At 41.7% G+C, this 61247-nt stretch overlaps 1 protein-coding gene across 7 annotated transcripts; it reads left to right on the forward strand.

The window, feature by feature from the left end:
• Positions 1-4592: 4592 nt before the first annotated feature.
• On the forward strand, positions 4593-59846 carry SLC6A6 (solute carrier family 6 member 6). 7 transcript variants are annotated; one of them, XM_053378041.1, is made up of 17 exons: positions 4602-4837; positions 14031-14066; positions 19156-19221; positions 32100-32339; positions 33210-33344; positions 36584-36818; positions 39036-39168; positions 42030-42164; positions 43840-43943; positions 44056-44180; positions 47487-47599; positions 49037-49174; positions 50535-50637; positions 52265-52365; positions 54316-54486; positions 57557-57693; positions 59029-59846. In XM_053378041.1, exons 3-17 carry the CDS (start codon positions 19167-19169, stop codon positions 59111-59113), a joined length of 2010 nt encoding a protein of 669 aa, XP_053234016.1. In that variant the 5' UTR covers positions 4602-4837; positions 14031-14066; positions 19156-19166; the 3' UTR covers positions 59114-59846. The 7 variants fall into 7 exon arrangements, with proteins under 7 accessions (XP_053234023.1, XP_053234016.1, XP_053234018.1 ...); XM_053378043.1 differs by lacking the exon at positions 19156-19221; XM_053378046.1 differs by lacking the exons at positions 4602-4837; positions 19156-19221 and adding an exon at positions 10468-10613.
• The last annotated feature ends 1401 nt before the right edge of the window (positions 59847-61247 follow it).

Below are 61247 nucleotides of genomic sequence, written 5' to 3' on the forward strand. Positions count from 1 at the left end.
GTGGCAACTTTGCACTTTCATTTTTCTGAAGAAGGCTGCTTCCCTATTTTTGTGTTCCACATTTGCATCTGTGGCGGACTGCATCTCTCTGTCCTTCCCATTTTGTCGCACTCACATACTACTGGCAAAGTCTTCTAAGTAAAGGTACATGGCACTGATGCTCTCCCCCCCTTTATTGGCCTGATCTCAACAAAATTACCAGATGTCCCTTACATCACTGAGTGAGGCTGAAAGGGCTGATATAGGGGGGTGATCTCAAACAATGATTCATTTGAACTGATGTCAGGTCCATGCCTGCCCACCCTCTTCCCCAGAAGCTGTCATCCCAGATGTGTGTGGACTGTAGTTACGTGATGCACCTAGCAAAGCTTCTGCCTGTTGGTGGGGATGCGGCCTCTGAAGGATATTTCCCCATCTTTAGTGGGAATGCTCTTGGGTTTCATTACTCTGGTCTCAAGTCTGTCATGAAACATCTGAAATAATTATATCACCTGTTCAGGCTTCTTCACAACTGTCATTATTGAAGTCTTGATAACAGGAAAGTGTATTGCTCTGAAGAACTTTTGACATGGATGCTAGCTGCTGCTAGGATTCCAATAAGCCAGCAATGGAAAACTTTGAAAAATTGACACTTATCTTTGTGGCATAAAAACTTATGAACTTTGGTTATTGGAGGGGGAAAGAATTCATAAATTTCAGGTCTCCAGAGGGATAGAGGACCCAGAATGCTTCAATGTTATCTGGTAGGATTTTATTTCTTATGCTTCAGATTTCAATGCCCAACAATCATCCATGCCAGCTCAAGAAATATATATCGGTTAATAAAAAATATATGAATATTTGGTTGGGCACATGAACGGCAATTTTTTTTTAAAATAATCTTTTTATTGATATCTTGGAAACAACATCAAACAATACAAAGAAGAAAAAAGACTAAAAAGAAGAGAAACAAACAAACAAAAAAACAACAACACCTATAAACATAAAACAAACAAACCAACATAACATCACTCAATTGACTTCCTTCCATCTCAGTTTAGGCAAAATAAAGTCATAGCTTATCTGCAGTTGTATTATATCAGCTCTTTACATCGCAGGTTTTAAATTTTGCCCACTGTGATTTTGGTAATACCTAGATTGATTTCAATGTAACTTACAAATTTACTCCAGTCGTTCGTAAACTTAACGTTTTTTTGATGCCTGATTTTTTGTGACATTCTAGCTAATTCTATATACTCAAATAGTTTCATTTGCCATTCTCTAATGGTGGGGATATGAACGGCAATTAAAAAATAAACAAATCACATGCTGCAGGACTGAGTCGTGGTATTGAAAATAGGAAGCTAGGTTGGGATTGATATAAGAAAAAAACTGCTCCTTTTCCTTTATGGGGTACCCAAGAGCCCATATAGAGTCCTTTTGTAGGTTCTCTATCGGTAGGAGAAAATAACAGAGACCAACCAGAGAATAGGTAAAGGTAAAGGTACCCCTGCCTGTACGGGCCAGTCGTGTCCGACTCTGGGGTTGCGCGCCCATCTCGCTTAAGAGGCCGGGGGCCAGCGCTGTCCGAAGACACTTCTGGGTCACGTGGCCAGCGTGACAAGCTGCATCTGGCGAGCCAGCGCAGCACACGGAAACGCCGTTTACCTTCCCGCTAGTAAGTGGTCCCTATTTATCTACTTACACCCGAGGGTGCTTTCGAACTGCTAGGTTGGCAGGCGCTGGGACTGAGCAACGGGAGCGCACCCCGCCACAGGGATTTGAACCGCTGACCTGACGATCGGCAAGTCCTAGGCACTGAGGTTTTACCCACAGCGCCACCCGCGTCCCAACCAGAGAATAATTGAGGTCAATTTCTTCAGGACCTAATCTGTGGGGTTTCAGACATATGGTTTATATATGCAGTTATGAACATTTACCGTATTTTTTGCTCTATAACACGCACCCGACCATAACACGCACGTAGTTTTTAAAGGAGGAAAACAAGAAAAAAAATATTCTAAACGAAACAGTGGATGTATGATTTTTGTGGTTCATGCTGTGGCCACAGACATGTGATCTGACAGTGAGTTTGGAGTAGCCCAATGCAAAAATCCTGAGGATCCATGTGGATCCGTGCTTTGTAACCACGTTTTAAGTGGGGAAGGAAGGAAAAGCACTCAAGGGACAAGGAGCACACATGGGGTTTGTGGAGAAGGATGCTGCTAATAATGAAGAAGAGGGGTATAAGAGAAGGCTCCTCTCCTTTCCCACTTTGCTCCTTTAAATCAAGCAGGCTCTGCTTTTCTCCCTCCTCCCCGCTCATCCCCGACTTAGCGAGCTGAAAAACTTTGCTGCTATGTAGTGAGCTGAGTGGGGAGGAGAGAGGGACAGAGAGCCTGCTTGCTTTAAAGGAGCCAACAGGACAGGAGCCGCTTACACTCGTGTAAGCGGCTCCCCTCCTCTCCCGCTTTGCTCCTTTAAAGAAGCAGGCTCTCTGTCCCTCTCTCCTCCCCACTCAGCGGCTCTTCTCCCGCTTTGCTGTTTCAAAGCGAGCCACGGAGGAGGGAAGGAAGGGGAACCATGGATCCTCTGCTCACGACTGCAGCAGACCCCCCCCTGCCACCCGTAGGCATTCCCTCCATAACACGCACAGACATTTCCCCTTACTTTCTAGGAGGAAAAAAGTGAGTGTTATGGTGCAAAAAATACGGTAATTTACTTATATATTGTGGTACCAAGTGACTTAATTTGTAAGACCTTAAATAGATTTATTATTTGTGATTTATCTGTCCTCTAATGCTCAAGTTTCAATCCCACAACAATCCTGTGAGGTAAGATAAGTGAAGAGAGTGTGACTTGCCCACCAAGGTCTTAGAACAGCTAAAAAGGAACTAGCATGCAAGAAACATAATTAGAGAACTGTTGGATCAGATCAAAGGCCCCTTTAGTGGTTTTCTGTTCTCATAGCGGCCAACCCTATGCCCATAGGATGCCAGCTAGGGCATGAGCACAACTGCACTCTCCCCACTTGCACAACTGGTCTTTAGAGGTCTCCAACACGGGTGAAACATAGCCATCATGGCGAGTTGTTGATAGCCTTATCCTCCAGTTATTTGTCTAAACCACCCAAGTTGGTGGCCATCCAGTTTCCTTCAACTACACCACACCTCAACTCACTACTATTGGGCATACACTTTAGATCACTGGTTCTTAACATGGGGGGTGGGGGTGGGGTAGGAATCACATGCTTCTTTGAGAATCAGATGAAAGCTATAGATCTTCTTCCCGGAAACAAATGCACTTAAAGCACATACACATTTTGCACACAATTCATTTTATTGCATTGGAATTATCTGTGGAATGCTCTCCCTAGAGAAGCTTGCCCGGGGCCATCATTATATGTATTTAGGTGCCAGGCAAAAACATTCTTTATCCAGGCCTTTGGCCATTAAACCATCTATGGCAGTGGTTCCCAACTGGTGGTCCGTAGACCCCAGGAGGTCCACGTAACCCACCCAGAGGATCCATGGCCCCATTCAAATAACAAAACTACCTTAGAGATAATATTTTCACAAGTATGGGGCCCATGGCTTGGCTTTTAAAAATCAGGGTCTGCAGTACTTAGCTAATTGGGAATCGCTGGTCTATGGCATTTTAAATATGTGTGTGTGTGGGGGGGATGTTATTAAGATTCCCCCCCCCCTTATTGTTTTATTGTCTTTTACTATTATGCAATGCAAAATCTGTTTTTAATGTTGCACACCGCCCTCGGATCTTCGGATAAAGGGCGGTATATAATTTTAATAATAATAATTGGAGCGGGTTCACTGAAGCCCACTCAGACCCACAGCCCACACATTTCGGTGCTTCAAGCCTACACCCCCCACCGAAGCAAGGAAGGCGGCGAACACGCGTTTGAGCGGGCGCGCGCCCGGCTCAGCCAATGGAGGAGCTGCGTTGGGGCGGCCGCTCCGCACTGAGGCGACCGACGCCCGGCGGCAAACCCGGATTTTGCCACCGTTTGCGAAATGGCGCCCTCTTCTTCTTCTGTTTACCCCGCTCCCCCTTCTCTCTATCCTGGGATTGGGAAGTTGGGGGGAGGGAGGCAGAAACCCTCGCGTTGTAGAGCATGGGAAGTCGAAATTATAGCGTTGGTGCGCCTCCTCACAGCCTGAGGAGGGGAAAAGAGGGAGGGAGGAAGCCCCCTTCTGCAGCGCCCTCACAACGGCAGTCTCGACGGTTAATCTGCCCCCCCCCCAATTTTCCTGCCGAGCGCGCGCGCGCCGTTTCTCCTTTTCTCTCACCTGCCGGGGGGTGCGGGTGGAGAGGGGGGGAATAGGAGAAGGGGGGGGGAATAAAGGCGCGACTTTCCCGCCTCCTTGGCACACGCCCGGAGCTGCTGGCTCTCTTTCCCGGCCAGGCAGCTGCTCCCACCTCCTCCTCCTCCCCGCGCCTGTGGCGGCCCTTCCCCGCCTCGCGCAGCCCTCCGGGCCGCCTGCCAGCCGAGCCTCCCCTCCTCCCTCTCCCCGCCCGCCCCCCCCCCCACCGTGTGTCGAAAGGGACTGACGGAAAGATGGCCCCTCCTTCCCGCTCCCCCCTCCTCCCTCTCCCCTCCTCCCCCGCCAAAGACGAGGCCGAGCTGGTGTTTTTCCACTCAGCAGGATGGGTGATGCTCGGCGCTCGCTCATTAGACAACAGACACGAGAGGTCAGGAAGAAAGCGCTTATAAATTACCGTTTCCTCCCTCGCAGCCCTGTTAGTCCGCCTTGGCACTCTCCCCGGGACACACGGGACAGACCCACGGGCAGCTAAGGCGCTGGACAGATACCTGGTCAGAGGGGTGCCGCTGCTACAGGTACCCGAGGATCTTTTCCGAGGGATTTTTGATACAGATATATATTATTACATATATATTGGGAGAGCAAAGGTACACAGGGAAGGACCTAAGCCCAGCCTTCGCGGCTCTGCTTTCCCTCTGTCGGTGGCTCCCTTTTCTTCCTTTCTTCCTCGCTCTCCTTCCCTCTCTTTTCCGCTCTCCCTCGTAGCGTTTAGGAACAAAGGGAGTCGGAGGCATATGGATCGCCTCTTGTCATTTACTGGAAAACGGGGAGCTACTCTGAAGAAAAGAAACGCTTCTTCCTCCTTCTAAGGGGCATCCCTCAGCCAAGGTGGGAAGCAAGAAATCCTGGCATCAGGGGGTCGAGGATTTTTTTTGGCCAGGTTTCACCGTAGGCTAAGAAGCCCACCCACCCACCCACCTTCCCTTATCCGACCCCCACCCTTTTCCCCCTTCCTTAGAGATTTGTATTTGTCCTTTGCTATTTACTTTTAGGATGCATTGCTTCTGTGCTTTTTTTTTTTTGAGAGCGAGGGAGTGAGCGAGCGCATGGCGGTTTTCCTTTTGTCTGGTGTCCCCCCTCCCCTTTAAAACGTGCATGCATGTGCACCTTTCTGGTTTGGCTGTATGGGGTCTCTCAGCAGATACCTCTCTTCCCCGCCACCGCCCTCCGACACCTTGTGTTAACTTTTAAATAACAGATAGCAGTTAAGTGGAATTGTCTGCTGGTGCGGCTAACGCTATCCTCCTGGTTTTAGTGCGTTTTCTGCCTTTGTATGTCTGATGAGCATGTGCTTGGCCCTCCTCACTCCCTTTCTCTTCCGTTCAGTGTGCGATTAAATTATATTTAAGCAGCGCTGTTCTCTGCTACTAAAAATCTACCAGAAAAGGCAAGCGCTAGCATTGCTACACTGTTGGTGTTAGTACATCTTTAACTGGACTGTCGTTGCCCTCTTGTGCACTCGTTCATTCATTTTCTTTGGGTTTGGAGTGGTGAAAGGAAAGGGATTGTGATACTCTTTGAAAGTTTGCTGGCAAGAACCGAATCTCCAGCACACTTCAGTGTCAATAAAGTGATTCTGGATTTCCACCGCTGTTCCTGGGATCAGAAGGCAGCACTAAGGTGATGAATATTCATCTCTGTGTGATCGTTTAACAAAAGGGAAGGATACAGACTTTTGAGGCAGCACCATCTAAATTTCCATATAAGAGCATGAGGAGGAAGGCACTTTGCATACGTGTAAAGATCAGCAGATGGCCAATTGAGGATATGCTTCTCTTTTTATACTGTTTTGTTTAGAGGAGAACAGAGTGTTCATTACCTATACAACCTGCGTTTTACCAAGGTGAATGTCTGAACTAGACATTCTTATTACTGCTGCTGCCTAATGCTGAATGCTTTTGTGAGAAAAGACCATTATCTTTAATACAGACCTTATTTCTAAGTATTCATTCCTTAAGCTTACTGTCTTTAGTGTTCTAAAAATAAGTAATATATACTGTGAAATGAAGAGCCAGGTGTGATGGTGAAGAAACAGAGCTGTCTGTTTTGAAATCTTGAACGTCCTTGTAGCTCTTCCCAATGTGGATATAGAGCTTTGCTTATTCTTTTAAAAAAAAACATTCATAGTGACTAATTTTTAACCGTATCAGGAAAGGCATTAAGAAAGTGTGCCAAGAAAAGTCAGTTGTGCTTAATGGGCTCTTTTGGTATCCACTGTACTTTCTTGTTCCTCTGTGTTAAAGACTGTCTTAAGGGTTGGGCTGAAAGAACCAAATAGGTTTGTCATGTTAACAGGCTATGTAATTTGGAGTTGCTGCTGGCTAAGATTTTGAAATCTCTTATTTTTTAAAAGGATATTTTGTTTTTAGTGAATGAGCTTATTAAAAATGCGGGGTTATTCATACACAGTGTTTGAGGGGAGGGAAATATAGCCCAGTCTAGGCCAGACCTCTGTGTCCTTGGCAAATGATTTTGTATGTCTAGATTTATATTTGAATAAACAAGTAATCTTTCTAGCACCATTTGACTTTGGAATGTGGTGGGAGTATTTTCCTGGAAGACATTGCTTGGAAACTGATCTTTTACAGTAGGGATGGATTTTACTTTGTACCGGAGATGAGCTAGTCATCTACTGTAATAACAATGTCATTTACTTAAGGCAAATGCTGAAGGTGAACGTACTGTTCAGAGGGGGAAATTATATGTTTGCTGTGGTGGTCTGCTTCTCTCTGTTTTCAATTTTACCTTTCTCCTTTAATCTTCCCAATATTGATCTCTCTTCTTTTTTTAATCTGTCACTCCCTTTTGCTTTTCACGCCTCCCTCTGCCCTCCAGTCACCTTCTACCCTCTCCCCCAAGGTCTTTCATTTTCCTTTCCCACTTTCCTCTGCACTAATCTCCTTATAGCACTGGCACCCAAGAATGACATAACCTTTGGCAGCTTGCAAAAGCAAGTGTGGCAAATAACATCCCATCCTGTAGGGGGCAGTATGTGAGATTGGACCAGCAAAGACATTGTTACAGAATGGTAATGGGTGGGGGGAATAGGTTGTTGCTTTCCCCCCTGGGCTATATAATGGATGGGCTCCAGTATGCAAACTTAGACAGAATTATCTTCAGAAATCTCTTAATTGCATTGGATAGAACTGTGTAATTCCAGGATGAGGCCTATAGAATATTAGAGCATTAGTAAGTGAACAAATGGCCGGAAGTCTTGGTCTTTGAGCTGATCATAAAATGAGCAGCTTTGGTTAAAGAGATATAAGCAGGAGATTTTGGTGTAAAGCTGAAGCAACTCTCCGAAGGCTAATTTACAGTGGAGTAACTGAGTGCAATGTGATGATATCATTTAGGTATTGCTTTTTTGCCATGATGGAATAAAATATCATTAGAATTTCTTCTGTTCCTCTTTTCTTATGGGAAGGGGAGAATGGACTGAGACATAAGAGTCTGATAACTGATTAATGGGGGAAATGAAGAAATGCCTGATGAGAATACTAAAAATAGGTGAATGAGGTATAGACCTGTCAGAATCTTGTTGCTTCATTAGGGCTTGGGTGAACTATAAGCCTCTCTTTCAGGGTTATTTCAGTAAAGGTTTTCCAGTCCCACAGTGACTTCTCAAATATGGCCCACAGGGTACTGAGGGCAAAACTACGCATGACTTTGGAGCTGTGTGATTGGAACTTTTGATGTTTTATTTTCTAATGTAATGTAACTGAAGTGAGGCTGCCAATTGGATTGGTCAAGCAGCACTTGGGAAGTCTATTCACCCCTTTTCCTACTGCACCATGCTTCAGTCAAAAGCACACATCCTATGCTGTTGTTTGCTCTGTGGAGTGAAATAAGGGCATTATAAAATGTAGTATTGTGAGTGATGTGGTTTTGTGCTTTGTTTTTTGGTGCAGTTTTTAGTTTGATCATTTGTTTTAATTATTGGATTATGGTTATTTTTATGTTTTGCATTTCTGTTTGTGAAAGCCGGTTTGAGCACCTCCTTTTGTGGAGGGGGAAAGTGGGATATATATAGCCTTCATTCTGCCTCCCAAGATTTTTTGAGGCATTTAAAACTGCTGTATCTAGAAAGTGTAACTAGAAGCCTTTTGTTGAGTAGAGCCTACATGTTAGAATGTCAGGATAGGCATTCATGCTCATAAGTGGGTGGCCAAATTGTGGCATGGTTGCACCGAGTGTCAGAGTTTGTGGCATTTCTGGACAATAGCCAGAGAGCTATTGTTGTTGTTTAGTCATGTTTGACTCTTCGTGACCCCATGGATCAGAGCACGCTAGGCACTCCTGTCTTCCACTGCCTCCCGCAGTTTGGTCAAACTCACGTTAGTAGCTTCGAGAACACTGTCCAATAGAGAACTATTAGGTTTGACTGTTGAAAGGAGCCAAAATCACCCTGAACCCTGGAAGTAGCCTATGTCTTGAAAGGTATGCTAGTGTTGCACTGTCTCACACTTTGTGCTTAAAGGTTGCCTGTCAGTATTCTAATTGATCATTACACTTGGGAATGGGAAGGATTTCCCCCACTTCCAGGCTGGTGAACGTGGTGGGAGGGAAGTGATTTCCTTCCCTTGGAATACATGGATTGGATTACTTGTCTGAGCAGCATCATGTTGTGAAAATGTTCTGTACTTGCTTGAAGGCATCATCACTGTTATGTTTGCTGCTTCTCTGTGCATGTGGCACATCTTTTACAAAGTGAGGCCCAATTAAGACACAGCAGTAGGGGTGCTGTTGAAATGCATCTGTGGAATTGGGGCTCCACACAACTCTTTTAATGTCTACAATCAGCTCCCCACATGTATCAGTGGGATTGTGTGGCCATCCCTCAAGTCAGCAACAAACCTTTCTAATATCTGTATCAAAATTCTATTTGTCATATCCAACAGAATAAAAAATACATTTTTGTTTTCAGTGTGGTAGTGTAAATGACTCTGTGAAGTAATTGATCTTCAAGAAAATAATGATGTGGCATAGACAGGCATCATATTGCTATTGTGCCCTGGGGAGGAAAGAGGTTATGAAATATCCTGTGATACAGATCTGAGTTTAATCTTGTATATAATTTACTAAACCATAAATTCAGGACATCTCAGTAGGACAAGACACTTTTCCATTACACAGTGCTGAAAGTGGCTAGCGTTGTTTTGGTAAATGTTTGTAAATTAATGTGAAAAGAAACTGTTCTATGGAAATGGTTGAAGATGCTGCTAGTCTTTGATATCGTCTGATGATCACATGACTTAAGTGCTGAAGTAGTGAGATAAGATACTGTGCTTGACACAAATGGTGAAATGGTGGTGGAATGGTAGAGGGGATGTGGAGCATCTGGATGTTCAGATCCAAATATTTCAGAATCCTGTTGCATATGGTAAGAATGGTTGGAGAGAAAGGAAGGAACCTTGTTGTTCTTGGTCTTGAAAGAATGTTATATGTTGTTTATTATATAGCATGTGATAACCCAAAACAAGCCTACACTAGTACTTATCTTCCCCATATAGAATGCCCCTCTTGCTACCCTGCTACCATAGAAAAGGCGCGCACGCACACGCACGCACGCACACACACACACACACACACAAATATATAAAGAGAGCCAGGACAGAAGAAGGAGAGGAGGGAATATGAAGGCAAGTTAAGTTGTGGGAGGAGACGATAGGAGTCAAAAGGACCACTAAAGTATTTTTTAATCAATAAACTCAAAGTAGTTACAGGATTGTGAAAACAAGGTCATGTAAAGCCATCTGCATCCTGCAAATGTCATGTGTAGTATGATGATAAGCATATAAGCACTAACGTTTCTGTAAACATATGCTTGGTTCTCCCCACTCCCCTTCCTTCCTTTGAACCGTTTCAGTGGAGGAGGCAAGAGATTTGGGGAACGGGACTAGTGTCCTGAGAAGGATTCCCTCCTTCTGCTCAAACCTCCTCCTGAACAACTTCTCTTCAGAAAACTGAGCTGGGGAAGGCTAAAGACTGTGCTTGGGGAACTTGTGATCTTGAGCTGGGAGACAGCGCCACCTAAATGCCCTATTCCTCTAGTAACTAGGCAGGAGAGCAGGAAGTGTCCCTGCTTAAGGGGGAGGAACAGTTCTTTTGTGGCATCAGCAGCCTGCCCTCAACTCAGATTTCTTTGCACACCTAAGGAACACAGGAGAGAAGCCTGAGACAATGGCTGCTGATGTCACAAGGGCATTCTTTCCCCGCTACCCTCCCACCTGTAGCTAACATTGGAACAGGGACAGGCTGCCCAGAGGAAGGTGAAGTAGGCAGAGACATGAGGTAAGGATAAAGGCGAGGCAGTGGGCAGAGGTAAAAGCTCCAGCTCCCTAGTGACTGAGGAGGAAAGGCCGAAGAAAGGAGCTAGAAATCCGACACGGCTTGATCCACTCATTTAGCTTCATTGTTTCATATTTTTGCCTAACATTTATCTACTTAGCCTGCCTCTGTTTCTTTCTATATGGTCTTTTTGTTCCCATTGTTGTAAGTCTCATCAACCAATGAACAAGCCTCCTCAGCATTTATAACAGTTTTTAGATGGGGGGAAAATGAAAGCTGACTATAGGGTGGGGGCTGTGAAAGTTCTAGCAAGGCAAAGCTACACAAAAGTGCCATGGCAGCAGGATGCTCCAGCTCTGCTAACCAGCTTCCTTTCCACCAGATATGTAAGTATTCCTTAGTTAAGCAGGGCTTAAAGGCCAGAAGCAAATATCTACTACTGCACTGCTCTTATTAATAATATTTATTGGTTGCTTTGCTCATAGAAGTAACTCAAAGGACAATTAGGTCTGTCTGCAGTACAAAGTACTTTATATGTAGCAGTAGTAATAATCACGATTATATACTTCTGGGCACCCCCTCCTGGTGCATTTCAGTTTTGTCCCATTATTTTCTACTTTTGTCTTCAAGCTCAAACATGATTCTAGCAGGGATTGATTATTTTTTTCCTTGTGGCAAGTTAAAGCCTGTTCATATATAGTTTAGGGCAGCCTTCTCTATATACTTCTTCCCCGTCTCTGCATCCTTACAAAATTAACTTTACTTTGCTAGTGCAGCTGTGAATGTGAGCTTGCTTTGTAGATGCAGCTTGCCTCAAGACTTTTGCTTCATAGAAGCACTGCATGTGTGCCCTGTCCCTAACAATACTCTTAACGTTTCAAGCAGAGGCTGTTGTCTAATGCCAGATAAAAGCACTTTCTACTGTTAAGGGCTGCTTTACAAATAATCACTTTTCAAAAACATATACACCAGTGCCAAGGTCTCCAACTCATATGTGTATGGTGTGAAACTTTCATTTGCCATTGTGTAAGATGTGCAACTGTCCCAGTACTCATAAGAGACAATGCACAGGTATGCCAGTCTCTTCAATGGGCAGGGAGCCTTATTGAACTTACTGGAGCTTGTTTAAATCATGTTAAATCTATTTGTTTTAAATTACAGTGGTACTTATAAAGGTCAAATATTTAAAAATGATTTCTTGAGGGGAAGGAAATGTCTGAAAAACAGTGCCATCTATTCTCATTCAAGATGTGTCCTGTACTGTATCTCTGAATAAATTGGGGTTTGAATATTAATTATATTTTATCATTGACTTGTGACTTTCCTTTTAAGAGCAAGTTGGCTTGTTCAACCAGAGGAAGTAATACTGTTTTTTTCCCAATGCTGAATTGATTCTTTTAAATTATTATTTATATCATTATTATTTTTAATTTTACTGTTATTACTAGTGCAACTACTTTTAGTTTTAACAATATCATCACCACCCCACCACCATTATCATTTTATTTAATTATTGTTAATTCAGAAAGTTATTCCAGATGTTGCAGAGGTTCAAGTTCTAAGAGCTTGCAGTAGCTTAGACTTAAAAATATTTTCCACCTAAAGCAAGTTATAGAAAGATAAAAATAACACCAAGAGCTACAATGTTTCAAGGTCCACAGAATGAGAAGCCCAGCTCTGTGGCTTTGTGATATACCATTGTATTCAAATTGTTCTGAATTTTTTTCAGTTTTATACACACTGCCAAGTTTAATAGACCTGTTAAACTGTTGAAACTGAATGTAGAGTAACTGCACATTCCCACATATATCCCCTTGCCTAGCAGAAACAAAGTGTATTTTTAATGGACAAGTAGCTTCTAGCCCCCTGTATGAATTACTTTAGCTTTAGCCTGGCATGCACAACAAATTTTATAGTAGTTAACTCTAGTTGCAGCTGGAGGAATTTGTTTTCTATATTAGGACTGCCTTTAGACTTAATGAAACCCAGCTTTATATCCAAACCTCAGCCTATATCCAAGCCATGCTTAAGTACACAATAGTTTGACTATAGCATTGAAACTACACTTCAGCCTGATGTTGTGTATACTCCAAACATTTAAAGCAAATTCTCCTCTACCCCCAAATAATCCTGGTAATCCTGGAGGTATTTGTTAAGGATGTCAAGAATTGTGCTCTGTGTAGGGTAAACTACAATTCCCAGGATTCTTTGGACAGATGTGCTTTAAATGTTTGGTGTGCATTTGCAGAAGTGACTCAATACACCACATCCTGCCTTGGTAAGTACAGAAGAGATGTTTAGCTATTTTAATAGAATACACGTAGGCAGCTTATTTTCACTTAGAGACTGTCAGGACACGAAATACACTTTGTTACTATCTCTACTTCTTCCCCATCTCTTGCCGAACTGCACAAATTCCTTAGCACAGATTATTTTAAATCTTGCTTATAGATAAGACTTCAGGCTGCTACCAGAATGTGGGCATTAGAAGAACAATGTAGTAGAGGCCTGTCAAAACTGCAGACTTTAGGACAAAACTGCAGACTTGGGGAGAAATTTGATGCCTTGGTACTCTTCAGTTTCTGATCCCATTCTCTCTGCCTTCCAGTCCACCCTCTCATACTTGAGCCAGCTCCCTGCCCTATGCCAGCAGAATCCGCTATAGGACCCAAAGAGGGTATTTGCTTTGCAGGATCTAACTAGGTAGTTGAGAACCGTTACAGAGTTCTACTGATCCCTGTACCTATTTGCAGACTAGATCTCTGGCAAGAAGAGATCCAGAAACACTTCTTGTGCCTCAAAGCCAGAAATAGAGTTCATTGGTAGAGCACATGCTTTGGAAGCAGAAGGTATGAGGCTCAGACCCGGCATCTCTAGATTAAAAAGGACTAGGTAGAAGGTTCTGAAAAATACTTCTTCCTGAGACTTTGAAGAGCCACTGCAAGTCAAGAGTGTATAATACTGGGCTAACTGGACAAACTTACCTGGTGTAAGGCAGCTTCTTATGTTCCTAAGCTGTTTTCCAGCTTTTCATTGTAGGCCACAGAGGACCTTTCGGTGTTAGAAAATGGCTGTAAACAATGGAGATCCTAGACAATGATGCACAAATCCCAGGGAAAGTGATAAGCCTTCCTGTCTTGCTGCAGGAACTTAATTTTTCTGGATCTTAAGTTTGACTTTTGAGACAGTTTGCCAGAATTTCATTTTTTAAAAGCTGGCACGTAGGAAAGATTAAAGCAGAAAATTAGGGAGGAACAGTTGCCTGGTAGTGCAGACTCTGTTGTTATCTGGAGTTCTTAAACACACATGTGGCATTCATATCTGGCAGGATTATGTCCATATTTTCCCGTCCATTAGCATCTTATTTTTTGTTTTGTTTTGTTTTTGTTTATTTTATTTTTTTTTCTTTTTCTGAAACAGGAAGAGAAAATCCATTCTGGAGAGACTCTTCTTCATGTAAGTGTTATTAATGCTCGTTAATGAAAATAGCAAAATATTAGCAGTGCAGCTCAAATGTTCCAGAATTCCAAATGTTCACCATCTGCTCAAAGGACAGTAAAACTGCTTGCAGAAAATAAGCTACTGTCATGTAGTGATAAATACTCAGCATTATTATATTATTATTATTATTATTATTATTATTATTATTATTATTATTAGAGGGTGGGCCTCTTCTAGCAGAGCCTCTTCTTACTCCTGTGTATAGTTAAGGTGATCTGTGATCAGAACATGTGCACAGATCATCCCATTCTGGATCAGTGTTTTGTTTTGCATATATTCTTACCAACTTTGTGAAGTGGGGTTCCTATTGTTTCAAATTTACAAAATAGTGGTTGAGAGAGCAAGCGATTTGGGCCAAACTAGAAATGCTGCTGTTAGTAGTAGTTATTGTCGTCGTCGTAGTATTACCGTATTTTTTGCCCTATAGGACGCACCGGCCCATAGGACGCACCTAGATTTTTGGGGGTGAAATAAAGGAAAAAAATTTATTTCCCCCCCCCAGGCGCGGGGCTGGGGCGGGGGAAGCTCGGGCTTCCCCCAGCCCCCAGAACAGGACCCAGAGCCATGCTGAAGCTGCATGCAGCTTTGGCATCGCTCTGGGAGCTTGCGGGGCTGGAGGAGGGGCTTCCCTCTCCCCCAGCCCCCAGAACGGGACCCAGAGCGATGCCGAAGCTGCGTGCAGGTTTGGCATCGCTCTGGGAGCTTGCGGGGCTGGAGGAGGGGAAAACCCTCCGCCAGCCTTCTAACCAAGTCAGGGGACAGCGGGAAAGGCGCGCTGCGCCTCCCGCTGTCCCCCAAGTTTGCGGGGCTGGCGATGGGGAGGAGCAGGCTTCTCCCCCCCGCCAGCCTTCTAACCAAGTCGGGGGACAGCAGGAAAGGCGCGCTGCGCCTCCCGCTGTCCCCCAAGTTTGCGGGGCTGGCGATGGGGAGGAGCAGGATTCTCCCCCCCACCAGCCTTCTAACCAAGTTGGGGGACAGCAGGAAAGGCGCGCTGTGCCTCCCGCTGTCCCCCGAGCTTGTGGGGCTGGCGGTGGGGCTCTCCTGAAGCCTGGAGAGCGAGAGGGGTCGGTGCGCACTGACCCCTCTCGCTCTCCAGGCTTCAGCGAAAGCCTGAATTCGCCCCATAGGATGGACACACATTTCCCCTTCATTTTTGGAGGGGAAAAAGTGCGTCGTATAGGGCGAAAAATACGGTAATAGCCAACAACCTCTGACTTGAATTTGCAGTTTGACAAAAGTGCTGGGTTTCATGTGAACAAGTAGGTAACTGCTATTGCCCTCATTTTAGAAATAGAAGTTGGTTGAAGAGTAATTGGCACTGCAATCACAGGTACACTTACTAGAGAGTAAGTCCTTTCTCTCTCGTTGAACTACATGGGACTTACTTCAGAGTAAATATGCTTAGGATTGCACTGTAAGAGATTTCTCCAAGGCCATAGAGCAAATCAGTGTACGAGCTCAGTATAAATTTTCCTGCTGCCATTCCTGTGCTGAAATACACTTTGTTTTTCTTGGATTATATAACATAATCCAAGTTAGTATTTGCAAAGTTGGCGTGTGCATATGTGCGTGTGGCCTCAGATAGTATGTAGATATTGCAAGCTTTTTCTATGATTTCTTGGCATTACTTGTTGACAGCCATGAATATAAGTATATATAGACACTTACCAGTCCCCTTCCCCTTCAAAGAACAGCAACAGGATGCAGTCAGTCTGCTGATCTATGTATCACAGGGCAGTTTGAGGTCTGGCAAACTATTTATTTACATGGAACAGTGACTCACCCTGGATGAATGAGCAAGAGTCTTAACCACTAGGTTGCGCTAGAGAGCCAGTCCCAGCAGCTATCAATGTTGGGGTTTTTAAAGTTGCATTATGCAACTCCTTTTACTTAATGTTCCCTTCCTCTGCATGAGCATCATTCTCAGACCAAATGGAGCAGCAGGTTGCGGTAAAACAGTTATATATTCTGCTCATGGACTTGGCTTACTTGCAAATTCTGGCTGGTTACTCGCAAAGACGTTGTCTAAGCCTATAAGTTTGGGTACACCCACTGAGACTTTACACTCATGCACACATACCCTTCTTAATAGTAATAACCATGCCATATCTCAAACTGCTTATGAGTTTCCCTTCAGTTTCATCATTCGTCAAGAGGGCTGCTGTTTGCGAAACACAGGACTAAAAAACCCCTTGGACACATTGAACTAGCTGCACAGTTCTTTTGAAAATTTGTCTCTGTGTTCAAAAACTTAATTAAACTTGTAAATTTAATAAAGGTAGGGATTCATTTAGGTTTAAGTTTTTTGTTTTTGTTTTGATGGAGCAGAATCTGCTTTGGAGAGGAAAATTATTGCATTCCTTTGTGGTATGGAGTCTGTTTTATATGACATTCTCTGTGCACACTGTCCCTAACTCAGTGGCAAACTCAGGAATGTTAGCCCTGGGTAAAGGTCTAATAAAACAATAGTGTTTTTTAAAAAAAGTAAGTGCTGCCTTGTTTGCATAACGATGGGTTCATGTATCTAAAAGCTATGGTAACAAATGTTCTTATGGGGCTGAAGTACTAGTTGAGCTAGAATAAAAAGCAGCTTGTGCAGCACACTCTCCATAGGTAATCATTTCTGTGCTGAGCACCTCCATTTGTAGAGGCAAATTTGATTGCAAACATCTTTTCCCTTCAAGCCATGGCCTTGTTTTGCCTGATAAACTAGCAGTGCATTCAGATTTAAGGGAACATTGCAAAATATTGCGATGAGGAAAATGGAAGAATTTCCTCCTTTCTGCCTTAATTCTCAACAGATGTGGGTATAGGTTTTGAAGATTTCCCTCCTTGCCTCTGCCTCTTGGGATGTATGAGATGCCTGCCAGCCACACCATGGGCTAGTCTTTGCCAACTTAGTACCCTCCAGGGGTGAGAGGAGTTGTAGTTGAACATCTGACCATTGATCATTCTTGCCGGAGCTGAGGGGATTTGGAGTGCCAACACCATCTGGAGGACACCAGGTTGGGGAAGGCTGCCAAAGGCTAACCATACATCCCAGGCCATGGTTAGCCAAATTAGAAAAATGGACGTTAGAACCCCATTTTGTGCGTTTTTCCTACTACAGTACAGCGGCACACAGTCCATTTGCACATTTCATCCTCTGCAATACAACATGCAAGGGTCCCAACAGATGCCATTTAATAAGATGTTTCTCCATGGGAGCAGTGTTTAAAGTGATTCACTCACTGTCATTATTGCCACCTCTTGATCCAGCATTTTCTGCGCCTGGTGAGCCTGATAGCAGTAATATTAATGGCAACCGAATGCAGGGACTTTGGTGAGTGGTTAGGGGTAAAATGGTGCTGTCCAGAGAAAATTAAAGTTTACTGGTAGGAATGGGAGAACTGGGATCTACTAGCTTCTTGGAGGAAACTCCCAGCCTAGACAGGCAAACCCATGAAATGAGGAGCAAGCATAACATAGAATCTCATTCCCCTTGGCCTCATTGGATGTCATAATTGGCCAGCTCAGTAAGGTGCATGGCCTCTCTGGATGGTTAGCATGATAGAGAGACAGAGTTTCTAAACTATTAAACCATCACCATTCCTATTTTCAAATGAGGGTTAGCTGCATGTGGATGTGCTTTGGATGTGCTGGACAGCAGAACTAGTGAAGGGAAAGGGTCAGACTGGATGCCTATTCCCTGAGGTATTCAGGGAAATTGTGGGTCTTGTGTTTTTAAATGGCCTACTACACACATGCCTTCCCAGTAACCCTTAAAAACAGGCTGAAGACAGTGGTTTCACATGCTCATTGCCCTCCAGCTACCTTGAAATGTTAGCAAAATAGAGCAGCACCCACACATGAGTTCTCGGCCCCTGGAGTTGGGAGGTAGGCTAAAGGCCAGTCTGGTGTGTATTTTCTGTGCCCATCGCTGGATTGGGAAAAGGAATTGGCTTTGCAGAATACTCTGTTCTGATTAGTACATTCCTTGGGCTCAATTTGCTCTCTGCAAAGGCCATTTAACCTGCAAAATGTAATGTTTCCTCACTGTGTAAAGCTGGGGGCAGAGGAGGCATTAGCTCCAAACTTTCCCCTCCTTCAAGTTCTTTAAAAAGCAAGGAGGAATGCCATGTTGTGCTTCAGAGGACAAGAGAAAGGAAAAACAGGTGTCCATTCTCCAAGCCCAGTTCCTCTACAGCCCTCTGCTTGAGCAGGGCATTTTCCTCCTTTTTTCCCTTGCCCTTTTCCTTCTCACTCTGTGAATATCTTTCACACATCTACATGTAGAAAAGGAATGGGATATAACAACAACAAAAAAAGGAGATAAATACACAGACTGCAAAAAGTGCCATGGGTCTTGATTTGTACACATATGTATCTCATATGTGTACAAACCTGGGTGTGCATATAATATATAACAGTGTGCCCCTTTATTACCTACTTAGACATGTATCAGTAAAGTGAAACTGGAAGTCTTGATGCTTCCTTTTCTGCATATCCAGATAACATCTTTGTATACGTTTATTTTTGCTCATAATCTCTATAGTGTTTGTGGCTTAGTGCTTTGGCTTTTTGGACTGCTGCAGCATGAATTTTTAAATGGGAGTTAAATGCTCTCATGAGAGTTAAAACAAGCACATTGTCAAATACTAGATTTGTTAAAATGTACAGTAATTTTGGAACAGTATCCTCTTCTTAGTTAAGATACTTTTTCCTTTTTTAAACTTGACATTTAACAGAATTAAATCCTCTGCAGCAGTGTTAATTTTGAGGGAGTAGTGTATAGCCCTTAAGTATAAATACTTCTTAAGGCAGTTGTGCTCAAGTATTTCAGAGATGGTGGAAGGATCTGAGACTTTTCAGACAGAAATGCATTCTTAGAGATGGTCTTTGTCAGGATTTAGGATTGTTTTTTGAAGCAGGTCATTTCTTAGTATGGAAAGTGGATTGCTCATAGCTATCGCCAGTCTCATTTGTAACTATAATGCTAAGAAGGAACCATCTTACTGTAATCATTTTGCGTCAAATACTACCATCATTCATTACTTTCTATCAGTGCCTCACCCTATGGAGGAACCAGCACTGCCCATCCGCATTGAGGAGGGGACAGAAGTTCCAACGGGTGAGTGCAGCTAAGGTGGGATGCTTGTGAAATGGCGGGGGGGAGGCATGTTTGTACATGGCGCTTGATGCCTCGTTTGTGTTTATCCATATGTCACTGAGAGTTCTAGGAATGTTATCTGCAAACATTTACAACATTTTTTGTCCCCCTCCCAAATGTGCTATGTTGGCAGTGCCAGCCCTCAGATGGTCTACAGAAAAGTTGCACCATTTCCAGTCACCCACTATGCTTCTGCCACATCCCATCATTACATCCGGACTTTGCAGCTCTCATGATTTTATTGCCAGTCTAAGGGGTGTGGACATTTCTAACTATTCAGCTTGCAAAGAATGAGGTACACTCCAGAGTATGTGGCCCCATTGATAGGAATGTCTAAGTTGCCCTGGATTGCTCACAATATTTTACAAATATTGCGGTAGATGACATAGTTTTCTTCCTTTAATTTTGAATAATTGCTCTTCTGTCTTTTCTGAGAAATTGTCTGTCATAATGAACATACGTAGGGGAACATAGGAAGATAATAAAACTGACAAATGCTTAAAGCAGAAAATGTTACTTACCTGTTACAGAAGGCACACATATAATTCCTCTACTTGAGGGGAGAGTAATTCACCCAGAATAATTTACTGTTACAGCATTTCAGATTAGATTTATTGGGCAACATACATAATGGAAATTTGCTCGTGCAACAGGACTAACACTTTCTTTTCTCTTTTCCACCCTGCAGCCCCCCCCCACCCCCAAAATCTGCTCCAGAAGATTCCCCCAACACACCAGAGCAGATACTGGGGCGATTTGTGGTGGGAGGCTGCAGGGGAGAGGAGAGAGGAAGGGAAAGCTTTGTTTTGCAAGCTGACACTCACTGCATTGAATCTCACCCTTTTGTTTAAAATCTGGGTTCACCTCATTGGAGTCAGATAAGGATACTATCAAAATGAGGAATGCTTTATTCTGAATTTCGATTGAAAGCACCTTTGACTTCCTTAAAAGGCAGCACAAAATCCATGTTTATTGAAAACTGCTGTCATCCCCCAATCGCTCATGCTTTATCTTATTTCCTTGTTCTGCAAGCAAACTGGAAAAATATGCATTTAATTTTATTTTTTAAAGTCTCATTTTCTGTTGTTTTGCTTTTGTAAAGATGTTGCCATAGCAAACTTCATTCACATCTCCATAGCATTATTATTATTAGTAGTAGTATGAAATTGCAAACATTTTCCACTTGGTCATAGTTTCATTTTTCTGCCACAAGGTAAAAGAATAAAAATTTAAGATGCAAATTACATATTAAAGGTTGAATGACCATAACCATGGATATCCATTAATTTTGTTCAGACTGGTTGCTTTGTACCCTCTTCAAATTAATATTGTGGTTCTGCATGCTTCTGAAGTGCAAAAAGTGTGTGAGAGATTAACACAAACTAAATATAAATAATGGTATCAAAAGCATTGTCTGAAATCAGTGGCAACTAATAGAAGAGATAAATAATTTCTTTTTGTCTTTCTTGCTTTCTTTCACAGTAATTTTCAGTATAGGTTTTTACCACTTCTTGGTAAGACTGTTCAGGGCAAGTAGGCTCCATGTACCATGACAGAGCCGGACAGTTCTTTTTCTTGATTCAGGAACTGATTCCACATTCACTCAAGTGAAACTCCTAACTGAAGTCAAAATTAAAATCAGTGGCTTTGTTGCTGTTGTTGTCTATAGGTGAAAGTGTAGGTTAAGTTCTCTGTTTGCAAATTCTGCCTTGCAAAGCATGATATATAGAAGTGGGCTGCATGTTTCGGTTTCTTAGAGAAATGAAATGCTTATTTTAATCCTGATCTGATTAGCCAACAGAAGGATTTGCAAAAAGCAACAGCGTAGCATTTTGTTGCATCTGATTGCCAAAGTTTTTGTTGGTAATAAATATTGTGCTGAAAATAATTTTCTGATTTAAAAATGGATCTTCTATCACACATTCTTCAGGAAAACTGTTAAGAATTACACAGAATGGCTAGTGACTTATATGACCCCAAGGTTATATGCAGAAGATTTGAAATTTGGAAATAACTGGTAGACCCATAAGTATAGTAAAATATATTCCTATTACAGAATCATTTTAACTATAAGAATAAATGTTTCCTAATCTTAAATGCTTATAGACATAAAGGGCACCCTGTGCATGTAGGCCCCATTGACTTCTAATTGGGACTTGCTCCTAGGTACATATGCATAGGATTTCAGATAAACAACACATACACAGGTCCTAGGCTCCTCTACAACCAGCTTCCTTACTAATCCAGTGTTTCCATTCAGCTATCCATCCTTCCTACTCCCTTTTCCCAGGCTTGTGGAGAGTTTATAGTATTGCTATCCCTTGGTCCCAAAGGATTTCCCTGGCTTCTTCCCATATAAAAAGGATTGAGAGATGCCAGTTGGCACACTTTCTGACTAGGGAGGGGAAGTTGTAGTGGAGTGTGTGCCTCAGGAAGTAGCGGCAGGTGCTCAGTTGGGGCAGTGGTCATATGTAACAGATGACTACTCCCTCACCACTTTGAGCATATCTGTGCCACAGTCATAAATTGTTGTTGGGCACCATGGCTTTAGCCAAGTGTTATCTTACTGATGCTGACCGTTGGTGATCCCAGAAGTGCTTTTTCTAGGATTTATTTGGATACGGTTTAAGGTCATGCCAGAACCATTTCTAGTGTGCAATGCAGACATTGGCCTGGTGCACATGAAATGCTAAGCCAAAACTTGGTTTAGTGAGACCATGCAACTGTGTGGGCTGCTGGAGAAGAGCTCACAGCCACTTTTCTCCTCCAAATTCTTCCTGCCATGCTGAGCAAAGCCAAGGTTTGAGTTAGTGTGCCATCCAAACTGGGACTTGTGGTTAGGTTCCACTTACCCACAAGTTGTAATCAAGGCTTGTATTTTGTTATAGCTCTTGGTTAGTGAGGATAGGAGCTTAACCACGAGTCCTGGTTTTGATGGCATGATAAATTAAGCCTGCTTGGCATGGTGCAAAAGAACTAGGAAGGAGCAAAGCAGCTGCAAACCCTTCTCCAGGAATGAGTACTCCTTTGGTCTGGGTAAGTCAAGGTTTGGTTTAACTTGTCATGTGCAACCAGCCAGTCTCTCAGCCACATTCTCACATACCCATTAAGTAGCTACTTAAGTAGTCTCTGGAGTAATTAAATTAGTCACGATGCTGTTGCCGCATAAGAAAGGAGGGGGGTTGATGAGACTGGAAATAAGAGGAGAAAGTGTCTTGAAGCAGTAGCAGGGGCTCACTTAGCATGTCAAAGGGCACCCTATGAATGCTACTTGTCTAAAATCAGGGCAGGAGTAGCCATTTTAATGTACCATCTTGCTAAAGGTGCAGTGGAGAATCCAGTGAGTGGGTGAGCTATGGAGAGTGAGAAATCAACGTTGACTCTAGGCAGTGAGTCAGTCTGTTCTGTACCCACATAAGTGCATAAACAGTAGACTTCTGTCTTCTTTGCTGCTGTTTCACTATCAGCGTGCATGTGTGTGGCTAGGAGAGTAAGGAAACAACAGATGATGAGAGTTTTTTTTGAGGGGTGTGTGTGTGCTTCTGCTGTTTTGCCACTCAGAAAAGAACAAGTAGTTCAGTGTGAGTTTCCTCACTAGCAGGTTTATGTAGCTTAGAGCATTTTCTCTGTAGAAACATCCTGATCCCTTTCTGTTTCACCTTTTGTTCCCAGCATTCTGGTGACTGACCATAGAACTTCATTTCCTCTTTCAAATATGATAAAATCTAGTTTCTGTTCAGTTGTTTCTTTTTTCTTTTCCCCTAAATGGAAGCCCAACTCTAAATGAAGCAGATTGTAGCAGACTTCATAAAGAAAGATGTTATCAGACACCTTCAAGATATATCCATTAGCTGTTATTGGTTCTTTTTATCATCCCAGTAGCTCTGATCTGTACTTCCATTTGTCTGTACACACAAACCATGACATTTGCCTTGGTGACTGAGTGGCAACTAAAGTAAAGTATCCTAGTTGTCATGAATGTGTGAAGCGGCTAGTCCTCAAAGCTTCGCTTCCTGACTGGTAGCAGCCATCCATAATCTCAGATGGCTTTTCGTCCTTAGTCATGCCACTTGAGATATTTAACACACACACCTAGAAATCCCAGGGGCAGAATCCATAATCATTTTTATGTGCTTTACCACTGGTATACCTTCATCAGCACAATTGGATGCCTTCATCTGCCCCAGCTGCAACAGAATATGCTTCTCCCCTATTGGCCTCTACAGCCACAGCAGGGGCTGTAACTTTCTAATGCTTTGACTTCATCCCTGAAGACTCACTCCTTCATTATTTCCCGATGGATGCCAACCAACCACTGAGCTGTGGCCCTATTTCCAGTTTTAGAGCAGATTACATTGTTAGTGATGCAATGAAATCTCTAATAATACACTAGATTTGCTGTGTAACTACTGTGTAACCTGGGATGGTTGCTCTTAAAAGGGGCCAACATGAAGATGTTAACAGTGCCTGCCCACATTGTTTCGGCACCTCTTCCCATTGTGCCACACAAAATACATTTCCGTCTGTGATTGTCAGGGCAATGGAATGATTCTGCCATTGCATGCTGTGACATCATTGTCAGGCAAAATGTGCTCTGGTTGTGGATGGGAAAGTGGCCTGAAGAACAAATCAAGATGCAGATAGTTGATGGCGGCACATAACGAGCTGAAATGAAATAGAAACAGAAGACATTCATATGTACTCCAGACAATATTAAATGTGTGTGGATAGCATTTGTGAAAGCCTGCCTTCTGTGTATCCCAGAATTTTAAATAAGAGGCACTTGTCATTTGAATTGCACCTAATACTGTAAGTTTTTCAGGTGCAGTTAGTCGCCTCTGAAATTTTGTCCAGCACCAAACAGTAACATTTTGCACTCTTGCATCTGGAGTGATGATGTAATGATCAAAGCAGCAGTTTATCAAGAGAAAGCAGCAGGAAGCTTGTGCTCCTTTCTGGATTATTGTCAATCATTAGCCTTTTAGCTAGCTCACCCCCAGGGGTGTTAATTGAGATCAGAAGTTGGTTTGTTATGAACAAAAACAACCTTTAACCGGGCCACTTCTCCTTACTGAATTAACAATACTTGCAGCAGGATATAACAGCTTTCAGTCCTTCATCTGTATTCTGTTGATGCCTGCCACCATTTCTTTCCTGCTCTGTTACTTTATGGAAGCAGTCCTGATGCCTAAAGAGTGTGGTGTTGTTTTGACTCTGGAGAGCAATGAAAGGGAAGCCTAGATGTCCTGTTTCTGGGACAGTGTCTGCTAGGGAGTGTATTCCAAGCACGCCTACTTCAAAGATCCATTCCTTTCATGGTATGGAAAACATGTCTTCAAACAGATTTATGTGGTGAATTTTGTCTCCACTTAATATACCCACAGTTTCTCAGGAACAATTCTTGGGATCTCATGATGGTTGAAAAATGTGTACTGCACCTGTGAAGAGCCCAGTTTTTATGTGACATTGGGTTTGTTTGGGTGATCATGACTTGGCCAAGATATGAACAAGCTTTTTGCCTGCTTAGGTAGCCCCATAACACCTCCTTTTATGCAAGCTGCAGGTCTCCAATTAGCCCACAGTTTCCCATATTAACTGGGAAATTATGGTTATCAGCCTTGGAACAAGCCAGGATCTTAAACCATGGTTATTAAACTGAGACACAATGTGTCTTTAGGGAATCCCAGGTAATACTACATGCAGACAATAAGGACGATGAATTGACCCATAGCATGGTAGGGTCAATCTGGAGGTGACAGATGGGCAGCTTTGATACTAAAGAGCCTCAGTTTAACACTGCAAGCTTTGCACTTTTTGGCTAAATTGCAGTCTAAACATGTTTGGCAAGATAGGATGACTCTGTGCTATCTGCCCAGGGGCTGGATCCGGCCTAATTGCCTTCTAAATCCGGTCCGCGGACAGTCCGGGAATCAGCGAGTTTTTACATGAGTAGAATGTGTCCTTTTATTTAAGATGCATTTCTGGGTTATGTGTGGGGCATAGGAATTCAGTCATTCTCCCCCCCCCCAATATAGTCCAGACCCCCACAAGGTCTGAGTGGACCGGCCCCCTACTGAAAAAGTTTGCTGACCCCTGTGCTACAGGAAAGTGCTACTTGAGGCAAGATAGGATGACTCTGTGCTATCTGCTACAGGAAAGTGCTACTTGCTCGTTTTTGCCTCTTACTCATTTATGAGCACTGTTCTGTTCCAGCATTATTAGCCAGTCAGATTTTGGTGTCTGATCTTACAGTATAAGCCTTCATGGAACATCAAGCTGAAATGATGAGAACCTAGCTAAATAAAAAGAGTTGTATCTTGTGCTTGTACTGGCTTAACTAAACCGTCACACCTCTGTGAGATGATCACACTGATCTCATTACTTCTCCTGCTTATATGTACAAAAGCATAGTGTGTTAATTATACAGATAAAAAGGGCAAGGGGTCTTGCCCATGCCTAGATAATTTCAAATACTGGTGCAGTGTGCATTGCCATTTTGCTCATTAAGATGTAAGTTCTTTACATTTCCTCACAATTGAAGATTTTTTAATCCTTTGCACTGCTTCTACACATACAAAGACATGAGACATTGTGATATAAGCAACTTTCACTCTAGGAGTTTGCAGTTCATAGTACGCTTTGCTTGTACTTTGAAACATCCTCAGTTCATTGCAGAGCAGCACATAATAAAAAATAAAACAGATAAGCAGAAGGCAGTATAAATGGCATGTGGCAATCTGCTTGGAAGGTGCATTAAGATAAACGAGATAAGTAAAACTGAAGCATGTTCTTTCAAAATAGCAAAGCTCAGAAGTTTTTGCTGTTCATTATACAGTGGAAAGGAGCGAGTCCTCTAGTAATGTGTGTGCTTAGTAGTTAATGTTTTGTTTAAAATCTCTGGCTCCCAAAATTACTAGGAGGTAAAAGAAATTGCTGGCAGACCTAGAGACCACCCATCCTGGTTCTAGTGTGTGTTTTGATCACTGAGGTTTTGGATTACCAAATTATGTGAATGTGCCTTGGGGTCATGCGTGCCTCTCTCCCTGGTGCAGCTGCAAGGAAGCTTGAGCTTCCATTTTCAACTATCCTCAGTTCCATTTTTTAGTTGGCCACATTTCAGCGTTATGCCTGAAAGTAGATAAACCGGCTAGGCTTAGCTATGCTTTAACGAGACAAGCCAACCAAACCATGGTTTATGAAGCTGTGTTGTTTCACTCAAGCAAATACCAATTCCAGTCTTGGTAGGAGTGGATGCCATTGCTTATGTAGCCAAAATGGTTCTATCCACTTACAAAAGGAAATAATCAGCAGGCTTGGGGGAACCTCATGGTTTGCAGAAATACAGTGGTACCTCGGGTTACATACGCTTCGGGTTACATACGCTTCAGGTTACAGACTCCGCTAACCGAGAAATAGTACCTCGGGTTAAGAACTTTGCTTCAGGATGAGAACAGGAATCGTGTGACGGTGGCGTGGCAGCAGTGGGAGGCCCTATTAGCTAAAGTGGTGTCTCAGGTTAAGAACAGTTTCAGGTTAAGAACGGACCTCCGGAACGAATTAAGTACGTAACCAGAGGTACCACTGTACACAGATTTGATTCTTTAGGGGGAAATAATCTAAGGAGTGGGGAGCCCCACACAGGGTGGGAACCCCAGTCTGATGAGGATTGAGCATGCTCATTGGCTGTGGAAAGCTGACTGACGGAAGGATAAATTGAAAATGGGGGTGAGAATCCTGAAGAAGGAGTTGAGATTAAGTTTTGGGTTTGGCTGTGATGAATGCTAAACTGCAGTTAATTGAAAACAGGAGTGAAAGTTTCTGATCTCATGGCTGTGCCAGAGGCTGGAGGTGGAAAGGTGGGAAGAAGAGCATGAGCCTGTGGGTGCAATGCAAACCAGAATTGACAGAGGTAATGTCAGCAGATTTTCCCAGAGCATTTAATGCTCATGACTGATAGTTTAGTGGGACACTGCTAGTTATTGAATGGTTTGCTTAGAGCCTGGAAGCAGAGATGACGTCTTATTACTAAGAATAAGTATGTGTTTGGGGAGCCAAAGAGAAACAAAGCCATATCTTACTGATTATGTAATAATCCCCCTTTGTAATGTCATTGAAAGTTCTGGACAATTGCTCTGAATTTGATGAACAGACTTGGATACTCACCAGTAAAACAACAACAGGATTTGGCCTGGATATTCCCCCCTCCCTCCACCCAGTTTTTGTTTTGGAAGGAACTTGCCTTTGGCTGCACTCAGACTTGCTTCTATAAATGGTGGCTTTGGCTCTCTTCATTGTTCAGCCATCTTAAGTGTTTTTGGCCAAGCCCTTGTTTTCTGAAAGGAAAGCAGACATGTGTCTCCTAGAAGCTGGCATGTTCTTTAGAAGTAGAATTGCCCATTTTATTCTCCATGAATTTGAGTTATATTTAAACATAGAGTTTCTGTCTTTGAATTACTTTGTTTCCTATTAGCTGATATTGAAATAATAGCTCTGGTTTCCAGCATGCAAAATGCCTTCCAGCTTCATATCAGCTTGTTGATTATTATCTCTTAAAAGGCATTGTAGTTTAATGCAGTGGAATAAAATCACAGGAAATTAAAAACAAATCCTATTAATGTTCAGGACAATGCCTTTCATTAAACACACACAGTTTTCTTGGAATTTTCCTCAACTGTGCAGTGCCTTGAACCACCTCCTTTTCATCTTCTCTTGGCATTTCCTGTAATTGGCAATAGTCAGGAGACCATGGGTGGGCCATAGGGTTAAGTCTGAGATATGAGCACAATAAAGGGTAGCATTTTAAGAAGTTTGTTTATGTCATAAGATAGAATTGTGGTACTGCTCAGTGTGATTGTTATGGGGGTGATCTGCAAAACACCAAGAAGTCACACAACTAGCATGAGTTAATTGCAAGCATTGCTCTATTTGTGTTGTGATGCCCGAAAGCACTTGATGCTTGTTGAAGTGAACTTATTCTGGCCAGTCTCACCATATTTTTTCAGTCCAAACAAATGTTCCCTGTTAATTCAAGAAGTAAGAACATCCAGTCAATCTGAAAAAGCCCACTTTTAAAATCAAGGACCTGCTAATTTAACCCAGATTCTTACATTGATTCCCCCCCCCCCCCGCAAATAGATTTTATTAAAGCTTAGGTTCTGGCATTAATTTTTGATGTGACAAAGTCATTGCAAGGTTTTTAAATTTCTTACCTAGGCAGGGCCTCCACAAACTTAAGTGTGGTCCTCCCAACTAAACCTTCCTCTCCCTTAAAGTCCACTGTATGTTCCAAAAGACTGAAATAGGGGAGGGTTGCCATATTTCAAAAAGTAAAAACCAGCACACTCCAAAATTGTTGACTTTAAAAAAACAAACTCCCCATTTTTCCCCAATTTTTTTTTTTACAGAAACACAAAAAACCACGCAATTTTGTCATTGCCTTTGAAATCCTGGTAATGTCCAGGAAAATCCAGACGTATGGCAGCCTTAGAAAAGGGTGGCGGATGATAGATCTCGAATACATTTTGGGCTTTGGAGTAGGCAGAGGTAGGCAAGATGTTCAGCAGGCAAGATTAAGGTGGGCATTCACATACCTGCCCAAAAGAGAAAATTCCTCACTATAAAAGAGGGCACTGATTCACCAATGCTAATTTATATGGGTAGATGGAAATTTCAGAATAGTGACAGAGCTCAACCTAAGGAGGAAGGGGATGTCTCATGCCACACACTAAACTCTGATTCAGATGAAAGCTATTGTAGGACATATGTTTCTTCTACTTGTTGTCTCAGTTATACAAAGCCATGACCTATTAATTTCTATATTATCTCTATTTTAAAGTTGTTCAAAAATTCAAATGTATTGAATAAAGTGAAACTAATCTTTGAAGAGGACCATTGCAAATGAGAGGTTCCAATTTGCTGTTCTCCATATCTACTAGTGTAGATATAATTATTACATACTTAATTACTGGTTAAGATTCAGTGTCTAATATGTCAGCCTGCCGGCTCTTATTCTGTAACATCATAGTTCCCATACTAAACCAACCCTTTGAAACAAATTGGCTAGACGTGTTAATTGACAATCTGTTACCTGGCATTCAGTGTTGCATATGGTCTGTTTAGGCACACTTGAAAAGATTAGATTAAAATGGCTCCAATAAACTTTTTCCAGATAATAGCATCATGAAAAGCAAATATATTTTCCCTGCAAACCTTATTCAATTTTTTTTAATGAGAGTGTCTTATCGTTGGTTGTAAGCAAGACACTGAGGCAGTAAGGCAAGTTCCATTGTTTCCCTCCAGATATGGTTTAGCATGGTTTATGAAAAGGTTTTCATCTGCATGGTTACACTGATGCATATCAGTCTCAGAATCATGTTCCAGTTGCAGATTTCCTGCCAAACTAATGTCAACCCTAGTTTCAGGTCCTTGCCATACAAGCTAAATCCGTTTACAGATCAGAAAGCAGCAAATTAATTCCAGGTTTCACTGCGTTAATATGAACTAAGTTTTTGTGGTGACACTTGAGTAAACAAGTAAAAACATGAACTGCTTTGCATAAGCCCAATAAAAACCTAGATGTTTTCACTAATAAAGCACCATGTAAATACAAACAGATCTGCAGTGCAGTCTTATGCACATTTACTCATAATAGGAAATAAGTCCTATTGTGTCCAGCATGATCTATTTAGATGGTTTAAGCACGAGGTATTAATGTCTTCTATCATGAATGTTAGGTTTAAGTGTTTACTAGCTATATCTCTTTCTATCAGTGTTCTATTTTAAACTTTCTAGATTTAAATCATTGCCCTCATCCAGCAGTCATCTTCTGCATGTTGGTAGGATTATTTGCATGTGTTGATTCCAATGTAGGATCATCATGCAGGCTTAAAAAATGATGGAAAGTCCATTATGTGCCTTTCCATTCACACAACCCGGTACAGAATAATTCTCTGATTGGAGGAAAAATAAGCCATGTGACACAGATACAAAGACTGGATTGGACTGACTTCCCTTCTAATATATAAGAGCACAAGTATGCAGAAATGAGGACAACCTAGGCAGCCTATGCGTGCCTGGTCTCTGCAATGTATGGAAGTTTACTTTAGCGCTCCAGTGTAAATGGCATACCTCCCACAGCTTCCACATTTGAATTTGATCAAATGTGGCCTGTTTTGAACATGCACTTTGGATGAAATCTTGTGTGTGTTTATCTTCCATTTAAAAAACTCTAACATATATAACACAAGTGTGTGTGTGTGCGCATGTGCACGTGGATATATATATATATATATATATATATATGGCATACTTTTTGCAATTTAACAGCTGACAGCAGTATTTATAAGCCAGTGTGACCTTCTAGGGTTCACTTTGCCCTGGAGTTTTCATAAAGCAAGCCTTGTCATTGGCTATTTCATTAACTAAAAAGCCATTGCTATGGCAAAGAACATGATTCTATTGCGTATCAGGAGTGAGTCAGTCCTATTTATTTTGAAATCCAAGTGAGATGCTGAGATGGCAGTGAAATGAGGCGGGGGTGTATGCTGAAACTGAACTGAACAGAAAGGTTTATTTATGCAGGGGTTTTGTTGTTTAATCAGTACCAAGATATAAAAATAGAAGAAGAAAGAAACTGCTGCTTCAGATCCTTCCGCTCATTAGGATAAATCACTATGTTTAAAGTGGGGGGCGGGGGATAACTTTTAATAGAAGCTCCATGATAACTCTCTTTGTAAAGCCTTAATATTTCAGCCGATGATGATTCTGGAGAGAAATTACAGGCTTGGAATGGACACTGGGTCAGTGCAAAGAAAAAGTAACGTGGTGACATAATAGAGGGCAGATTTTCTACAGTGGTCCTCTCCCATTTACTAAGCTGAAGTAAACATAAAGTCAGAGTACGATCTGCTAGTTGCCTAAACAGGAGTGAAGCCTGTTGATAATCTCTTCACAACTGTAGGTAAAGAGTACTTCAAAATCTGGGGTTGCACACCAGGAATGGCAAGGACGTTCAAGAGAATGCCCAGTGGCTGGGTGTGTGCTTGGCATCTCCAAGGCAGAATACACTGCTCTTTTCTTCCTTGCTTCTTCCCTCCCTCCCTCCCTCCCTCCTTAACACCTTCACTATTTCGCCATCATCCCCAGGGCACACACTTCTGCCCTCTCCCTAGAAACTCTACCTGTCCTCTTAATTTTGTTATGCACACATTACCTATTCTGCACTCTTATACCTTAATCCACAGCCACTTTCCAAAGGAGCTTTAGGAAGAAGCCTGACAAGTGCTTGAGCCCCAGTCTGAAAGGTGGCTCTGAGAGGGAAAGGGAACAAAAGCATAGCGGTGGCAGTTCGCCTGTTTTTACAGGCCTGGCTCAGATGGACTTTCACATCTCTTCTGTGCAAAAAAAGCATCCATTTTACTTCCTGCTGGCCTGAAAAGGTGTTGCAATACATGGCAATGCTGCTTTTGTTTTTAATACTCTGAGTAACAAAGATGCTTCTGCCTCTTCTCTAACACAAAGTATCTTACTAACACGGTCATTAGGATCCAAGGATTGTTTTTCCAGACTGCTCAGGAACCTGGAATGCTAAACTTCTATTGTGAAAAGACCCTTAATAGGTGTCAATGCGAAAGAGGCACAGGTGTATTTTAAACTCATTTGTGGGGGCAAGACAGGAATAACTGTCAGCTGCATCTTTCCTCTGCATATACTGGCTTGAAAAAGTGGGTGAATTTGAAGGAAACTTTTTGTTTGCCAAGATGATTTGTAAGCACAGGTACCTATTTGTCTTCCAAGTAACGTGGATTATAAAACCTATATTGTAATTTCCTTCCTTTTAGAAAGCAAAAACATGGCAACAAAGGAGAAACTGCAGTGTCTGAAAGATTTCCACAAGGACATTCTCAAACCTTCCCCTGGCAAGAGCCCTGGGACACGCCCTGAGGATGAGGCAGAGGGGAAGCCACCACAGCGTGAAAAGTGGGCCAGCAAGATTGACTTTCTGTTGTCTGTGGCTGGAGGATTTATTGGATTAGGCAATGTTTGGCGATTTCCGTATCTCTGCTACAAAAATGGCGGAGGTGAGTATTGTTGTCGCTTCCATAATGGTTTGGGATGTGGATAGCAGCTCCCTTTCATGTGAATGGGTGTGTGGGGAAGCAGGGCTGCTCTGAAGATGAATGAGATCAAGATTTAAAAACAACCGGAAGTGCTATTGGACTAATAGCTACTTTTCACCCCCCCCTTTTTTTTAAAGGGGAAATTTGATTCATATTAGCGAAAGCCAGTCACATATTTCTGGTATGCATTTCACTGCATTTAATTTGCTTTTAAAAAACTCTTACAGCTGTTACATGCAGTACACTTTGTAAACAGCAGGTCATTAAATTCTGATTACAGAAAGGTAGCCGTGTTGGTCTGCCATAGTCAAAACAAAAATTTTTTTTCCTTCCAGTAGCACCTTAAAGACCAACTAAGTTAGTTCTTGGTATGAGCTTTCGTGTGCATGCTGTGTATCTGAAGAAGTGTGCATGCACACGAAAGCTCATACCAAGAACTAACTTAGTTGGTCTTTAAGGTGCTACTGGAAGGAAAAAATTTTTTTTGTTTTGGATTAAATTCTGAGACATTGTAAAACAAGAAAACAATTGCCTTGAGATTTTACCTAATCTTCCAGTATGCAATGAAAGGAAACCATTCTGTTGCTCATTTTCTTTCACATTGTTCCCCATTTCTTAATCTGAAAATAGCAGGGCATTTGTGTAACATATTTAAAGTCTGATTATTAATCTTTGCTCTCACGTGGCAATTTCAGAACATGCTAACAAGGGCATGGGCCAGATTTCATAGTGATACTTAAATACCACCATCAGCTGCTACTCCATTAAGAAAAGAAAAAAAACATTGGGTCATAGAATCTTCCTAATCTTCCTTCTGTGTTTTCTCTACAGGTGCATTTCTCATACCTTATTTCATTTTTCTGTTTGGAGGAGGTCTTCCTGTGTTTTTCCTGGAGGTGGCACTAGGACAGTATACCTCCGAAGGAGGAATTACATGCTGGGAAAAGATCTGCCCTATCTTCACCGGTTAGTTATCTGCCTAATTCGTTATAAATATATATATGTACATGCACACATCTAAGTTAGTTCCCAAAATTCTGTGACATTCTTCCTTCACCTTGCAGCTATGCAAAGGAAAGGGTGAGACTATGCAGAGGCATGGCTCCCTGTGACTGGGGTCAGCAGGGCAGGAAACAGGTTTTATCCTTAACTTTGCTGGTGACTCTGATTTTATTTAATTCCTATCCTTTCCTTTTAGTTTCCCCCCATCTAGCTGAATGGTTGTCACACACCTCTCTGGGGAAAAGTTAAACAGTACTGGTCTTGGAGACATTTTTGCACAGAGGGCAACACCTGCTTGCCATACCTGGCAGGAATTCCACAGCAGGATGCAAGGCCCAGCTTGAGAATGAACTACTGTGCCAGAGTGTCCAGGACAGTGAGGACTTGAAGCTGCCTCTGTGGGCATTTGCCTCTGACATCTCCTCCACATCCACAGTGTTGCCTTCTGAGGAGAGGAGGAGATAGACCCTGAAAAAGGAGGCAGTGGAGTGCTAAAAATTTAGTCACAGAAGTACAAAAAGCTTTTTCTCCCACCTCCCCTCCAGCTCTGAGCTATTGGAGGTGGTCTTGTTTCCTGCCCTCCCTTCCACCTCCAAGTTTAGAACTGGAACGCGGAGCAAATTTCCCCCTGACCTTGTATTGTGTTTGAAACATAACTTTAGCTTGGCAGGGGTGGATCCTGGTGAGAACAAAATTTTGGTTGGCCTCTGCTAATGCAACTTTTCTATTTAAAAAATATAAGAGCAGTATTGAAATTGATGTGTTCCTGATAGAAGGTTTAGGATTTACTATTATTTCAAATAGTAGACTTCAGAATACATGAAACTCTCTGGAACAACTTCTCTGAGATTTCTGATCTTTAATGACTATGAAATGCTTTACTATGGGTATTTGCATCAGGAGAATGTGGAATGGCTCCCATCGCCCAACAAAGCTCAATATTTAATAAGGAGCTGGTGTGTTCACAGGCCATTAAGTTGTTCCAGGGCAGTTTGGTGCTTTGTAAGGTGATTGCCAGTTTATACCAGTTCTGTGTCTCCCAAAGTACTTACTTAGAAGGAAGTTCCATTGAGATCAATAGGACTTCTTGCCAAGTGTACGGGGCTTGGATTGGAATTTATAGCTAAAGGTTTGTGCCAATTTGCACTTCATTAGCTGTGTGCATGCCATTTGGAGCAGCAAAGGACATGACCTTATCTGCTAGTGACCCTGTGCTTGCAAAGCAAACAGGGCAGTATTTTTTTATTGTCAAGCATTGATATGCAAGTTAAACATTTATTTTATAAATAGCAGGCATGATACCTTTGGGGGGGGGGGAAAGATAGATGTGTACATATATTACAAAATTCAGTTTGCTGACCTTGTTTTATTTTGCACAAACATGTTGTCTTTCCTTCCCAGAATATTGTTATTACTGTTGCTATAACCAATGTTTTATGACTGTGACCCTATACATTCTTACGTAAGAGTAAGCCTCACTGAATTCAATGGCATTTATTTCTGAGTAGATATGTATAAGATTGCACTGTAAAGTTGGAGTCCTATTCACACTTTTCCTGGGAACAAGCCCTGCTGTACACAGGCAGAACACAGTGGGACTTAATTCTGAGTATACCTTCCTCTAGTTGTGCTATACATTGCAGTCAGAGGTATAAGTAAAATAACACCGTTTATAACTGCATTGCAGAGAAAGTGCATTTCACTGAATTCTGTTCCATACGTAATGATTGTCACCCTAAGTTAGGCCAACACTTCCATTGTCCACTGTCTGCATTTGACATTGACTCAGGGAGACTCATAAGCAGATCTGGATTGAGAGAACCATCTCCTGTGATTTAGCTTTGGCTCCTGATACTCAGAAATATGTTTAAAACTTTCATAGTGGCTTCATAATACAAGCCAGGATTGAAAGAACTACTTCAAACTATTTCCTTGGGTGTGCTGTTCCCCAGTGGGAATTTTTTCTTTGAAGAGTAGAACATCTGCCCTCCAATACTTCATCACAAAGTGCTTTTGAAATTCTCCTTTATTTCAAAAGCATATTGGTATGTAGCATGGAGAAACACAAGGCAATTTTTACCTTGTGCACATGGAATAATTATTCTTTTCCAACAAATACCTGCTTTAAATTGGGACTCGTTCCTAGTCTGCATTGGTTTTAGATGTTTTCTTGTTTGTATGCTTGCCGCCCTTGGCTCCTTCGGGACGCGGGGAGGGAAACTACTACTACTACTATTGCTGCTGCTGCTGCTACTATTGCTAGTAGGTATAGTCCCCCAGGACACAAGCCACAGAGCCATCGGTACTGCATCATGTCCTTAGGTTTCCATTTTTATTTAGATAGCCCTTTGGCCCATAACTTGTAATTTTGTTGAGACAAAATGAGGTTTTAGCTAGTTGTTTTTATTGTTACCTTATCTGCTTTTCTTTTCTTTGTATTTTATTGCTCTTTTATTGTATTGTTTTTAATTACTGTTAGCTGCTTTGAGTACCATTTGGGGGAAACGTAGACTACAAACCTAACAAGAAATGAATTGTACCTCATTTACATGGCCATTTCCTTCTGCTCAAGTGTTATAGCTTCAGTGGTTTTGTTGATATTAAGCAGGGTGTTCCTAAATATTAACAGTGCAATCATTTGTATGTCTACTGAGAAGAAAGGCAAATTGAATTCAATGAGACTTATTTCCAGGTAAGTGTGGGCAACAGGGGTGGGCAACTTGTGGCCCTCCAGATCTTGCTGGACTACATCAGCCCTAAGCATTGGCCAGTTTATGATGGGACTGATGAGAGATGATGTTCAAAAGCATTCAGAGAGCCACAGGTTACCCTTCCATGGTCTATATGTTTGCAGTCCAAATGTGATAGCCATTGCTTGCATACCTTTACAACCTCACAACTGTCTTTTAGGAAGAACTACTACTCCTTACTGAATTCTCTGGAAACATGGGTGCAACTGGTGAAAGAGGGGGAATCCCTTGATACCTTATTTGAGTCTTGAAATTATGCATCTCCGCTTAATTCAGCAGATATATGATGTTGAACTGTTGCCTTTGTAACCCTAGACATAGAGCTTCCTAAACTAGTGAATATTACATGTTCACCTGTAATACCAACAAGCCCTACTTATGTGTGTAATTTCATATGTTCTTTTCTTCTGCTTTCTTTCTTTCTTTCTTTCTTTCTTTCTTTTTAAAAATCAGGAATAGGTTATGCTTCCATAGTGATCGTGTCGCTTTTGAATGTGTATTACATCATCATCCTGGCTTGGGGACTGTACTATCTATTCCACTCTTTTACAAGTAAGCTGCCTTGGGCTTTCTGCGACCAAGAGTGGAACACAAAAAACTGCATAGAAGACACTCTCAGGAAGAACAAAACCCTCTGGTTGTCACTGAATACCACTAACTTCACTTCTCCTGTGACAGAGTTTTGGGAGTAAGCAATTTTAATTCTTGCTCTTTGGAGAACTTTGTAAGAGACATAGAACATAGAGTAAAATGGTGACTTCTAAAATTGTAAGGGGAAGTATGGGGTATTACCTACTTCTGTAGGAGTTTTGGATTATTATTACGAATTTTTTATTATTATTAATTTTAATTATTGTTGTCTTGTGATATTTGGGTCATGTTTTAACATCACTGTTTACTGTTCTGGATTCTGCAAGGAGGAAGGGCAGAGTATAAGAATAATAAAAGAATAAGTTAGGTTATAGAGTCGCAAAGACAATGCACACACCTGATATTCCTGTTTTGATTATGATTATGTGATTTAGCCCTATTCAAATAAAGTTTCAAGTTGACTCTGTGAATGATGGCCTTGATTCACCATGCATTTTATACAGATATTTAACTTAATCATTGCACAAGTAATGCCATCTATGTGGGAGGTATTTGTTAACTTATTATACAGAAAGGCCTTAACAAAGCACTTTGCATTTTACATTAATTTTTAAAAATAACTTTTTATTGGGGGTTTTTTTTTTTGCATCTTACATTAATGATAAACGTTCAGTAATCTTATAACTACCATATGTTATATGTATTAACAGATTGAGGTCAACTGCATTGCCCTGAGCTAGCTAATAAGTTACATAACTCAGAATAATGTATGTTGCCTTGTAAATATGTAAACCTCTTTATCATGTGTTAATTCACTTAAGTTTGGTACATTCAGAAGCCAACAGTCCTACTGTGAATTAAATAATCCTGAGGAGCTGTTACAATGCCTGAATTATGAAGCCTGGTGCTCTTTATTAGGTGGAATGTTTCCTGAAATCTTTATCAGTTGTACTTGCTGAACACTAAACTTCTCAGGCATGGTTGGCTTTATTGAAATGTTCACCTTTGTATGCTAAGTGACATCTTCCTCTTAGCAGTGCTGCTGATTGTGCGTTGGAGGCCATCATTATATCTTATTTGAGCTAATGGTCTGTGTAAATCTTATGCTTGTTTGAGCAGCAGTCATAGGGGATAAGCAAATCTGGCTTTATTTCCAGAGTCTTACCTCTTGGGATTACATCACATGCTTTGATTTCTTAGTTGTGAAGATTTTATTTCATAGTATATGGTTGCAAACATAATGAAACAGTAAGAAGCAGGGGGCAATTACCTGTAAACAAGAACTTTGATTGTTCCCTGCTACCAACCAAAAGCTTATAAGTGCTTAGGACTCAGCAGGCTTGGTTCATGTGAAATCTCAGGAAGCTGATCACATGCTTCAGACATGCAAATCTAATAAGAGCTGAAAAAAATGAAGCAAAATCCGCTTTTGGCTCATGTACACTTGATGCTAGCCATAAATCTAGCAAAATGTTTTTGCTCTTTTCCTTCTTATGGGTAGATCCTTGGGAACAACTAGTTCATTATCCTCCATTTCTATTTTAAACAGTTCTTCATCTTAGCTGAAATGGGACACGCTTCAAAAGTTACACAACTCCCCTAGTTCTGTGTTTTGTTTACTTATTAAAATGGATGTCTGTGTGATTATAGTGCTGTGATACAAGCAGGCTGCTATCCTGTTCCCTTACCCCCCCCTTAACTAAATTTATCTAAAATAATGATGATTGATTTGTTTACAATTTAAGCCAATATATAACAAAGTTGGAGAGGTTTGTGTATTTATACCTTCCCTGCACAACAGAAATTACTAGTTATGAATAGAAATACTAAGAAGTTGTAAAGGTGGGTTTGTGGGTTGATTTTTTTATTTAAAAAAATCAATTCTTTTCATTAGTTTTAGAGTAGCCCCATCAGATTCAAAGAGCATGCGCACATGGCACCAAACCGGGAAGTGACCAGAAAATGTCACTAAAGGGGCGGAATGGAATACTTTACGTGGGCCCCGCCGACATGCTCAGGAGTCCAGCATGTAACCCCTGTGCAAAGCAAGGATTGCCTGTAGACAAATGGATTCAGTTCCAAGTATTCCAGAGTGAACAGAATAGTTTTAACAAGCTGAGGGATAATTATCACTCGCAGCTCTTTGGAAGACTACAAATAGAACAATGGGCCTTTCCCATGTGTCCAGTTAATCTGTTTAGGCAACATGGGAAGTATCATTCTGCTTTTAAAGACTGGTTCTTGTGAAGCAGCTGTTCAGTTTGTTTTATCACACCTTTTGTCTTGTTTCTTTCCTTTTTTAAAATCCTTTAAGGCACAACGTATTGAGCTTGTCTTCAGGAATTGATGAGCCTGGTGTTGTCAAGTGGGACCTGGCACTATGTCTCCTCCTTGTCTGGGTGATATGTTTCTTTTGCATTTGGAAAGGTGTAAAGTCCACTGGGAAAGTAAGTGCTCTCAGCCTCTCCCTTTGCAATTATAACTGCCTTGTTTCTTGGAGTGCTGGTATTGGCAAGTCCAAAAAGAAAATGTTCTCTTTGGATCCAAGTTCCTCTCAGTCCCACAGTGCATCTCAAACTGGGGGGAGGGGGAACTTGAACAAACTTCCAAGCTTGCTCAATCTTTCCCCCACTTTTTGCTCCATAGTTTCCAATAAGAGGGAAAATGAGGTGTTAAAAAGGCCAGAGAAATTCAAAACATTACTCTGCCTAACTTCTGTTCGATACCAGCAGAGCATAATCTGCCTTTGAATTCCACCCTCTTTACACACATACACTTTAGGTTTATAGCCGAAGTGTTTAAATAGGTTCAGAAGTTAGTTTTATGCAGTGGTTTTGCACACTCTCCACATCATCTTGGGCTTAAAATGATTGAATTGCCTTCTTACTTAGCAAAGGCTAAGTTCCCAATGTTATTTTGAACCTTTCCTAGAATCATAGAATTGTTGAGTTGGAAGGGACCTTGAGGGTCATCTAGTCCAGGGGTCAGCAAACTTTTTCAGCAGGGTGCCAGCCCACTGTCCCTCAGACCTTGTGGGGGGCCGGACTATATTTTTTTGGGGGAAATCCTATGCCCCACAAATAACCCAGAGATGCATTTTAAATAAAAGGACACTTTCTACTCATGTAAAAACACTGATTCCCAGACCGTCCGTGGGCCAGATTTAGAAGGCGATTGGGCCGCATCCGGCCCCCGGGCCTTAGTTTGCCTGCCCATGATCTGGTCTAACTCCTGCAATGCAGGATTCACAACGTGGCTGAAGCCATACCGATAGCAAATATGCTATCAGTTTTATTACTGCACCTCAACATATTCCTTGTTTATCCAAGGATGGAGGATGCATTTATTTATTACATTGTTTCCTCTGTGAACTCTTTGGCTAGACCCACTCAAAACTTGGAAAAAGTTCAGAAACTCTCATAACATCTGGCTTCTGTTTTTTAGTTGTTTCTCCAAGGTCATAGCTGTTGAACATTCTTAGATTTTTTCTTTTTCTTTGAATTGATGAACAGGCCTCTTTGATTTTCCACATTTGTCAACAGTGTACTTCTGGAAGATAGTTCCTTGCCCAACGATAATAATTAGATAGCAGTCAAGTCTCCCTTCATTTTAAACATTTTTAAAAAGAAAAAGTACATAAATTTGAATGTCCAAACTCTCTCTCTCTCTTTTTTTAATCCAAAAAGCAATTTGCATAGCTCAGTGTTTGTTCTGACTGAAAATATTTCTCTTACAATTAATTCACATTGGCAAAATATGCTAGGTTGGCTTAGTTTGAAATAATTTCTCAGTAACAATCTTGGGGTGAAAAAGCTGGTGAGTTTTGTTTCTTTAAGTCAGTTTGAGTCACTTGTGGGGGGGGGAGTGACTAATGAATGTAGCAATAGTAACAGTTAAAGTTGGTAATTGTGACGAACAAAAAAAAACCTACTTACAAATACTTGTTTAATGTAAAGAAGGGGAAATAACAAAGGCAAGGATTATATTTAAAAGCAAAACAAAATACTTTGGGAAGAAAAATTCAGGAAAAAATTACACACAGAGAAATGTAATTTACCAAAAGAAAAGCAGGGCATGATATGAAGGGTGTTGCATTTAGAGATCAGACTGGCTGCAGAAATTATTATGGTGCAACAGGCTTTGATATCTGCCTGTTAAATCTCCTGAGGTTCACTTAAAAGGCAGGAAGATGCATCTCAGGAGCTTTTATCTTGCTAAACCAATTTCACAAAAACAAAGCTATATTAAAGTAGCAGAGCTGTAATTGCTGGGTGGCATCATCTGACCCTATTAGCAGAAGAAAGGAACCAAATAAATAAATAAACATAAGTTTGAGGCAGATTTCCAGAAGGCACACATGTACTTTGGGACAATCATTCAGAAGTAAGCAAGGGGTACAATTCAGCTAGGGTAATCTCTTGTGCATACTGATTTTATATATCACCTTCTATTTATTCAGTTTGTGTTACAAGACATTCTCAGTTGATCATGCCCAGGTTCATCCTTTTTCTGTGCTGGATACAATAGGAACAAAGTTAGGTGCCTTTGATACAGTAGTTCTGTATTTACAACACTGACTGCCAGCAACTCTCCAGTATTTGAAGTAGGGGTCCCTCCCAGTCCTACCTGGAAGTGCTGGGGGTTGAATCTGGGACCTTCCGTGGCAAAAAAATGTTCACCATTGAGCTATGGCGCTTCAGATGATAAGTAAGGATGTGCCACACATCAGTTCCAGTCTTCAGTGAATCTCCTGATGAAGAGTGTTTAATGATATTATAAATACATAAGTTCTATTGAGCGTACTAGGGAAGGAAGGAATACCTCCAGTACTCAAATTTCACTGCTGTATATGTGATTTATTTATTTTAATACTACATTCTTCATTATTGTGGTGAATGCTACCTGTAGACATCTGTATAATGAGAATGAAGTGTGTTGCCTTGTCGGCCTCACTAGTGGTCCAACCAGCACAGCCCAGTGGTCAGAGATGATGGTAGTTGGAGAGCACCATGTTGATCACGCCTGACATAGCGGTGACCTGGGGGAACTGGAAACAGAAACGTGACCAGTATTAAAGTCAGCATTAAAGTCCGATAATGTACTTTCTCTGTCATGATGGATATATGTGCATGCAGTTAAGGGGAACCTGCTGTGATCCACTGAATAATGAAAGCTGAGAGCAAACAGGGGGATAAGAATTGAAGATAAGAGATGAGACCATTTGTAACCTCAAATACCAGGCGTATACAATTAAAATTCTAGCTTTTTATTGTCAAAAAGTGATAACATTTTTCATTTTTAATACCAGGTTGTGTACATAACAGCAACATTCCCATTCATCATGCTTCTTGTACTGTTAATCCGTGGTGTCACTTTACCTGGAGCTTCAACGGGCATCAAGTTTTATCTTTACCCTGACATCTCTCGGCTAGCAGATCCACAGGTGGGTTACTAAAAACTGGAAGTGGTGATACTTTTCTTCCTATGCTCTAAACAAACTGTGAGGAGGGCAGTGGGATGATTGTGCAGTAGATTTTCTTGTAATCTTGAAGCAGTCAAAACCTAATTGAAGATTACCTCCATGGTGTTATTCCTTTCCACCGTATCTTGTCAAAAAGGTTATTATTGTTAATGTGTTAATGCATTTTCCATGTGTGTATATCTTTTTATATCAGAAGGATTCTGAGGCTTGTAGACTCTGTCCAAATATAGCATCTCAGCTTTTTTGTTGATATTAGGCTGTGGACAAGGTAAGGGAGATAATTTTTGCTTCAGTCTTTAGCTCTTAAAGGCAGCAAAATTATGGAGCAGCGAACAGAACGGTAAGGAGCACTTGTGAGTATTTGCAAATGTCCATGTCATATGGACGCCCGGGGGGAAGGCAGTTAAGGACAGTGAAATAAAATGGGAAATGCTGAATACCTTTCACATTCTTTGTAGAAACTTGCTTCTATGCAAATGTTTGGAAGATAGCACCCTTAGTAAAGTGCAGGAGTATAGCACTTTCTTTTCTTTTTTTGCTCCATCTTCAACTGCTTACAAATTATGTGACAGTTTATTTTATGATCTGGTCAGCCATAAGCTCTACCCCATAGCAATGGGGAAATGCAAAACTGTTAAAGTGGGGTGGGGGTGGGGAATGCACATAAGACTATGGTAATATTGTGATATGAGCAGTGAATGAAAAGCAACTTATGATACAAGCTGGATGAAAATGCCACTGAGTACAATCCATCTGGAACACCATTTATAGCAGCTATGTGAGAGGTTGCTGCTTCTTTCCTGTTCTGATTCGTTAACCTCTTCTCTGTTAGCCTAAGCCAGGGCTGGGGAACCCCTTTCAGGCCAAGGGGCACATTCCCACTTGGGCAGCCTTCTGTGGGGCAGGGGACACGTGCCAGCGGTGGGAGGCGACAGTTGCAAAAGTGGGTGAAGCAACAAATGCAATTTTTACCTTTGTACAGTGGGACTCATTTCTACACACAGCCCTTGCTATCCGTCCAGGAAACCAAGAGGCATTGTCATAGTTCAAAGACATATTCCAACAAAGGAAAAACCCTTAAGGGGGGGTCTGAAATAGTGCTGGTGGAGGGTATGGCCTTGAGAGAGTTCTAGGGAGAGAGGGCTGGAGGGCAGTGTTTTGCCCTTAACCTTCTGGTGAGGTTCCCTACCACTGGCCTAAGCAGAGCGCACTGGAAGACATAATTGGCCACAGCAAGAAAAACCCTAAGAGGTATTGGGAGGGAGCATGGTGCTATCCACCAAAAAGCCTGGGATTCTTAAACCACTGAACTGATCTTGAAATGTATCTTGTGTGTATATTAGTCTGCTGGGATCTACAACGGGTGATGCTCAAAACTGGGACTGTGTATATGTAATGCTCTGTTGTTTTTGTTTAAAATAACTGTGTTTTTATTCACTTTTATGCCAAAATGTTGTGCTCTGGTATTGAACAGTGTAGGTGCATTCAATGGCTAGCATTTATGAGCAGATTATTTTAAAGAGACGTCTATTGTTGTCACATTGTGGGGGTTGCATAGTCTGTATTAGCTTTAGATAAATGGCCGGTGCTGGTGCAAAATGCAGCCTTCTAATGGGCCTTTTCGTGTTTTCTTTAGGTCTGGATAGATGCTGGGACGCAAATCTTCTTCTCCTATGCAATCTGCTTAGGTGCAATGACTTCCTTGGGGAGCTACAATAAATACAAATACAACTGCTATAGGCAAGTTTCCTACCAAAGGGGTTTAGTACATGTTAGCTAATTGATGTGTAGGGAACCATGGGTTCAATTTTTTTCTCCAATTAACTTCCTCCATGACATATGTGTGACTTAGGGACTGTTTGCTGCTGGGATGCCTGAACAGTGGTACCAGTTTTGTGTCTGGCTTCGCAATTTTTTCCGTCCTGGGCTTCATGGCACAAGAGCAAGGGGTGGACATTGCTGATGTGGCAGAGTCAGGTACGATGGTGTCGGTGGCAGTGATGGTGGGCACTGCCACCCAGTGTGTGAGCAAAGTAATACAAACCAAATCAACCGCCCCTCTCCCCCTCCCCCCAAAAGGAGATATTTTGAAAAGTAAAATTACTCAGCATTTCAGGAGACAAAGTCTTAATTTATTTCAATGGGTGTGACAGTTCGAAACAAATTGAAAACATGCAGAAACATAAAGTGGAATTGAGTTTAAAAGAAATGCCCAGAACAGAGTCAAAAATATGTGAGATGCAAACAGTTTATAAATATATGAACCTCTGTGGTCGCTCTCCATTTGCTTCAATCAAATTCCTAATAGATATGATCGCCGAAAGCTCCATAGACCCACAGCAAGTGACCTCAAGAGATTATAGCTGTGCTAGGATATGCCTTGAGTTTTATTGCACCATGTATATTTTAGTGAAGGGCCATTGTTTTCCATGACAAGGCTGTATAGAAACTAGAAAGAGAGGAGCCCCCCTTTTTGCACCCTTCCTGCCCTCCCAACATATTTTACATTCCTGCATAGAGTACTTCCATATACAGGAAACAGTGGATTGATTCCTACACATATTTCCCTGGGATACATGTGCATTAAAAGAACAATATGTCCTTATCTTATTTACTTTCAAACAAAGCATGCATACTTTTCTGGACTTGCCTTGTAACACCTGAGGAAGCACAGCAGCTCAAATTAACTATGCCTTCGAAGCCCAGACGTGCTAGGCCAAATGCTCTTTTCATTGTAGTCTATGTGAACTTACTTAAAACGATAGCACTTAGACTGGCTGGCAGCAATTTCTGCAACTAGCTAGTAAAAAGGGTATTGTAGAACCCCAGAGGTTTCTGCTGGTCATATCCATTATACACATTTTATTTTTCTCTGTGAGTGCAGGTTTGGCAAGGTTCAAAACAGCTTGAAAAGGCAAGAAATGTGCATCGGCATTGGATGTGAAGCCGTTAAAAGGCTGTGACTACCCTAATATTAATGCACACCTCAGGCAGCAGACAAAGGTCACCCATTCGGGTGCTGTGGGGAAAACTTGTACTGTGATTTTGCCGTGCCATATTGTCAAACAGATCGTTTTTTCTTCCTATAGTGCCATTTTAATAGTGGTGAGGAATGCCAGTGGAGATTCGTATATTCCCTCAAATTTTATTTAACAAACAAGGCTAGTTCTTCAAGGCAGGCAGGAAAATGAGGGAGCTGGGAATGGCTGTTAACATCCCAATGCAGAGCTTAACCCTGTTGATTTCAATTACTTAAGTATGCTTAAGGCTGCAATCCTATGCACACATATCTGAGAGCAAACCACACTGAACACGGCAGGTTTTATTTCTTCTGAGTAAGCATGTGCTTGTCAGTTTGTTGAAAGATTGTAGCCATCAGATCTAAATGTTTGATGCCTTAGTCTTACACAGCACTTTTTAAAATGAAAAAGTGGCTAAGGCTGATGTTAACTTAGACCCACTTAGTTCAGTTGGACTTACTTCGAAGTACATGTGGGTAGGAGATCAGCCTAATTAACTTTATGAGCAGATAAGCAATAGTTGGCCATAGTGAGCTCCGTTGAGAGATGAGCCCAGGAAACCAGTACTTTTTAGCTCTGTATGCATAGAACAGCTTGAGGTGAGCATAGTCTCCCCCCCCCTTTTTCTTTTAAAAAAGCTAAAATATTTTCAAGGGGAAGTAGAGGAACAGGATTCAGTTCTAGTTCCCTTCCTAAATAACTGACTGATGCAATTTTTATTTTTTAAAATAATGTATTCAGTCACAGCAGTTGGTTCACAAGAGGGAATAATGTGGATAACACCCATTTGTACATTTTGTTCCTTACCCAGCAGTGTTTGTCATGACCTTAAATAACCTTAAATATGCATTTGCCCCAGTGCCACCAATTCAGAGAAAAGTGGCTGCACTTAATTTCCATTGAAATCAAGGGTACGTCTAACTTAAATCTCATTTATTTTAGTGGGTCATGCTCAACTAATTTTTCTGAGGTGAAGACCATAGATTCAGGATTGGGGTGCCAGCATTTTTTCATTTTGCTGCACTCACCTGCCTTTCCATTCAGTTTAATGGCATGGAAAATGGAAGGTAGCAGAGGCATTCAGTGGTGAGTGACAAGGAGTAATCTGTAGAGTAATCTTCTGCTGTACTTTGTAACAGATAAAAGAAGAAAAATAAAGTAGAGCTATAAACTGGAATGCCAGTGTATTTTCTTTAAACAAAAGCTTGTGTGAAAAGTGTTGATGCAATATTTTCAGTCATCTTTAAAACTACCCAAATACTTTAAACATAAACAATAGTGCTTTTGGGCTTTTTCATCTCTATATGATTCTTTATTGCACCTGAATAAGTGGCACCAATATAAACTGAAAGCTCATCTCATTGTAGTGCATGACTGTCACGTGCCATGGAAATGAGCTTGGTTTTGGCTTCTAGTGGCTCATCCACAGTGCAAATATGGAATAATCTACCAATGATTATTAACAATACTAGTTGAGAGACATTAGCCTTATTTCACCCAGCAGGTTTTCAGAATGAAAAAACAGCAGCTATTGCTTTGTATCTTAAAAGAATACTGCCTACTGATAGTAGCAAATTGATTCATTATAGACATTGGGTAAGCCATTAACACAATGCAGCTACCAACCCCTTCAGAGGAAGGGACGGAGGATTGATTATTTAGATAGTCAAATCAGTTTTTCCACTTCCTTTGTTGTGGTATAGAAATGCTTTTTGTTGGCATTGATAGAATTGTGGAGGGGTACAGCAGCTCCAAATCTGGCCTGTGGAGCACAAATCCCAAACCCTTGAAGTATATGTTGTTGGTTTTATTTGTCCAAGGAGGGGCTGGGGGTTGCGAAAACAAAGAGAACATGTATGGCATTTCCCCCCTCCTCTGTTCATAAAGGAGCACAGGAACCGATCATCCTATAACTATGTCTCATTTACACCATAAGCCCAGCTGCTCATCTTCTATCTTGTTCACTTTCTGCATGATGCGTGTAGAGTTTGACCTATTCTTGGCATGTTGAGGCAGATGCTGAGACTGAAAGTGGATAAATAATGGCTTTTGAATTTGATTGTTGGAGTTCCTTTTCTAGCAATGCATGCTTCTTTGTCAGATAAAGGATCCAAGTGAATTCCATTCTGGAATCTTCAGTTGGGTTTTGGTTTATCTGAATCGAATCAAGCATCTGTTCTGGAGAGGCAGAGGGGGTCTTGCCTTTCAGAATGAGCTGCTTACTTACTATATCTTCTCCTCTTTTCTCCCTTTATTCCTTTAGGTCCAGGCCTGGCCTTTATTGCCTATCCGAAAGCTGTGTCCATGATGCCACTCCCAACTTTTTGGGCTATTCTTTTTTTTATTATGCTTCTGTTGCTTGGCCTGGACAGCCAGGTGAGTAACCATAGCAACAAACACGGCACCCATACTGTATGATGGAAAATGTAACAATGTAATTGGGTTTGTTGCATTTTATGCTCTTGGGCAAATGCATCATAAATGTTGCAAAAAGGGATTGCTTCATTCTCTAGCAAAGAAAGGATAACAGCTGTTAATCAGTGTTAGCCTATGCACTGTTTTGAACTGTATGAAGTGGCTAATTAAGTTATTCAGGAAGTTTTCAGCTAAATCAGAAAGGGACAAAGCCATCCTTGGGATGTGGGGTTGAGTACCCTTGCATGTCCTGGCTTTCATAAGGTCTCTTACAGTTCAGCACCCTTGAAAACTGAAACCATGGATAAGCTCTCTTTTAAAACAGTTAGACTAAATGTGCAGTACACATTGGTGGTGTTGTTATTCCTTGAGGAAATGGACGGCTGCCCCGCCTCCCCAAAGAGACCTATTTATATGACGCAAATAAATCTGTTAATAATTTGTAGGCTATTGCTAGTTGCACAGATGTACCAGGGATTTAGGGGGTATTTCATTGAGTTGGTTTAAGAATTTAAACTAACAAGGTTCTATTTATTCCTTGGGAAAGTAGCTTTAACATTAAATAAATCTACTTGACAGGGGCAGAAAGTTTACTGAATTCAAAACCTCTCATATGAGCAGCGATTAGTGGAGTTTTCCCTCTGGCTGTTACTCACTTGATCTCTTAAATTGGCAAAGCATTCCATTTGTTCTAAATGGCTCTTTAGTGCTTAATCTTTGAACTCCAGTGAGTGACTTTTAATCACTTCCAAATTGAATGTTAAAACATGTTTGGTGCTGTGGTTCTGCAACCAAGTACTTATGTAAATTGAGGGTTGCCTAGTAATTTTAAGTCATTTCTCACTGTGTCGAATAATTAAAACTAATTGGAGCACTTAATGTTTTGTTTGCTTTTGGAGCGCTGTCAGGCAGGATTTTGGAATGCTAGAATAGCTTAGGAGCAAGCTAGACTATAGTTGTATTGCAACAGAAGAAAAAAAAACTTCTGGAAGTGTACTGTATTTTAAGGCCCTGGGTTAAAGAAAGATTTTAATACATTAGCTTGTGAGTTAGTCTTACAAAGCACAGTACTAGTGCAGCTGCTGCTCGTTAGCAGAAACAAATATGATGTGTTATGTGTGTAAAGAAAATTGCTTATATTCCCATGCATAATAAACTGAAAGAAGAAAATAGGGACTTATTTTTAAATACTTGGGAGGAGGACTTTCTGAGTGCAAAACCGCAGCTGGACACCACTCACAGGCTGTAACCTTGACTTGTTGAAAGGTTAAGCAAGTAAATGGATTCAGCTTCTCCAGGGAGAGTGCCAGCACTGTTTCCAAGGGATGCCTTTTATGAAAGAATGGAACACATTCATGGCAGTTGTTCAGGGTTCTTTTTTCTTTCCTTCTCTGCCAGTTTGTTGAAGTTGAAGGACAGATCACGTCATTAGTTGATCTGTACCCATCCTTCCTAAGGAAGGGTTACCGACGGGAAATCTTCATCGCTATAATATGTTTCGTCAGCTATCTTCTGGGACTATCTATGGTGACTGAAGTAAGTGAGACGAGCTGGTGTGGGTTTGCTTGGGTTTTGATTTCATTCTGTGAAGTCAAATAGTACAGTGCAAGAGGGAGCAATCACAGTTCAATGGCAGAGCACAGGCTTTGTGTGAAAAGGTCCCAGGTTGATTTCCTGCATCTCCAGTTAAAATAAAATTGGGAGAACTTTTCCTTCTGAGAGCTTCAGAGAGCTGGTAGCAGCCAGAGCTAACAGTACTGGGCTGGATATACAAATAGTTTGGCCTGAGCATAGGGGAAATTCCTTGGTACCTAAGAGAGGAGCCTGGCTCTATAAAACGGTTACTCTGTTGTTGTCATTGTTTTTTAAAGCAGAAAGAACAGTTGAAAACTGATTTATCCAAATCTTTCATTTCTCTTAAGTTCTCCAGTGGTGTCAATGTAAGGCCATGCCAGTTGTAGCCCTGTGTATTATTAGTGCTGCTTTTATCCAGCACTGCATTTCCCCCAAGCTTATTCTTATAGAAGAACCTAGATAGCGTGCTCCGTTGTGCTGTAGATCTGGAGTAAACAAAGCTAGACAGATGTGAAACATGTGGGAAATGGTGCAGGTTGAAGCCTATTATATTTGGGGCTTTGAAAGCACGTCAAAGTGCAAGCAGATAAATAGGTACTTCTCTGGCAGGAAGGTAGACAGCGTTTCCGTGTGCTGCTCTGGTTCACCAGAAGCGGCTTAGTCATGCTGGCCACATGGCCTGGAAACTGTCTGTGGACAAATGCTGGCTCCCTCAGCCAGTAAAGCGAGCTAAGTGCCGCAACCCCAGAGTTGTCCGCGACTGGACTTAACTGTCAGGGGTCCCTTTACCTTTACAAGAGAGCCTTATAGAAGGTGCTAGAAAATGGAGCAGAGGGAAATACGGTGCATGAAAGGAAAACATCATGCTAAGGGAAAAGCAGTGTCAGCCCATATATGAGGAAGCTCCTTGGTAAGCATTGCTTCCATATATTTTGGTCTTGTTATAGCAATTTCCGTTGAACACCAATTGTTTTCTCTCACCATATTTTTCTTGTGAGAGCCCATCCTAAAATACTATCCTTTAGAAAGGAAATAGCTCAGTGTTGGAGTAGAATAAGCTAAATGGTTTAATTTTGGTCAATCACAATCTCTTTCAAAAATGCCTTCTATATAAGAAATAAGTACATGTTCTGGGGAGGACAACAGCATGTGCTTATAACTCCCCAACAGTTGATTGACAGTTGTATTTGCAGATGAGTAATCTTCTCCAGAGTGAGTCATAGATGTGAAGGATAGGGATGAAGGTCATCTTGCTTGCCACAGGTTTTCTTTGTGGTTTATTAATAGCACTTGTTTCTTTTTCTCTCTTGCTCTTTTTCAGGGTGGCATGTATGTGTTTCAACTCTTTGACTACTATGCAGCTAGTGGTGTATGCCTTTTGTGGGTTGCATTCTTTGAATGCATTGCTGTAGCCTGGGTTTATGGTGAGTAAGTTGTAAATATCTGGCCTGGTATTTTTCCTACAGGAACAACTAAAAATTGCAGGAGCTTGGAAGATTAGGCCCCTGGAGCCCAGGAGTTGGGATTGTGAGGGAGGCAAAGCTAAAATAGGGGTCGAGCTAAAATAGGGGTCTAAGTGACAAATATAATTTTTCTTACTTTGCTCCCTGAGATGCAGTCCTTGACAGGGGGGGGGAAAGGTTGCTATATGACAGGTATGTCCAACAGGTAAATCGTGATCTACTGGATGTGGGGTGTTCCTGGTAGATCTTTGGCCCCTCAGAGATATCCTCCCCCCCCGCCCAAAAAAGGGAGGAGGAAGCTGAACAACTGTGGCTTAAATCTCAACAACTTTGCCTTTCCAAAAAAAGCTCAACAACGACATCCTCCAACGACAATGGGTAGATCACTGCCAGTTTTTTTTATACTGTGAGTAGATCACAGTCTATTGGGAGTTGGACGTCCCTGCTATATGGGAACAGAGTTGGTGAATGTGAGGCTAAGAATCATTTTCCTAATTGAAACAGCATATTGGCTTTCTTAGGAAGTGAGCCTGAGTCCCAGCCTTGAAAAATGAAGTAGTGTTTATAATACACATTACATTGTGAGAGACATTGGCTGAATCAAGCTGGATGCGGCGGTTGGTTTGGGGAACTTTCAAAAAGTATCTCCCTTTTCCAAAAGCAAGATTTTCAGGGGACAATTGAAAAGGAATGGCTGGGCTTATTGAGAGGAAAGTTAATGGGGTTAGGCCACTGTACCAATGTTCCCTTTTGCTATGCTGCTCTGTGGCAATGAAAGTGCTGCAGTGCAGCACAACAGGGAGCATCTGCCCAGATATACTTTGCATGTTCATCTGAGTGGTCTGGAACTTCAGAGGGAAGGCGGTGCAGCTTCCGTTGCCTTCGGCACTACATAGCCAACTCTGAATGGGTCTGGCTTGCCATCACTTTTATAGTGTGGTGTCTTTTTAGTTGCATCCCATTGTGAAGGAGAAAGCATAAGTTTAACTTTTAAAGCTGGAAAAAAAATTCCTGGACCAGTAGCAGACTGGGGAAGAATCACTGTTTTAACAGGCACAAAGAAAGTGTAAGATAGGTGTGGGTTTTCCAGCACTCTTTTCAGGCTTCTTGAAAACAAACTTTATTTCAAAACTCTGGTGCACATAAGTGTGGGAATCAGCCCCACTGAGGTCAAAAAAGAACAAATTTCTTTCTGTTTGGTATGAAGTTAGTGTTTATGTTAAATATAGCCTGTCTCCCTAGTCCTATCCCTCCCAGCCTATAAATGGTTGTGGATAATACAATAAAACTATGGTTTATTGGATCTGCAGCTCATCCCCCTGGAAGTTAAGTGATATCCATGTTGATATTTTTAGAAACTTGTTATAATTTCTATTATAATAAAGGTTTGGAATGTATTACCGATATCTCTGACCCCCCCCCCCTTTTTTGGTACTTGTTTTCTGTGATGGTTTTGTTCTACACTTGATTTTGCATTTAATAAAAAAGAATTAAAAAACTGTGGCATAGCTCCCATTATGAGGTTAGAGCCAAAACAGGCATCTCATTCAGACTAGTAACATTTCCTTTCCCTTTTGTCGAACTCTAGGCGCTGATAATTTTTACGATGCCATTGAAGATATGATTGGTTACAGGCCCGGTCCCTGGATGAAGTGGAGCTGGATTATAATCACACCGGTTCTCTGTGTGGTGAGTGCTTGAAACAGCTTGGCTAAAACATGGTTTTGCATTTGTAGTAGACTTTGTTGCTTTATTATTTTACTCCTCATCTTCTCCAACAGTAGCTTCATGAATTAAGATACCGAGTTAAAAATGTATAATGTGTAAAGGAATTGCTCCCATGTTAAAACATCTCCACTGGCATTCCATTTTTTTCCATGCCCATATAAAACTGCTGGACTTTTGCATGTAATGCCTTCAGTTGGGAAACCTAGAAGACCATTTTTCTCCCACGTGAACCTGCCTACCAATTAAGATCTTTTTCAGAGGCCTTCCTGTGGACCACTCTGCTGCAGCTAACAGAAGTGGCTTTTAATGTATTCATAGGGTGCCCAAATGATGAAATTTTAATCCCACACATCATCACCATCATCATTAATAATAATAATTTCTGTACCGCCCTTCATCTGAGGATCACAGGGCGGAAGGCACCCCCTGCCACTGAAGCCGCCTGAGCCTCAAGCAACAACAACGAACCCAGAAGCACCCCCAAGCTATGTGCCTGTTTGCCTGGCACTCTATTAATTACCTTTTTTTAATCTAGGCAAAGTCCATCCTATTGCAAAGGAAGAATAAGGAGTACACTCTTAAGCACACTCATGAATCTTCTTTTGCAGCCACTGCTTGAATTCAGAACGTGAAAGTTGAAGCTGGAGCTGCGAAAAAGGAAGCATGGACGCCCTTAGAGTGTGCTTCTAATGCCTCTTTTTGCAGTCCCTACTTGAACTTCCAGTCACCTGGCTGTCCTACACAGCTGTCAAAGTGGCCTGTGGAGAGGTTTTTATCTTACTGGTGGCTGCGTAGAGCTGCATTTTTGCTACTTTCAGTTTTGTAAGCTGCCTTGAGGGCATTTGCAGCAAAAGGCAGGCTATAAATTCTATAAATAAACATGCAGTAAGCAGAACAGTAATCAAGCATTGTTTGAAGGCATTGGAATGTGATGGGCCATTGCCATTAGATGGTTCCTCAAGCTATTTCAGTTAAACTTTATATACTTTAGCACACAGGAAGCGTGAGAGAGAAGTGGGTCTATAATACTAGTATTTTGAGATGGCTTACTCTGCAGGCTTACCAAGAAGAAAGCCCCACTGAACACAGCAAGATCTGCTTCTGAGTAAACATGAACAAGATTGCACTGCATATTACACAAAGCCTAAAAGGTGGAAGCATTCATGTCAAGTGAAAAGAAGTAGGGCAGTGCTACGATGAATACATCAAAGCCTTCTTGTTCTTTTTGGTGTATAGTAGTGCAGCACAGGAGTAGCCAGCACTCCCAGTGGTGTGTCTGTACACAGGGCTTATTTCCCTGTCGCCTCTTTCCCCCACCCCATCATAACACAGCTGCCAGAAGGCTTGGTGTGCACCCCATCAGCTGCTCCTGGTGTGCTGCATGCTGCACTTTTTCACTTTTGGTTGCACAGAATATACAACAAAACAACACTCTTACTGAATTGGGAAAGGATGCAGAACAAATTTGGCATCCCCTACCCCTGCTATTACCAATTATTACCATAATCTCTAGCAGTGTGATTCCAGGGGCAGAGGAAGCACTAAGGGGGCGTACTTAATGGAAAGGAAGGAATGAGGTAGATGTTGTTTTCTGAATCTGAAGTTCCAAAAAGGAAGTGGAGAAAGCTTTTAAAATGTCATTTTCTCCCACTCCACAGCTTCTTGTAAACACACACTTAGGCATGTGCAGAGTTAGGCATGAAAGCAAATAACAACAGCAAAAACTACAGCAGAAGCTCAACTTTTGTCAAGCTTATCTATTGTCAAGCTCGTGTTTTTTCCTGTAGACTGTACATTCATTGGATACTGTAAATCCATGCAGCTACTAGTGTCAGTAGCAACAAGGTGCATACAGTTCTTCCAACAAATCTTCAGCCTGTCTGTTTTGTTTTGTTTCTTTTCCTAATGCAGGGGTGCTTTATCTTTTCTCTGGCCAAGTATACACCACTGACCTACAACAAGGTGTACATATATCCTCAGTGGGCCATTGGCCTGGGGTGGATTCTTGCCCTCTCTTCTATGGTCTGCATCCCGCTTGTAATGCTTATCCGTATTCTACAGTCCGATGGCTCTCTCATTGAGGTAAGTCAACAACCTGGAAGTACATGAGAATGCACACTGGCCCTCACAGGCTTTTTTCTCCGCAACTGCCTTCCCAGCCTCAACTCTAGTGCTTTGCTGCAGGATCCAGGCTATTTCCAGTGCACATACATCATTTCTACATCTACAAAAGTTTTTCCTGGTCATTCATTCAATGGATAGGGCAGTTTTACAGGCCCTGTTATTTTGGTGCATTCACAATGCTTAAAACAGGGCATAGCAGAGTTCTTCTGTTGAACTGGACAAGGTTCAGTGCAATTAAATAAGATGCCTGTTGTTTTAGTCATATTTACATTCTGGAAAAGAATACAGGTGCTCAATAATTTTAGCTTCTGGACAGCTGGAACGCGGCCAGTACAGAGTGAAGTTAGACATGCATGGGATTGTAATATTTGCTAAAAGAACTGGTGTCCATTTACAAACCACAAAGCCCTCTCTATCCAAGTTGATTCCTCTAAGCCAGTACAGTAATTTCCAACCTTTTCCAACTTGGGACCTTATTTAGCCCAAACATCCATTTGAAGACACGCTTTCTAATTTTTTCAATCTTACATTTGTATGTTGGTAGTGCTGCTGTTGCACGCCAGTAGTGGTCATGATCATCTAGTTAAAGAAGACCAATAGTCTAAGCATTATCCAAATGGGGGCCTTCTGCTTGCCTCTCACACCATTTCTCAAAGTGACTTCTTTGCAATAGTACTTACTGGAGTGGAGATACCCAGGTATAAAATGCCCAGACTCTAGCACATAGGAAGTGTGCAAGCATTTGGTACTGTAATAATCAAATGCACAGAAACAGTAACCAGGCAATAATATAGACCTTTTTATTAATAGATTTTTAATTAATTATCAGTTTTTAAACAACATGTATTTTAAATAACAACACTCAAATATATTCATTCTAATAAATAGTTTACAATCAGGCATCAATACAGTTTAACTTACTAATTCCTTCATTGTGTTATGCAACATATAGCAGGCTTTCCCCCCAGTATAGGACTTCTATTTGCATATATTTCTAAAGGGGCAAGCTTCAAATATTTATCCTTTTTAAATAAATCCAGGACTCATCTATTTTGCGCTATTACTATTTTGCCAGATTATAAGAGTTGCTTGAGTAGCAGTCCTCTGCTTAGTTGCTATACTGGAATCTCAGACAAGTCAGCCTAGCTTTTGATGATTGTACTTTGACAAGAGCCCTAGTAAAGACATGAAGATCCACCTGTGGGGTCCACATGTTGAGTGTGCAGCCTCCCTTCCGGGTGCCGCACCATAGATGGGCATCCTAGCTACATAGTGTGCTGCGTGGAAGGATCTAGCCTGCATCAGCTGCACTACTGAGTTAAGAGAGCCACCTAGTGGAAGCAGTAACTTATCAGTACCTCAGGTCCAAGTGATGCTCACTGCATATTACTCACACCAGCTTTCCCCAAAACCTTTCTTCTGTGTTGCCTTGTTCTTTGCATTATCACACTTTCTCCCAGTAACAAAATCAGTTTTCTGATCTCATCTTGTCTCATGAGCACTGGCTTGGACGTTCAAACTAAATCCACTTCATGGTCATGAACCAACATTTTTTTGCCATTTGAACTGTGAATACATAAGAGCAGCCCTGCCAAATCATACCAAAGGCATGTGTATTTCAACACCCCCCTCCCCCCCCAAGTCAGATCCTTGCAGGAAACCCACAAGCAGCACCCTCTTTCATTTGTTCACTAGTGACTTGAATAACTCAGAAGCATGGTGTCTCTGATCCCGAGGAAGCATACAGGCATCGTGATGGGTAGCCACTGATAGCCCTACCTTCCATCAATTGGTCTAATCCCTTTTAAAAGCCATCTAAGGCAGCAGCCACTGTGCCACTGACATTTTGCAGCAGCCAATTCCCTCACTTAACAACGTGCTGTATGAAGAAATACTCCATCTCCTTTGTGCCAAATCTATTCAGTTTATTAATTACCCTTCACCATAAGGTCCCAGGACAGGTTACATCCATTTAAAATACAATATTTGAAAACAGGCTACCCATTAAGTTCTTTTGGATGACTCTGAGTGAGTGAGTGTGAAAGAGATAAGTCTCTCCTCTTTTTCCACACTATGCATCATTTTACACAACTCTGTCATGTCTTCTCTGATCTTTTTTTCTAAACCAGAAAACCCCAGGTGTTCTAATCTTTCCTCATAGGGGAGCTGTCCTTTTCTATACTCTTTCCTGCTCTACAATATTCCTCCTCCCCCTGCCCCGTTTTTTTTTTTTTGAGATGCAGCAACCAGAACTGTTGGCATTGGCTTGTGTTCATTGCAGTGCACAAGGATTTTCCTTGCATGATGGGACCTTCTTCCCTTGTGCCTCCCCTTGATCTTTTCTGGGGGTTGCCCCAACCCTCCAGAGCTGTTTTGGGAACAGCACCGGAGGAGGAAGGAATTAATGTAGGAATCCTTGTACTAGCTTCTCCTGGTGCAATGGGTTTGCTGAATATGACCCAGTGTGCTATTTCAAGTGTGCTACATCATAGGTATTATTATAATACTGGCAGTTTTATTTTCAGCCCCTTTCCTAACATGATATTCAGTTTTTTCTACAGCTGCTGCAGGCTGAGTTGATGCATATCTACCATAACCTCTACACACACACACACACACATGCCCCACCCCTGCCGGTGATTTTTTTTCCTGGTCATCACTGCCGGTTCAGTCATACATGTTTGGATTCCACTAAATTGTGTGCATAGAACAAGGTCCACTCATGCAATTATGCTTCCATCTCCTCTTCCCACGTGCCCTTCCCTCCCAATCTGCTCTGGAGCGTTGGGGAAGCCCCCAGAACAGGTTTAGGGGGCATCTGGTTGGGCTTTGCTTATGTTCTTATAAGGAGAGGAGGGAAAATCTCGAGCACACCCCATTCTGTGCACACATGCATCCTACTTAGCCTTACATTGAACTCTGCCCACATTCATGTATCTGTAAAGTTAGGCTTTTTCACTCCAATTTTTCACTTCATAAGGATCTGGAAGCCTTTTCAAATACCATGTTTCCCTTTCTCTCTTTCCAGAGGGTGAAGGCAGTGGCTGCCCCTCGTGAGATAACTCGGTGGGAGAAAGAAACAGAGAGCGCTGCCCCCTTCTGCCCTCCTGGAATGGCCAATGGAGAACTGATCAAGCCAACTCATATCATCGTGGAGACAATGATGTGAGCTCTCTCTATGAGAGGAAGACGCCTGCTTTAAAACTGCCGTTTACTAACCATAGAATCTCTCATAGGACCAGGTTTACAGAGCTTTATATTTGCACTAGGATTTATTTTTATTTCTCACAGAGAAAGTTATTTTTTGTGTGTTCAGTTTTTATTTTTTAATATTTTGTAAAGTAAATCACAGTGGATGCCTCTCGCTCTATTTAGAGGCAGAGCTTTCATATCAAATTAGGCACACTGCAGGAATTTACTAATTTTCTCTCTCTCCACACAACATATCTATCTAACGCCTATTCATGATACCACTTTACCACTTGAGTTGATTTTCTTGCCAGCAATATATACATGGGCTGCAATCCTATGCACATTTTCTTGGGATTATGCCCCATTGAACACAGTGGGACTTACTTCTGAGTAAACATATATAGGATTATGCCAACACACAACACATATAAATATATGCATATACACGTTTCAAATTTCTTTAGGTGCTGGTGTGGTTGCGAACAGGGTAAAACCAAAACTTAAGAAAGTGAATATCTCACTGGAGGCATTTGCTTTTTTAATGCTTATGTTGTTTTAAGAAACTGGTTTTCAAAGGTGTGGCACTATCTTCCTCTGGTTCAAGTGGGGAGAATTAAAGCAGGAAAGGGTACATGCTTTTATGCTTATTGTGGTCCATGTAAAATATAGAGAGATTGTAGATATATATTTGTGTGCTTGTAATTGGAAAAGCTGCAATATGGGGTGGGAATTGGGAGCAGTTGGGAACCAAGGGAACAATCCACGCAGCAGCCATCTCCCGAGTATGGTTTCTGTGCGAAAAGCCTGCAAGAGGGTGGCAAGGTCATTCCTGCTTGGGTGGCATTTTGCCAGGCAGTACCCTCTCAGGGCCACTTTCTACATCCCACGAGTCCCGTCTTCCCTAAGCCAGTTCTGTGTCTAATATCCCAACACAGGCAGAGTTTATATGTAGACTTCTGAGAAAGACATGCAGACCTTTGTGTTGCTCTACTACTATTGTTGGTATAGAAGGGTTTCTCTGAGAAGCCACCATGGGTCCTAGATCCCTTCTTGGGTTGCTTTTTGAGAGACGAGAGTAACTTAACAGGTCAGCGGAGTGGACTGAAGCAAAGTGATGTGGGGAGTGGCCCGTCTTCCGCAGGCCATACTCGAGAAATGAACTGGCTTTGACTTGAATTTTCTTAGAAAGGTAGCTTGCTGTCAAAGAACACGTATAGAAGTGCAGCATTTGCAAGGATGCTGCAAAAGCGCTGTGCAATTCTGAAGCATTTTTGAAACCCCAAACTTGCCAAAATTTATCATTTCTAGTTCACAGAAAGGAGTGTTGGGCCTGTATCATTCAAAGCAGCGTAGTAGCATATCGGTCACTATAAAACCTGAAATGGACCTCTAGACCCACTGCTGAGGAAGCTACTGCAGCGCAGGACTATTCAGGACATGCAGCTGAGTGAGAGAGAGAGAAAGAAGGAGATGCAGGAGGCAGACTTAGATCCTGATCCTCACAGGCATTTAAGTAGAGTCATCATTTGTATCGTATGGAGATAAGGAAGCACAAGAAGATGAAATGAGCTACAAAGGCATTTTAGTTTGGATGAGGCATGAAACATCTGAACAAGATTTTTCATCAATGAACTAAGCATACAGAACTTTCCCACTTACCTCAGGAATAAGGATTTGCTTCTGGAAATCTCACCTCAGTTTTGACCAAGCCCTGGTTCTTATGGAAGGTAATAAGATGGTGTTGGATAAAGGCTCTTAGACCCTCCCATATGGGCATTGATCCTGGGGGAGGTGGTGCCCCCTTTTAAGTGAGTATTGGCACTAAACGCAATATGGGCAGGATTGTAAACCAGAAATGGCAGCAAAGCCTTTACCTGAGTACCTGTAGCCAGTTTAGTCTGTCAGTGACAGATACTGTAGTTTAAACTGGAACCTAGCCAGTATTTAAAAACATTCCTAATTACATTTTTTTTAAAGAAAAAAGAAAACCTAAGAAAATGTCTGCGTGTGTCCCATGCTCTCATTGGCCACAGCGTATTGGTTTTACAAATGCTTGCTAAGTCATGTCAGGTTTTATATGAAATGGAAACAACTTTAAATAAAGGACCAAAGCACAGTTATTTCAAGTTTCTTGTATAGCTGACTTTTTTTTTTTAAGGTAAGAGTCTCAAATTTATTTTTATGCGAGGGAACTGAACTTTGAGTACACACAGGTGGCCAGGGTCAGGGCTTTCTTTTTCCAGTGACCATCCTACTGGAAGAGCCTTAAGCCAAACACTTCCATAATATGCGATGACATGATAGCATCATTCTCAAATCCTAGCCCCTACCAGCTGAAAAGCTTAACCTGGAGGGCTAAGGCAGCCAAGGGAAAGCTGACCTCTCTCATCCAAGCCTCATTGCTAGCCAAAGTAGGACTCCAATTTAATAAGCACAGGTTAGACTTGTATTGTCTCTTTTCATGCTATTGGGAAGCAATGAGGAGTTAGGCCAGAAGCAGATCTTAACTGAATTCCCTTGACTCTCCCTGGTGCACATTGACCTAAATACGGTGCAGTGTATATTTTGATAAGCAAGTAAATAAATGAGTTCAGGCTTTCCAAAGCAGCTGATGATCCCAGTGCAAATATAATCAACCAGGGGATACTCTAAGCACATATTGTGGGAGGATGAATTTCCAGAACAAAACCAGAAAGAATCAGTCCTGCGCTTTTAGAGTTCCAGCTAGGGAAGACAAGTACCCAGCCCATTTTGAGGTTAAGCTGTGCCATTTGAATCAGTAGCTTCCATGTTGAGGGTGAAAGGGTTTTATAGGCATATACACAGTGACCTTAAAAAGTTATGCTAGCTAGTTAGTGTAATTGGGGGCGGGTGGGGGTGAGCAAAGCCTCAATCAAGTTTAACACAGCCTGTCATCCCTAGGTTTTCTGTTCCAAGGAGCACATTTTCACACCGCAAAATCTCTGAATAATCGAATGTGGTAAATCTGAATGTCAACAGTAGATTCTGCCAAATTAAAGGGCATGGGGTGGGAGTGGGGGCAGGGTTAGGGGGACATTGTAAACAACTGTTTGTATTTTCTACTTATTTATGATTGAAAAAAAGAAAGACTGGTTTTTTTCTAATTTACTTTGTAGAACTTTGTGGCCTATTTTATCTGTTATTTTGTAACTAAGAAGTTAAATATTCAGTATTGTGACTAACTGTTGGTGAACTGGTTTGGATTCAGGGAGATGGGGGAGGGAGGGCGGAATAGCATAAATGTTTGTTCACATAAGTGATTGCATTTCCAAAAAAAAAAAAGTGGGGAGAGAATGAGAGCATACCTTGAATGCTTTGTGGGTTTGGAAAAGGGACATGTTCTTGAAACAGTGTTCTTGATTTGGATGAATTCCAGAAATGTCCAGTTACAGATCACTTGGACGTTCAAGACACCTGCAGCCAGCAGTTGCAGATCTGGTTCTGACCAAAGCAGTTTCCAGAGTTGTCTGGTAACTTTTGTTTAAGAGAAGGACACATCTTCCAAA

This window comes from Podarcis raffonei, chromosome 2, assembly GCF_027172205.1.
Source record: "Podarcis raffonei isolate rPodRaf1 chromosome 2, rPodRaf1.pri, whole genome shotgun sequence".
In the NCBI taxonomy this organism is placed as follows: domain Eukaryota; kingdom Metazoa; phylum Chordata; class Lepidosauria; order Squamata; family Lacertidae; genus Podarcis; species Podarcis raffonei.

Excerpts from the sequence above, each read along its gene's own strand:
- SLC6A6 (XM_053378041.1), top strand. The coding sequence starts at position 19,167 with ATGGAGGAACCAGCACTGCCCATCCGCATTGAGGAGGGGACAGAAGTT. Across the intron at positions 36,819-39,035 it reads CCTGTGACAGAGTTTTGGGA|GCACAACGTATTGAGCTTGT; the intron begins GTAAGCAATTTT and ends AAATCCTTTAAG. Across the intron at positions 42,165-43,839 it reads CTCGGCTAGCAGATCCACAG|GTCTGGATAGATGCTGGGAC; the intron begins GTGGGTTACTAA and ends TGTTTTCTTTAG.